General features: G+C 37.8%; 2 protein-coding genes across 5 annotated transcripts in view; one reads left to right on the forward strand and one right to left on the reverse strand.

The window, feature by feature from the left end:
- Window positions 1–2,602: 2,602 nt before the first annotated feature.
- On the reverse strand, window positions 2,603–33,901 carry LOC121240730 (syndetin). 2 transcript variants are annotated; one of them, XM_041138257.1, is made up of 25 exons: window positions 33,361–33,901; window positions 30,723–30,890; window positions 25,229–25,303; window positions 25,043–25,121; window positions 23,674–23,738; window positions 23,445–23,534; window positions 23,093–23,182; window positions 22,880–22,966; window positions 22,326–22,409; window positions 13,934–14,053; window positions 11,929–11,954; window positions 11,720–11,852; window positions 9,661–10,236; window positions 8,564–9,105; window positions 8,393–8,456; window positions 8,158–8,260; window positions 7,807–7,979; window positions 6,773–6,898; window positions 5,964–6,034; window positions 4,279–4,341; window positions 3,722–3,794; window positions 3,403–3,522; window positions 3,204–3,281; window positions 3,050–3,100; window positions 2,603–2,950 (listed from the first exon to the last, which is right to left on the reverse strand). In XM_041138257.1, the coding sequence occupies exons 1-25, from the start codon at window positions 33,583–33,585 to the stop codon at window positions 2,849–2,851; spliced, it is 3,384 nt and encodes a 1,127-aa protein (XP_040994191.1). In that variant the 5' UTR covers window positions 33,586–33,901; the 3' UTR covers window positions 2,603–2,848. The 2 variants fall into 2 exon arrangements, with proteins under 2 accessions (XP_040994191.1, XP_040994192.1); XM_041138258.1 differs by lacking the exons at window positions 30,723–30,890; window positions 33,361–33,901 and having other exon boundaries at window positions 23,674–23,733; window positions 25,229–25,247.
- A 22,403-nt stretch (window positions 33,902–56,304) lies between these two features.
- LOC121241188 (vacuolar protein sorting-associated protein 41 homolog) overlaps window positions 56,305–72,089 on the forward strand; it is a 16,459-nt gene continuing 674 nt past the window's right edge. For 2 of the 3 annotated variants that reach the window (XM_041138856.1, XM_041138858.1), the window contains exons 1-19: window positions 56,305–56,665; window positions 57,372–57,641; window positions 57,737–57,916; window positions 58,127–58,387; window positions 65,224–65,356; window positions 65,446–65,536; window positions 66,279–66,381; window positions 67,524–67,627; window positions 67,699–67,792; window positions 67,886–68,041; window positions 68,151–68,213; window positions 68,403–68,468; window positions 68,639–68,839; window positions 70,443–70,520; window positions 70,711–70,830; window positions 70,923–71,003; window positions 71,115–71,200; window positions 71,795–71,876; window positions 71,967–72,089. The exon at window positions 71,967–72,089 is cut by the window's right edge. In XM_041138856.1, coding sequence (XP_040994790.1) covers window positions 56,381–56,665; window positions 57,372–57,641; window positions 57,737–57,916; window positions 58,127–58,387; window positions 65,224–65,356; window positions 65,446–65,536; window positions 66,279–66,381; window positions 67,524–67,627; window positions 67,699–67,792; window positions 67,886–68,041; window positions 68,151–68,213; window positions 68,403–68,468; window positions 68,639–68,839; window positions 70,443–70,520; window positions 70,711–70,830; window positions 70,923–71,003; window positions 71,115–71,200; window positions 71,795–71,876; window positions 71,967–72,089 — 2,577 coding nt within the window. In that variant the 5' untranslated portion in view covers window positions 56,305–56,380. The remainder of the gene's footprint in view (window positions 56,666–57,371; window positions 57,642–57,736; window positions 57,917–58,126; window positions 58,388–65,223; window positions 65,357–65,445; window positions 65,537–66,278; window positions 66,382–67,523; window positions 67,628–67,698; window positions 67,793–67,885; window positions 68,042–68,150; window positions 68,214–68,402; window positions 68,469–68,638; window positions 68,840–70,442; window positions 70,521–70,710; window positions 70,831–70,922; window positions 71,004–71,114; window positions 71,201–71,794; window positions 71,877–71,966) is intronic. The other variant, XM_041138859.1, reaches the window with a different exon arrangement.

Below are 72,089 nucleotides of genomic sequence, written 5' to 3' on the forward strand. Positions count from 1 at the left end.
TCTTTGTTTAAAGAATATAGTTCTATTGAAAATTGTGATAAGAGAAAAACTTATCATGTTATTTTTTCTGATTCTGAAAAATAACGTATTAAAAGAAAATGGAAAGAAACAATGTATGCTCTTTAAAAGCATATACTTTTTTTTTACTTGCGAACCATTACGTTATAAACATAGTTTGAATGTTGTGAAAACTAGTTTTGTCAAGGAGGAAGGCAAGATTGTGGTTAGATCTAGTCACATTCCTTTTGAGACAATTATTATTTCTTATAAGGGAACTAAGGTAAAAGCCTCTCCCATTAAGATGCCCAATACTGATCCAAATGCTACTATTACAATGGAGACAAAAAAAATTATTGAACAAAACAATTTTGTTAACCAAACTCTCCATGTTATAGGACAACAGTTAGATTGTATTGAGGAAAATGTAGAAAAACCTGTTACTACTCCATCTTCAAAAGCTATTATAAAAACTATTAAAAAATCTTTGATTATTTTATCAGAAAATAGGCCAAAACTTGATTTTAAAAACAAATAGGCCAATACTCTTGATAAAATCAATCAAATGCTTGCTAATATTAAGAAATAACAACCCTCTACCAGTGCTTTAAATAGCAATGGCAAAGAAATTGTTATTTTTGAACTCTCTACTGAAGAATCATCTGACAGTGATTCTTCCACTCTTAAAGATCTTGATTTGCTTGAATTTTTTTTTTTTCAAAATATTGATTAAAAACCTGAGATCGTCAGATTTTTCTTAAAAGGACCAAAGCCAATGAGTCTAACGAAGAATTAGTTAGTATCCCAAACCTACACCTCCTGATTTACAATTTTAAAAAAGAATTTTTCAAATCCAATTATATATATCCTGTGAAGTTGGCAACAACGTACGCAGTACAAGTGCCCAAATTATTTTGAACAATTTTTAATTCTCTCGTGGTTCGTGTCAGCGATTTGTTGGAGAGTTTATGGCCCAAAAAAAAAAAAAAAAATTAGAAAAGGATAAGTTTTTGCTAAACTAGTCATGTGCATATAGAGATGGATCAATCTAATGAGTTGCTGATGATAGTTGGGAAAGAAAACCATAGTGTTATTAATAGTTATATATAGTTCACTCTCTCCAGAGGTCCTTTTCTCTCTACTCAACCGTCGGTATCCTTCCATTTCCTCCGCCCAGAGGGGGTTGGAGTTTTGGCTTCTCCCTCCCTCCTCTTGTTTGGCCAACACCGGAGTTGTCCATAGTGTTTTTTTTTTATTTTCGTCTGTAGCACCAAGATGTGCCAATCTACTTCCTACCGACCACCTATGACCACCACGCGCCTCGCCAGTAGACTTTCCAGCTGCCGATCTGTTAGACGGTCGAAGAAAACTGCTCAAAAGAGCGGCGCGCCACTGAGCCATAGAGAGCCTGTTGCCGTCGCACACGGCACCATTGAGATCAGTGGTTTTGGATCTCTCAGATCTGACCACCGCCTTATTTCCTAGAGTGGCGCATGAATCACACACGCCACCATAGATAGTGAAGGTCTTATGCCGACATATCGACGCATTCTCCTGTTACTACGTTACTATGTTCCCGCTTTCCCTAACCAAAGATCAAGTGAAAGTCTCTTCCAACCGGCTAGTTCAAACCAACAAGATACAATACACAACCCTTCACTGCGGCTTCTAGCTACAGTATTATAGTATGTTTATCAGACTATATTAAAATCCCTTCAAGCAACTTCTCCTGGTGGGAAATTGGTGTGAGCCAAACTTTTGGCTCTAGATCTTTTTTTTTTTCTTATTTTCGTGATGTATCTATTGATTTTGGAAAGATTATAGAGGACTCCAACCCCATTAAAACTTGTATCCTATAAACTTCTAGTTTATCTATGAATATGTTACTTGTTGAGAGATCAATCTAGATCGAGCTTGCATTTGTAGATCCTTATATTGTGAGATGGCTAGTGTCATGTGGAAGAGAAATGATAGTCGCAGTCATAAGCGCGCAAATGCTGCGCAATCACTTTGAAAAAAGTGAATGTATACGAGACCCACATGAAAAAAAAAATTTAATTTTTTAATAGTGAATCCCACTATGACATTTGCACACTTCACGACTGCATGTAACATTATTCCATTCCATTAAAATTACTTGCATAAGCACTATTTTTTTAAAATACATAGATCTAGCTAAAAAGCACAACAAGCACAGCAAATCTTTTTCACTCGAGATAATTAGGTGGATAGCCCATAAATTTCAACAATGTATGGGCTATCCATAGATTATTCTGGACTACATAGAGCCTTTCTTTCTCTTGACACGCTCCTGTAATTTTATTTTATTTCAACGAATTAGAACAGCTTCCATAGATTATTATGAACTTAAATTTCGTGATTTTATTGCATTTTCTCTTCATTTATAGCTAGGTAACTTTCTTGTACACTTCTTTTTGTATCTAGATTGCACCTTTTGCACTTATATTAAAACTCATATTACTTGTATAATATATATATATATATATATATATATATATATATATATATATAAAGGTTATATTCCATCAATCTATAAATACAGAAATCATCCTTTGCAAGAAAACATAGAATCGAGCCTTGACTATTTCAATATAAACTCATTATTTCACCTATTATGTGATCCAAAATTACATTTGATATTCCCATAAAAGGGGAAGATCTTAGATCATATATAACAAGCTGATCCATGCACTAAAAGATCTGAAGATATACAACCCTCAGCCTACACCCTAATATAACCAAGGAAAATCAGAAGACCATCCAATATACATCACTCGTATAAGATACCAAAAAAAAAAAAAAAGAGTTTTAAGTGAAGTTGCATTCTTACTCACTCGATCTTCTCCAGTACATCCAACCTGTTTTTTCTCTTCCAGCCTTTCATGGTAGCAACAAGGTTGATCAGCCCAACGATTTGACTTTTACTGTATTCCTGCAAGGAAAAAGGCATTTCATATGCAGTCATGCAAAATCTCACAAAATCATGTTAGATAAATTTATCAATTTTTTTAGTAGGGATGAATGTTCTTACTGGGTGACCCCGTGCCCAGTGTACATATTCAGTTTCAGGTAGGTAGTAAGCCTGTATTAAGAGAATACCAGAGAATAGCAGTTACTAATTGTCAGGGTTGCAAATGTGCACATTTCTCCAAAATTTCCTCATCATTTTCGAAGGTTGTGCTTACCTTAATGAAGGTCTCAACCATCTGTAATTGGGGTCTCACGTTTACAGAAACAAAATGCTGTAAACCATTAATTAAAACCTGAAAGGAGTAAAGACAACACTCCTTCAATACACCCACAAGAAAAGTTTTTTAAAAAAAAGAGAAAAAATCAAATGAACTGTTGCAATTGTGCTGATTCTTATCAAGATTTGAAAAGAACCTGAAGATCCAATGACATGAGAGCTCGTCCTTCATCTGTACACCGCTTAACTCGAGATAGACCTTCAATGAGAGTTTCAGCAACGATCTCAACTCCATACTCTAAGAGGTGGTCTTGAACCTAACCATAGGAATGCAAACCGGGGGGTTATGAAGATTAAACCAAGAACCTAACCAAATTCTGACACTATCTTAGAAATTATCAATCAAAAACACATCAGTCGGCTTAAAGAGTGAGAAAAAATAGAAATTTTGAGGGCAAAATCAAATTTCTTTAAAATTTAAGGTGGTGCTTTACAAAATTCATAGCCAATCATTACCTCTTTGCGGATTCCCCCATGAGCAAGCCTGGTTTTATAGTGCTTAAATTCTCCCAGCAACAAGTCAACATACCTGTTGTTAATACAACTCACTTCAGAACACTAGTTGAGGGCAAGCGGCTTTCATATAAGGAGGAGAAAACAAAACTCTTGAGATGCACATTATTGATTATAATATTAAAAATAATAACAAACTTAGCAGCATCCTTCTAGGGTCGCCATTCAGTAAGAGCAGCTTTTCCCATGGTGGAGTCACCATTCACTCTTACTATAATGGTAAATCAGTCTATCGTTGAAAGGCATCACCTAATCATTAACTGATCTTACGTGGAATTGCAAACCCAAGTTTGTGTATGAAGAACAGATCTTATTACATGTCTATTACTCATTTATCATGTGTAATACTTTGTATCCGAAAGAGAACATAAGATGCATAATTAACAAATATATACAGCTCACTGTTAGCAATGCACGTGTTTAAATGAAAATCACAAGTTTATAATCATGAAAAAAGTTAAATTTATATATAATAAAATGATAAAAATAAGTAAACAAACCCATTATGCTCTAGACCAAGCTCTTTCACTTCCCATTTAGCATTGGCAATCCGATCAACATACCTGCAACAAGTAATTACCCATTAAGGAATCGGCTATAATAACCTTTAAAAAAAAAGAACAAACAGGTTCTAGTTTAAACTAATAGCCCATTCACTGGCAAAAGATGGCAATTCAACATATCTTGCAGGCAGTATAAACTTCTTCTCAGAAATCACAGCCACCATTAATCGCAAGTGACCAAAGTACAGGCTAAGATGAGAGTGTTTTACATCTAGCCTACAGTTATTATGCAACATGGTATCACCATTGTCCCTCAAAACCTATTACTTTTCTCTGGAAGGTTCCCTTTTTCATCTCTACCAAGCGGATTTCTCTATAAATTGGGTCAGTCAGGTTGGAACTCTATTAGAAATCTTCATTGACATTGAAATGATAATTGATGGCCGACACCCAGGATCTGGGTGGTGCTTCTTAGAGCTCTGATCAGTTTGCAGGCTCCGACCATCTGTTACCACAAAATTCAGCAGTTGCATCATGCCCTGGGGATACCTTTTTTTTATAAGTAAAACAACAGATCCAAATGTGCCCAGGGACATGTTTTACAAAGATAATTCTGCATCATGTTGATTTCCACTCCCCTTTGCAAAACAACTAAACCTAGTGCCTGCTTCAACTTCCCATTTACTTGGGCTACTCTGGTTCCAATGAATCGTATAGAGTGGGTTTGCATTTCCTTTCACTTTTTAGTTTTATATTTTTCTTCTAGAAGCAACAAATGTTTTTACTTGCACCAAAAAAAAGTAACAAAAGCCTTGCTAAAATTAATTATCTATACGTGTGCATTATCATCACAAGCAGTTACAATCAAAACCAAGAGTGATAAAATCTGAAAATGAATGACCCTGGAAATCTCCGGAAGCAGAAATCCTATAAAGATCTATGCACCATCAAATGCATAGTAATTCTTTTTTCTTTTTTTGATAAGTTGCATAGTAATTCCTTTCAGGCCAAAGTATACCCATAAGAATAAGCAGAACTGCACCCCAAATTGCACCACTCTCATGATGACCAAAGCTCTCTCTCTGAGAAGCTAAAACCTCCAAAACTGTCCTTGGCATCACCTAATGCAATCCAAATAATGATAAGCTAACAACCCAACCCACGTGCAACTATAGAATAAACTATAATATTTTTCTCGTCATCATTCCTAGTTGCCAGGCAACAGATCATTCCCTAACCCTATTCTCTGCAGTTTTTGGTAAGAGAAAAAATGCACCATCCTTCCCTATTCTTTGCAATTAGAAATAAATCTGTATACACCTATTCTTCAAAACAACCTAACCAAACCATCTACCAAAACCAAATCATAGTGTCATCCCCTACCTGGAAATAATAAAACAAAAAACTTGAGAAGACTTCTTAAGTTTTAGGCTACCAATCAGAAGTTTGCTTCCAGGTAGACAATTAACAGCTTGAAATGTTTTCCAACTATTTTTTAAAATATTCCAAAAACTAGAATTCCCTGGAAACAACATAGAAACTATTAGCGATCAACAATTTTAGATGTTGAATGTGATCCATGAACAATAGTTTCAAAATCCAAGCTGTAGATGGCAATTCTATAGGGCTGGGCATATATTTCTTCAAATCATATACAATATGGAAAATTTTTTATAACTAACCCATTCATGTTGAGAAGTAGTTTTGCAGTTGTCCTATGCGTGTGCTCTACAAGAAACGGCACAGCATCCACCTGATAAAAATCACATGTATTTAAGATCATTTCAGCCAATATATAGATGTTTTTACTCAAAAAATAATAATGAAATGTGAAAATCTCTCACTCAACTAGATGTGGGAAACAACAAGAACTACTCCTATGAAACACTACTGTAAGTTCGTGCTTGGTCCTGAACTTTAGTCACTATTGTGGAAGTGGGAGTGGAATCAGCAAAAGGAAAAAGGGTCGATCAAAAATGAAAAATGAACAAAAATAGTAAAAAGATGTTTTAAAAAGAGGCACATGACAAGAAAAACTCAAACTAAACAAGGATTGGTAAAACTATTGTCATCATTCTCAAAACTCAAGCACAGCTATTACCTAATAGGCTTTGTTTTGAAGTAAACCCATATGACCTAAATATAAAAGAACCGCATCATGAAAGACAAACATAAACAGGATAACAAGTATTCTTTAGTGTATGAGTTGTGTGCTCCATGTTTGAACATACGGATGCAGGTGACTCTCCAATCAGATAGAAATTCATCTAACTGGCACCAAATGATAGGTTACAGACACAGACACAGGGTTTTATGACTTTTGTTTCCTACCAATTATATCTTCAAATAGGCTTACATCCCCATCTTTTGATCAAGTCTTTATTTACATTTAAGCGAACTAAAACTGAAATCCATGTCAATTTTTTGTCAGTTGCCAAACCTCCATAACAAATACTGAATGCTCCAAGAGATTTGTAAGGGAGGAACATACCAGATGGACATAAAAATCGTCAACTATAGTTCCATTATTTTGCAGAAGCATCAATTGGAGATGAGATTTAGATCTATGCAATACTTGAGCAACAAGAGATAAACTGTCAGCACCTGCACATCTTTCCTGTTAACACAAAGATGATATTATTTGCAGGCACACATATACAACAAGATACAAAGGGCTTCAGTTAACCAAATAGATAGTGCCAAGCATATGGATGACAAAGCTAACCAGTTTAACCAATGAAAAGGAAAGAAAAAAAAGCAACCCGTAGGACAAGTGGCTACTTGTAATCACTATGACTAAGTATAAGCATCCGTTGGATCAATTATAAATAACAGTTCACACACTCATATTTCTGAAATTGCTCTTTTGTGTTACTTTCAAAACCACAAGGTCAATGATTGAAAAACAGAGGCCATTTTCCATCATGAGCATTTCTGTGACCACCTTTGCAGTCAGCTTTCCCAACTATAGAAGAAGCAACAAACCTTACAAGTACTGGAGTTGTAAGTTCGGCTACGACACCACTGTGATACTCTTAGAATGGGCATACCCACGAAGCAGCAATAGGTGAGGAATCTCCTAAGAAGCTTGGACAGAAGCTTGCTTTTCCTCCATCTACTTAAAAATTCTAGATCCAAAACATGCATTCACTCAATTACATTTTCTGCATCTTTAGATGGTCAACAACATTGGAACTAACCAAATTTCTACCAGGATCCCCTTGGAGAATAAATAGACATATTTCCAGATGCTCCTTGATGCAGAAAGATGAGCAAAGACCCGAGAAACCACATTCCAGATTGCTTAGGCAGTTATCAATAACAGGAGGGTAATTATGAGAATGAAATACTTGTACTAAGTACACGATCATTCTACTAAACTAGGTATCTTTTTTGACGAGTAAGATAAATTTTACTTATGATAGAAAGGGATATCATCTAGGTACACAGAAGCATGCACAAATCCACTCAACAAACAAAAGGGAATAGGTGTAAATACCAACAATTAGATATTTGAATAAATACCTTGAGACCAAAAGATGACCCTGGAAAGTGCCCAAAATTTGTACCAGATGGACTCATATGTGTAACATCCGCAAGCGTATATGATGTGTTCAAGGAGGTGGGTGAAGAGGACTGGTATTTTATCCACTGATCACAATCTTGTGTTATTCTGGATAAGGCTGTCTTTAGCCGATCTGAGTATCACAAAATTATTTATGATCTTTAAGTATGTTTCAGGTCAAACTGGAAGTAGATCAACTACAGACATATTGATAAATGAACATAACCAGAAAATAAGCCAAGTTAAAGAATCAATGAACAGATAAAAGAGTGTAACATGATTGTAGAAATTCGCTAGACAGAATTACTTACAATTAAGAGAGTCAGTTAAGCTTTTTCCACTTGAGCTGGGGTTTTGCTGACCAAATGTTTCAAATACAAAATAGAAAAAAACCCCAAACAGCTGGCATACTCCCTGAAACAATATACTAAATCAGGAAAAACTATTTAGAGAGAAATTGCAAGAATTATCAAGCTTTTTATCAAAGAGTTCAACAACCGGAGGCATTGGAGCAGAAGAGGTAAATATCAAAGAGAGGACCCATACCTTGAAAAACTCAATATTCACTATTTCTAATTTCTGCATAAGCCTTGCATATTTATCCATGGACCTGAAAAGTAAAATACATAATGCTTAATGCAACTGGACAGAAAGACAGAATGTTATGATGCCTGAGGAGAAAGTATATTTTCCAGTACTAGTAAAAGAGAAGTTCACCTTAGAAGACAAACAGAGGATCCCGTTTGGGCTGTTATCTCTTCATGTTTCCAATGTGAAGAGTAGCTTCTTGGAAGATTGGGTTTTGAAATTCGACTTGGAAGTTGACTGTCCTCATCAATAAAGTCTGCAAGAAGATCTTCGTTTTCATCCTCGGAAATAGAATCAGAGCCGTTGATTTTATTTACATCACTCTTTTGTGGTGAGAACTTATCACCATGAGAACTGTCACTTATATTTCCATCAAATTCACTGCAGATAGTCCCATTAAGTGGGGAAGTATGGCCTTCTTTGGAAGTGTATGCTGCTTTTTGTAGAAATGGATTTCCACTTTCAAGCCAATGTAAAAACCCATGCTTCGAACTAGTATCAACCAAGCTTGTTGATTTATTGGAAGGAAGCACCCTGGCATTACCAGAGTTCCCAGCAGATGGAACAATTATGGGTGCTCCATCACCAAGAAGACCAGGAAAACTTATTACTTGTACCGTATCTGGTGGCAATTTTTGCCAATTTTCCTTTTCCAAAACCATTTTAAGTGCCTAGAAGGAAAAAAAACAAAAAACAAAAAAAGATCAAACGGTAACATATGGGTTGTGTTCTGCAGAGTGCTAAGGATAAATTTGAGGAAGAAAGTAATTCAAATATAAATGACCAATAGTTAGTGAAAAATTGCTGTGACAGCAAGGGAAAGAAAACACCAAAACGTAGAAGGCTTGAATCTTGAAACTTGAACTACATACATATTTAATACTTTTCATCTTATGGCATGTTATTAACAGTATTCATGTAGTGAATGCAGTCAGTTTCGTGATCGTTATTCAACCCTAATCTATTGGCACATGACCAATGTGGTTTCCAAACCATTAGGTAGTGCACTCTTCAAAAGCAGATAGAGAAAACATCTCCTAACATTCTTGAATTCAAAAAATATGAAAAGAGTGATAATTTAATAATAAGCGAAATGAACTTTGCTAATTAAGAATCATACTTTAGAGATCAGCTGTACCTTGTGCAATGTATGTACATCTAGCAGTATGGAACATATTGAGCAGTATGATATTAAAAGATAAAAGGAACTGATAAAGCAAACTTACGTAAATATTCTGCCGATGAAATGCTACAAAATAGTTTTCACAAACAATCTTCAACTTCTGTCTGAACTCAACCGCTTCAACTCCACAGAAGGCTTCCCCAGCTAAGATGAAGACATTCAGATCTTCATAATTTTTCAAGAATTGGTGAATGCTTGTAGAGCAAACAGCGACAGATGAAAGCAATACAGATATACGACTAGTTGTGAGTTGCCAAAGATTCTTGCGTCCTCTCTGAAGGGTTTGTGAAACAAATGCTGTAGCATCTTTCCGCAGTTGATACCATGGGGATCCACTACTAGATGCGGTACTATCATCCTTCCTAGCCTCATCAATTGTATTTTGAGAGTCTAAACTAGTCGTAACGTTAGTTTTGGTAGTCTCAACTAAACAGCTGGTGCTTGTAGATTCTTCTGGAGATGAACCAGGCTTTCCATCAACAGATTCTGAGAGAGAGCCATTTATTTCTTGGAAATTGCAAGAATTTCTTGTATCCGAATCAACTTGTGGAACCCCTCCTGAACTCCAACAAATGTCCTTTTCCTTCTGTTTCATATTTGAAGTTTGACCTGCCGAATCCTGAAACAAAGATGTAAATGTTTCCCCATTGAACAAAATCAAGAGCAACAAACTAACTGAGATTTGAAAGAAAAACAAGAGGTTCTCAAGTGAAAAAGACCACACATGTAATAAAGCTTAACAATTAATAATACCCATGAAAGTACATATGTGCGGCTATACATCAGCCGCACTCTCCGCACACTCCACGTACAAATTTTTTTTTTTTTTTTAAACGCAGCACAGGGTGTGCTGCGGCTGCAGCATACAGTAGGCTGCAATAAATATTTTCCCAAACAGGAAATAAATCAGGGGAACGTCATATATGATGACCCAATCAAGTTCAAGGACAAAAGTTTTGACCAAGGAGAATTATCCTCATTATAGTTGAAGCCAAGATAAGGAGAAGAAAAATGCTAAATGGAATGTGCGACAATATGGCTCTAATCAAGCTTAATAGCCAGAAACAGATCAAGAAGCCAACCCACACTGTTTAACATAAGGCTTCATTGAGTTGAAATTTGCTTCATGCCACATTGGAGAAGGCAAATTCAAAACAATTAGTGGTTGTTTGGATGTTGAGATGGTTTCATCTCATCTCATCTCATCACATCTCAACATCCAAACACCACTCAAACATGCACTTTTCAATTTCAATTTTTCAAATTTTTCATCTAATCAATTACCTAATCATTACAACTTTGCCAAACTTCCAAACAAAACACAAAAAACAATTCAACTTTTTCAAATTCCAAAACAAAAATAATATTAAAAAATTATATTCTAACAATATTTTAACTTCATAATATTTTTATTCATAACTCAAACCATTCTACTACTATTCACAAACCCCCATAAAAAATCATAACTCAAACCATTTTACTACTATATACAAATCATTTCACTACTATTCACTGATTTCTCATCTTATCTCATTCCCCAAGCATCCCCTTACATATTACAATGTAATCATATTGCATAATTTTGACTTAAAAAAAAATCATATTGCATAATTTTAAAAAATATATAAAATAGGGGAAAACAGGTTCAGGGCATGTTTGGTAATCAAGAACTTCTCAAGATTTTCTTGGAATTCTCTCTCAATCCAAACATCTTTATACCAAAACCATCTAAATAATCAAAGCACCGTACCGTGATTTCAGTTACAAACACATACCAAAACAACTTTCACAGAATTGAAAAAACCTCTCACAAAAATGCACTTCTCTATCACATTTTGCAATGGGTCCCACCACTTTAACAGAACACCATAAAGCTCATCTTTAAATTTTTTTGGATTTTTAGAGAGTTTCAAGAAATCCTTACATCCATATATCCCGTAAGTTAACCAGCCAAGAATAGACAAGGTTAATTATTCAGATAAAACTTAAACTATTTGTAAGTACTAAAAGGACTAATAATGAATCTTAAGCAAAACAGCACACAAGTCACCTAAGGGATAACCAACTAATATTCGGCTTATGTAAAAGGAATAGGAGTCTACCTTATTCTCCAGCTGAAAGCCCATAATCTCATAATATGAACACATCAACTTGAATAGAACAGCGAGTGTTGCTAACAAACACTGCCTAAACTTAGATTCTGGTATCCGAAGGCATAGATCACTGTAGGTAAGTCTGGAAAACAAATGGAAAAAAAAAATCAGGCAGCAAATAGAAAGGAATAATATGCTCTAGATATATAAAGACATACCTAGTATTTTCCATGACTTCCTGATCCTGTAAAGAATATTCAGTCATCAAGATTCAATTTCCTTCACTAAAAAAGAGATGAAAAAAATACCATACTGTAAAAAAGACGAGCAAAAATGTAAGTTAAGTGCCTTTTTACATATCTAATTTGATAAGCCTCACTGCACATGATCCTCTCTTTTTTTTTTCTTTTTTTTGACAAGTGATGGAAAATTTTATTAAAAGCGCAGAGGGACACAGCCCAATTAAATAAAGTCCACAAAAAGGATACACCCACCTGGCTAGAAGAAGAAAATGAGAAAAATTCCTTTAACTCTAAAGATTGAAACTTGGAAGCTGGTGTGAGCATTCAACCAAGACTTTTGGCTTTAAATTGTCACTATTCCTTCACAGTCATCAAAGGATTGGGCACGTCGTTCATGCCAGATACACAGCATAACACTCGAACAAACTATTTTCCAAACCTTTGAATTATAATGACCACCACAGGGAATCCGCCAACATGCCAACAACTCCACCACACGATGGGGCAACCCATTCAAATCCAAAAGTGCTAAATATCTCCCACCCATAAGCTCCTAGCCAAATCACAATGCAGAATAAGATTACCTATGTTTTCTCCATTTTGCTTGCACACGTAACACCATTCTAACAGTATATAGGTCTCTTTCTCAGGCTATCCATCGTGAAAATATTTCTAGTGCAGCTTTCCAAACAAAAAAAGCTACCCTCAAAAAAGGATATCCAACCTCTTTTCATGTTTTTCCACACCCCAACCTTATTTGAGCACCATCTTCCCCACATACTCTCGTATTTAGCTTCCACCAGCATTTGTCACAAAGCTTCTCTCTCAAAAGCATACAGCCAAAACCATTTCCTGAAGAGAGCTTTGTTGAACAAAAGCAAATTTCTAATACACAATCCATGAATGAATTGGGGTGCAAATCTTAGAATGGGGTGCAAATCTAAGACTATTGACTAGGTGAAACTTGAACTCATCACCAACTCCTCCCCGGTCAAAGTCTTATTGAAGCTTCTCAATGTGTAGTGCTACACCAACAGGAATGGGGAATAGAGATAAGAAATAGGTTGGTTGGTAGAACTCTTGATCAAACCAATCTGCCCCTGCCTTTGGATAAGTATAGCCGCATCCACCCAGCTACGTGGCATTCCATCTTCTCCTCATGCCATCTGAGATGGGCTTTGCTTTAAATGTTGCTCCCAATGGAATACCCAGATATTTCATACGTAGAAATGATACCCTGTCGCCAAGGATGTGCGCCAAATGACCAACATTGTCCACCTCTCAAACCGGTAATAAGTCTGACTTTGCTAAAGTGATTGTCAAGCCAACAACAGCTTTCCAACAAAGGAACAGACAACACAAATGACGGGGAAATTCCTAGATGGCCTCACAAAAGATTAAAGTATCATCATAGAACGAGAGATATGATAGAATAATTTCGCCATATTTTCGAGAACCCACCAAGAAGCCTGATGAGAGCCCTTTATTCATGGCTGCTGATAGCATTCTACTCTATACTTCCACGGCAAAAACAAAGAGTGGGGGGGATAAGGGGTCTCTCTGTTTCATTCCCTAGGAGCTATGAAAGAAGTCTGAAGGGATGCTGTTTTTAATACTGAAAAGCATACCATAAAAAAGGTTGAGCTATACACGCACAATCTTTCTGCCAAACAGCATCTCGTAAGTAAATGGCGCAAAAGCTCCAATTCACATGGTCGTAAATCTTCTCCAGATTTAAATTACAAAGCACACCTGGACTCCCTGATCTAATTTAATAGTAGAATAAAACTATCCATAATCAAGTGCGTAGGATATCATACAGATTGTACATCCATCAATAGCAGAGAAAGGAAAAGAAAACAGAAATGAAATAATGGATGCATTAATTAACAATAATGCAGAGCTATCTCTCATTATTCTCTTCCCTGGTACTTCCAGCAACTAACTCCACACACTGCTATATCTACTTATGTCAGCATACCTCTTGCACAATATTCTTCAATACAGAGTGTGTTTCTGACAGAACCTCCTGCATAAAGAAGCTCTGTATCTTTTCAGCAAGACCAGATACATCCCCAATTAGTGCGTAAGCATCAACCACCTGCAGAGTGTGGTAATTATCAGTCAACCTAACATAAAATTTGCACAAAACTGAAAAATAACATTACCTAGGACTTCAACAGTTCCTCAAATACAATCAGGATGATAATGCTGATTGCAAGGTACTTTGTATAGCAGAAAAGGAATTGATTAAACCCAAGAAATAACCAAGAAATGTGTCTAGAAACTATCATTTACAAGTATATAACATGAGTATCTACTATTGCTCAATATACTGAAGTTCCCCAAGACACCATGAACAAAATATGACTTTATTGTAATTAGAAAAACAACAAAACTTAATTACATGCAGTAAGTTTTATACTAAATTCCATGCTTTTAATGCAAGAGAGTTTTCCAAGATTCATAGAATCTGGGTCACAGTTCAGAGAAAAAATTTTGGGTGAGGGATACAGGATGTAGACAGAATGGAAAAATACTACCTTGTCCCCACAAAGACGGAATTATAACAGTACAAACTATAGTATCAAGCCATCATAGTATCAACCATTCTCATATAAGCTAATATGGTGTTGATATTTTTAAACAAAAACATATAAATGGACTAAATACTAAATTCATGCTAGTACAATGACTTTTTTTTTTTAAAAAAAAAAAGTTATTTTATTGATATAAAGGTAGGCATAGCCCAGGTATACCGGAAGTATACATGTGAATACACTTATTTAAGAACTACAAACAGTTACAAGGAAATCATGGAAGCTGAGACCATTCGAATCAAGAGCAATGGCCCACAAAAACAAAGTCTTCCAAAAAAAAACTCCTAAACTCTTCCAAGGAGCGTTCATGATCCTCAAAAAAGTCTCTCGTTTCTTTCATTCCAAATACACCAGAGAATACATATAGGGACCATCTTCCACACGGCTGCAATCTGTGGTGTCCCTGTGATCCCTCTCCAGCTTGCTAAAAGTTCAACCACCCTACCCGACATCACCCTTGCTATACCCATTCTGCTGAGAAAGTAAGTCCAGATCGAGCAAACTCACAATGTAAAAGTAGATGGTCCGCCGTTTCACCACTATTTTTGCACAAACAGCACCAGTCCATAATAATAAGGCCATGTCTTCTAAGATTATCAATGGTCATAATCTTCCCTAGGACTGTTGTCCAGACAAAAAATGCAGCCTTTGTAGGTGCTTTAGTCCTCCATATGTTCTTCCAAGGAAAATTTTGCCTTTGATGCATAGTAATAGAGTCATAAAAAGAGCATACTGAGAATTTCCCTTTCCTAGAGGGTCGTCATTCCATCATATCTTCCATTGTCGCAGCAGTAGAAGTGTTGTACAACAAGTTCATAAATTCCATCAGAACAGTCACTTCCCAATCATGTGCATCCCAAGTAAGGCTAATGTTCCACTCCTGTGATCCTTGATTAATTACCCGCAAGTCAGCCACCATAGCTTCTTTTTCCCATGCAATTCTAAAAATCATGGGATAAGCATCCTTCAAGGCCGTGTCTCCCACCCACACGTATTGCCAAAAGCTGATCCAATTACCATCCCCCAAACGCAGCCAAATATTACTAGCAAAAGAGCACCAACCTTTTCGTATATACTTCCATAGCCCCACTCCATATGTCCCCCTACCCTCTTTAGAACATCAACCCCCCACCCCCCCTTTCGCTTCCATACTTCAAGTCGATCACCCCTTTCCATAAAACTCCCCTCTCATGGTTATAACGCCACAACCATTTTCCTAATAACGCCTTATTGAACGCCCTCACATTCCGGACCCCCAATCCGCCATCTCTCAAAGGAGAACATACCTTTTCCCACCCTACTAAGTGAAATTTAAACTCATCTCCAAGCCCATTCCACAAAAAATCATGTTGGAGCTTCTCTATTCTAGATGCAATACTAGCGGGGAGGGGAAATAAAGATAAGAAATATGTGGGAAGGTTGGATAAGGTACTCTTGATAAGTGTGATACGCCCCCCTTTAGAGAGATACAACATTTTCCACCCAGCCAACCTACGCTCAAATTTTTCCAGCATCACCTCCCAAATTGTCTTAGCTTTGAAAGAAGCCCCCATCGGAAGACCAAGATACTTCAATGGCAACGAAGAAACCCCACATCCCAAAATATTCGCCAACCCTCTAATATTGCTTGCATCGCCAACCACAACCATCTCTGTCTTGGCAAGATTAATCTTCAACCCGGATACCGCTTCAAAACAAAGTAAAATGGTCTTCAAAGATTGGATATACCTTGCATTTGCCTCACAAAATAGCAAAGTGTCATCTACAAACAAAAGGTGAGAAATATGGTGGAGCCGTGGATATCTCCCACTGAGAAACCTGAAAAAAATCCTCCCTCTACTGCCGCCGACACCATTCGACTTAGAGTCTCCATTACTAAGACAAATAAAATGAGTGATAATGGGTCACCTTGTCGTAGACCCCGCGAGCTATTAAAGAAGCCCTCGGGATCAACATTGACACACAATGCCTCATCCACTTCCTCTATTTTTCCCCAAACCCACATCTACTCAGCATATATATCAGAAAATCCCAGTTAACGTGATCATATGCCTTCTCCATATCAAGTTTGCATAAAATACCTGGAACTCCCGACTTGATCCTACTATCCAAGCTAGTACAATGACTTGATAAATGCAATGTAAAAACAAATGCGAAAAAAGTTCTTAAACAAGAAACATATCCACTTTATATTAACACAATTGAACATCCAGTGTAAGGTCTCATTTTAAAATATTTGTCCATACATCCTATGTTTTCTCTCCGTACAACTAAAATTCAGATGATCTTTGGTGGGGTTAATAGTGCGATTATGTTTGAGCATTGAGTTTTTAGGTGAGATTAGTGTGATTATGGGGTTCCCGAAATATTTAGTGATAGAATCGAAAGTTTTTGCATTGACAAAGGATGGAAGCTTCATGCTTATAATTGAGAGGAGTTGGAAGTTAGTGAAAGAGATGAGGTTTGGGATGTCCACGGTGCAATGGTTCGCCAAAACATTGGAGGATTGTTTGAAGGGTGAAAAAATTGGATTTTTACACCACTTCAAGGGAAGGTACCACAAGCTTCATTGCGCATAGATGTTCAAATGCCCACAATCGCTACATGGCATTAGTGGAGTCCGGTGAAGGTGGTAGACGCAACTTTATTTTCATATTGGAAGAGCTCGACGGTAAGGGATGGATGAGAATGGCAAATGCAACGAGGGAGGTTGTAAAAGAGGGAGGAAATGTGAGTCGAAACAGAGGAGGGGTATTTTTGAGGCCGATGGCGGTAGTGAGTCAACCACAAAATCGTTCTTACAAGGAGGCCCTAGTGCAGTCGACAGCTATGGTGCAATCCCGAGAGCAAAACAAGGGAGAAGGGTACAACGTCTTGGCTGCCTAGAGAGGAGCCACCGCAAGACACAGTAACGGTCATGGTACTAGAATGGCTCATACCGATGGTACAACAAGTGCTTAGTGGAGAGGTGTAGGTGGTAGGCTCGCTGTCAGTTTGGCAAAGGATAGTGTGCACAATACACTTTTGGATGTGAAATCGCAACTGGCGGCACTGCAAGAGAAAGTAGATAGTTTAATACGGTGTGTTGAGGAGAAAATGGAGTTGGGCTTAGGCTATGTGGAATGTGGACCAGGCAAGCATCTTAATCTCCATCAGTTGTATCGGGCCTCAATTCGGCAAATGGGCACCCCAATATATGATTGGGCAAGACTTAAATCTTAAGGGCAGCTCCTTTGAGCTTCAGCCCACGGTCAAAACAAAGGAAAGGCTAAGGTTGGGACCCAGCCTCCACAATCAAAGAGGGTGGCGATGTCGAGCCTTCTACTGGCAGGAGTCAGTCAACCTCGATGGAGAAGGTCTCAATAGACTCACGACCGGCCGAGTGACCTTCAATAGTGGCCCAGATGATGAACACAGTAGTGGTAGAGTCAATGGCAGCAGAACCAAATATGGGTCTCAACGTTTCCTCACTGTTGCGCGTCGAATCTCTGGCACAACATAGATAGACAAGTACGATGGGTAGTAGGGAAGATTTTTCTCTCGAATCTCAAGTTGTATCCTCTCCAGCAAAGGCTCTTCAACAAGTGGATGTGGCCTGAGTGCCGTGTACATAGGTTGGGCGGGGGTGTTGATGTAGTAGGACCCTTACGGATGCTATTTCCTATGCATGATTTTTCAAAATGGGATTGCAAGTCTCTCTTTGTTGAGGAGGAGACGGGGGCGCCGATGGAGTCAGAGTGGGCAACCAAGGAAGGGATTGACATGGTCGGGGATACCCCTAAACTATCTGCTACAATTTTAGCCTAGTGACTTTGATTGGGTTTTACATAGGGTGAAAATCCAACACTGTGTGGATTGCATGTGAGGGGAGGAACAGTCCATGACTTTGCTTACTCCCATTGAAGTTGGACTTGTTCAACTCAAGAAATCAGGATCCAAAAAACAGAGTGAGCTCAAGAGATTAACATGGTCTATTAACTATGAGGGTAACTCAAGCAGAGAAAGATCCAAAAGGAGGCACCAGCACCTTCTTTATGAAGCCCAAGATTGTATCTTGGAATGTCCAAGAGCTTAATGAGGCTAATAAGCATCTTCGGATAAAAAAATTTGCTTCCTAAATGGAACCAAGTTGAAATTTATTTCAAGTATCGTTCGAAGCTTATGGAGTTGTCCATATGTGGATTGGGTTTATCTTGCATTTGCTGGGGCTTTAGGAGGAGTACTAATTATGTGGGATAGAATGGCAGTGGACAAAATGGAGGAGTACATTGGGGAGCTGAACTTGGACAGCAGTAGAAGTCTTTTATGGGAAACGATAGCTGGAGTACATAGTTGGTGAGACCTACCATAGTGCATAAGTGGTGACTTTAACGTTATAAGGTTCCCAAGCGAACAATCAGAAAGTAGGTTACGGCCAGCAATGATGGAATTCTCGGAGTGTATTTTCGATTTGGGATTGGTGAATATTCCCTTTATGGGCTGAGCATACACGTGGTCTAACAACCAAACGTGGTCCAGATTGGACAGATTCTTAGTCTCCTCGAAGTGGAACACTCATTATTCGAAGCTATGTAAAAAAAAAGACTACCTCACCTTTGTTCCGATCATTTTCCTATCTTGCTGGATTTGTGGTGGTATTTAAGGAGGGCGTAGGTATTTTAAATTTGAGAATGTGGCTAAAAATAGAAGGTTTTGTGGAAAGGGTCAGGCAATGGTGGTCCTCATGCCAATCCATCGCACCCCTAGCTTCATTTTTGCAGGTAAACTGCTTTTTTAAAGCTTTGGAATGCTCAATCCTTTGGTGATATAGGCAACCAAAAGAAGTCCTTGGTGGAGGAGCTACAGGAGGTATAGAGGGCACAGGAGGGTCGGGTTCCTTCTTTGGAAGAATTATCTCAGAAGACAGTTAGTTTCAGAATTAGAGAGGGTTACCTTATTGGAGGAGATCTCTTGGTAGCATAAATCACAAGCATTGTGGTTTAAAGAAGGAGATCGAAGCACGAAGTTTTTCCATAGAGTGGCCAACTCCCATAGGAGAACTAATACCATTGAGATGCTTAACATAGGTGGTGTTGTTTGTATGGAGGCTCCTGTGATTAAAGAGCATGTTGCTGGCTTTTCTAAACAATTGCTTACCAAACAAGTGGGGTGGAGGCCAAAGCTTGATGGTCTAGCCTTGAGCAGTAGAATGCTTCGTGGCTGGAGAGGCCCTTCAAGGAGACAGAGGTTCACAGTGTAGTGAGAAAGATGGTCAAAGACAAAGCACTTGCCAGACGGATTTTCTATGAGATTTTTTCAATCATGTTGGGATGTGAGGAAAGAGGACTTAATGAAGGTGTTTCAGGAAATTTTTTCAATTGAGAAATTTGAGAAAAGCCTCGATGCCACTTTTATTGCTCTTATTCTCAAGAAGATTGGGGCATCAAAGGTGAAGGACTGGGGCATCAAAGGTGAAGGACTATTGGCCCATTAGTCTTGTGAACAAGGTGTGCAAGATTATCTCCAAGGTGCTTGCAAATCGCCTAGGGGAGGTTTTGGGCTCAATTCTCATCTCCAATGAATGCCTAGATAGTAGATTAAAATCTGGCAACCTGGGTATCTCATGCAAGTTGTATATAGAGAAGGCTTATGATCATGTCAATTGAGATTTCTTTCTATACTTGCTTGGAAGATGTGGATTTGAAGAGAGGTGGTACTCTTGGATCAAGTGCTACATATCAACTTCAAAGTTATCAATTTTGGTGAATGACAGTCTAGTTGGCTTTTTTAACAGCTCTTGAGGTTTAAGACAAGGGGATCTTTTGTCCCCACTTCTTTTTGTCATTTTCACGAAGGTGCTTAGTAGAATGATCACTGCATTGGTTACTAATGGCTTTGTGGCTGGATTTTCCATTGATGACACCAATAGGGGTACTCTAATATTTCTCATTTGTTATTCGCAGATGGTACTCTGATATTTTGTGAGGCAGAACAAAACTAGATTCAGGCAATGAGGGCACTTTTACTTTGTTTTGAAGTTGTATCCGGTTTGAAAGTGAACTTAGCTAAGTTAGAGTTGCTTCAAGTTATTAGCGTTCGCAACATCTGGCTATTGGCTAACACTCTTCAATGTAAGGTATCCTCTCTTCCCATGAATTACCTTGGTCTTCCTTTGGGCACTGCCTCAAGGGCCAAATCTATATGGGATATAGGAATTGAGAAGATTGAACGTATATTGGCAAGTTGGAAGATATTGTATTTGTCGAAAGGTGGTAGGACCGTAGGATCACCTTAATCAAGAGTACTCTGTCAAATTTACCAACTTATTTCTTATCTTTGTTCCCAATTCCAGCGAGTGTGGCGACCCATATTAAGAAACTTCATTGTGATTTTCCTTTGGAGTGGTTTGGGGATGAATTCAAGTTCTATTTGGTTAAGTGGGACAAAGTATGCTCCCCAATCTCTTATGGTGGGCTGAGAATTAGAAATATGAGGGTATTCAATCAGGTTTTACTTGGGAAATGGTTGTGGCGATATAATATGAAAAGGGAAGCCTTATGGAAGTTGGTGATTGACTTCATTTTTTTTTTTTGGGGGGGGGGGGGGGGGGGGGGGGGGGGGGGGGGAATCCATACACATTAGACGAGGGTGGCGGGTTTTTGCTCGTCACACTAGACTTGTGTTGGGAGATGGCTCTGGAATACAATTCAGGTACGACTTATGGTGTGGAGATAACGTCCTTAAAGACTCGTTCCCTTTAGTTTTCAGGATTGTATGTGAGAAAGAAGCGTCAGTGGCTGATTTCATGGAGAGATCTGGTGAACTAGTCCAATGAAATGTGAGTTTCACTAGGGTGGCCAAAAATTGGGAAGTTGGCAGCTTTTCGGACTTTTTTAGACTTTTGTACTCCATGAGATTGAGCACTCAAGGATCTAACACATTGTGGTGGGTACCTGCAGGAAAAGGTACATTCTCAGTTAGCTCTTTCTATAATTCTCTCACACAACCGCTGAACTATCACTTTCCATGAAGAAAGATTTGGAGAAATAAGGCGCCTCCCAAATCGGCAATTTTTGCTTGGATAGTTTCTTTGGGTAATATTTTGATGATAGATAACTTACGGAAACACAAGGTGATTATTATTATTTTTTTTTTTTATAAGTAGAAACACAAGTTGATTATAGTGGACTGGTGTTGTATGTGCAAAAAAAGTGGTGAGACTGTAGATCATCTTCTACTGCATTGAGAAGTTGCTAGAGCGTTAAGAGAAGATGTATTCAAAAGGTTAAAACTAGCCTGGGTTATGCCTGCCACATTAGTTGAGTTTTTGTCCAATTGGACAAATCTAGGCGGTATTCCACAAATCATAGTTGTGTGGAAGATGACTCATATTTGTATTTTGTGGTGCTTATGGCAGGAATGCAATGACCGGACGTTTGAAGACAATGAGCGTTCATTAGATGAGCTTAGATTACTTTTCACTAGAACTTTATTTCTATGGGCCAATGTTGTAGATTTCAATGGCCTTGATCTTCATGATTTTTTCTTGTTTCCATTTCTTCTTCCTAAATAGGTGTTACCTCTTGTACACCCTCTTGTGTACTTGGGCTATGCCTATTCTTATTAATACAATTGTTTACTTATAAAAAAAAAAATCCAGTGTACCTGAGTTGAGCCTTTGCGATTTTTAATTAAATAATATACACATCACTGCATTAACAGTTTTCGAAACTAGTGCATGCACTCATTAGGACAATGATAAATTACTTCATAGAAAGAGATCAATATACTCACAGTCAAATAGCCCTCCTCTTTAAACTCCTGGCAAACCCCAAGTAAAAGTGAATCTAGTTTTTGAAGAGTTTTTCCCAGCCATACCTACATCGTCATGAAGGGGGAAAACCACTCAAATTGTAGCAAACAGTCGCCTATATAAGTAATGGGTAACAGTAAAAGTGTAAAACCAAAAAAATAATTTTTGCATGCTAAAATACTCTAGCACCACAAAATATTCATCCAAAGTGAGCTTAAAACAATGCCTAGTAACTTTGGGAGGTTTGGATAGTGAGTTGAGTTGATATGAAATGAGATGAGAGTTGAAAATTGAATAGAATATTGTTAGAATATTATTTTTTAATATTATTTTTGTTTTGAGATTTAAAAAAGTTGAATTGTTTATTATATTTTATTTGAACGTTTGGAAAAATTGTAATGATTAGATGAGATGAGATAAGATGAGTTGAAATCAACTCATTATCCAAACAAGGCCTTAGAATTTAAGGTAACATAGAAAACAAAAATTGTAATCAATGAGGTTATTATAAATCTATGTTAATTTTAATACATACCTCCACGCCACGACTCATCTCTTGCATTGCTGAAAGTTCTGAGAAACTATCTAAGATTTGCAAATACTCAGATAGAACTTGGAACGCCTTTACAAAGGGACCATTAAGCAAATAAGAGCAACAAGCAGTAAGATTATAATGTAAAAAAAAAAAAAAAAAAAAAAAACTGGAGTGTTATAATAGGTCATATACCAACCAGATGTATAACCCCACCTTGCAGTAATTTCCTTCCTCAACAAGAGATTCGAGTGCCACTTGCATGTCCACTGCATGCCGAAGCTCAGTTAAAACTGGAAGCATGTCCTGCAATCGGAAACAGTGACATGAATATTTATAAAGTATAACTGCATAAAGAACATGCAGAATTGCGGACTGGTGTATTAACCTGTTTTCCAATATGTTCCCTAAGAAAATATGCTTACTAGGATGGGAGCTTTTTTGAAACAAGTCATTACTATGTTCTTGAATAATAAGACTGATTCAAAGTGATCTACCAGATAAAATAACAGAAAAGATAAAGTCAAAGATGAAGATCAGTGCTGCCGAGGTGTACAGAAAGGTATACCAGAAGAGCTTGTTTCTTTTTGGAATTGGAATTTACAATCAGGTCCCTTGAAACTTCATTCATAGATGAATTTAGGTGCCTTCTTCCATTCTGCAAATACCATAAGAACAACTTTCATAAAAGCAAGATCCATCAAGAATGTAAAGATATAAGCTCCAAATAATCACAAAAAGCATATCAATGAGATAACATTTTTTACATGGAGATAACATGCCAAATAAATGCTTACCATGCAGATGACATTTGCAATCTTCAAGTCTTTTTCCAACTCCCGGACAAGATTCATCCCCTTTACTGGCCAAAAGCAATTATAAACATTCATTGACAACGAACTAGATTTTATTATGAGATAACAAAAACATAAAGCAGTAACAAGAATAGAATTAAAACTCCATCATGGTGGATTCGAGCAATTTACACCATCAATATGAAACAACCAAGTAATGGCTAACCAATAGCAAGACCTCTCTTAAAAATGTTTGAAGAGGCAGCTACATGGTCTAAGAAATAATATCCAATATGCATAACTTTAAGCTATAGATGCTTTGAAGGAGTACAAATTCCATGTCAGGGGGAACAACTCAAATAATTGAGACGCATAGAGAACCACATCTGACGTGTGGAAATGAAAAAGAACATTCTTATAAAATCAAGAGAAGGAAAAAATATGAGAGTGAGAATCTTCCATACGCATTCACAAAGAATGTGAAAATGTAACTGTTTACTATCTTGCACTGATCATTCCACCCCCTCAAAAGAACATGTATGATTCTCCTACCACAAGCACCAGAGCAAGCACAGAGGAGATGCTCTTCATACATGGTAATAATCATCTCTAATAAAGCACCCATACCAAAGACAAAAATTCTACTTTCTGGAGGATGGATGGGGCGTTCGGTGGTTAGTCAAATAACTCAAAGATTTGGACGGTTGGATTCTTTCTTTATTTATTTCTTTTTCTTTTTCAGTGAAAGGGGAGTGCCTTGACCCTTTGGAAGAAAGTGCAAATCAGAATGGAGAGAAATGAACCTGAACAATATGCAAGGCCGTGAAAACATCAGTCAAACTTATAGAAAATTGCAGGCACATACTGAGGTTAAGGAAAAGATGCAAAGGAAACAAAGGAGAGAGACATGTTTAATCAGGGTCCTCTTAGATTTTTTCAAGATTGATAGCATGGAGGGAATGACCACTAGGCATCCAAAAAAAGATATGACCACATCTCGAGAAACACAATTCCTCTATTTAAGGCTCTAAAGGCATATAAGAACACGTGTTTTTAGTTTATAGCTGAAACCTTATAAAATGAAATATAAACACCACAAATAAGCTAATCAAAAAATATTTTAAGATCCAGTTATAAACCAATATCATAATGACAGGATACCAGATGTGCATCAGCATCATGCAAACTTACAAGGAAACATCACGACTGAAACAAAAGTCAATTATATGGTAGATCAAATATAAGACCTATCCCTATAGCCATCAATGAGATATGTAAATCAGTAAATAAATATACATGGAGCTATATACAAAATTGTAATTTCAATACAATTGCATAACAGGATGATGAAATTATCTTCGAAAAAACTTACCCATTACTTCATGATGCTCCATAACATGATGAGATAAACTTTCTGCCACTTTATCAAGCTGTGCTAATCTAAGAGCTGCCTACAACAGAGAAGAACTCTTATCGACTTGCTGTCAAGATTTTCAATTAAAACTTTTAGATCTAAAATATGCTGTTAGATTAAAAAGATTGGGCCCTGCAAGAATACCTGTTTCTCAAAATACGCCAGGTCATTTTCATCAGATGGAATATTTTCTAAAACATGCCTAATTGGATCAAAGTCCTGCAGAGGCATTTAACATAGCTCTTCAGGAAACAGCTTAAAATTTATTCCTCGCAAAGACAATAACAACTTGTAATGTTTTGTACTCACTAGATTGCCGATAAATAGAAGAGGTTTCAAAATGCTATCATGCAGATCAAAAAATAAAAATTTCCATTTCATGATTTTGTAGCACAAACGAGGAACAATTTCTGGATTTGGCGGAAAGGGAAGTGGTACTGAAGAAAGAGGTTATTTAGGAAAAAAAAAAAAGGAGGAATGAGGGAAGAGACATACAACACCTCCCTATCACAATGATATGATGTTTCCTTTTTCTGAAAGTAAGATCTTTATTAATAAGTACAATGGTGCAAACCAAGTACACAGGTAGTAACATGATAGACACCTAACAAGCAGAAGAAATAGATTATAGAAAATCATGTAAACGAAGTCCATTAAAGTTTCTAGATGCATTTCATAAGAGATGATTATGGATAAAGAAATTCTTGAGCTCCTCCGTCGTCCATTCACAATCCTCAAAGTTTCTATAATTTCTTTCATTCCATATTACACCAAACGAGGCATATAGGGCCCCTCTTCCACACTGCTGCAATTTTAAGACTGCCACCTAGCCTTCTCCAAGCATGGAAAAGCTCCACAACTCTTCTAGGCATGGCCCAAGCCATTCCAACACAACTAAAAAGGTCACTCCACAATGCACTTGTGATCTCACATTGAAGTAAAAGGATTCCCAACTCATCTTACACATGCAACACCAGTCTACCACAACTCTATTTCTCTTTATCAAATTATCCATTGTGAGAATCTTCCCAAGGGGGGTGAATTTGTGGACCATCTTCTACTACATTGTGAGTAAGCTAGAGGGTTATGGAATGAGGTTCTTGGTAGAGTAGATTTGGCTTGGGTTATGCCTGAAACAGTTGTGGTGGTTTTGGCTAGCTGGACAAACTTGAGAGGTATTCAAATTATTAAAGCCGTGTGGAGGATGATCCCTATATGCATCGTGTGGTGTTTGTGGCAGGAGCGGAATGAACGGACGTTCGAGGACAAAGAGAGGTGATGGAGGAATTGAAAGTTTTCTTTCTTAGAATTCTTTGTACTTGGGCCATTGTTGTTGACTTTTTTTTTTTTTGATAAGTAAGATATAACCTTTATTGATGTGAATGAAATAGGCATACACCTAGTACACAGGAAGTATACAGTTGAGCACCTAGATACATTCTAAGAGCGTTAAACTAAAGATAGGAATTCATGTATATCATCCCCATTTAATACAATAGCTGAAAACCAAAGCAGTAAAGTGTGCAGAAAATAATTCTTCAGCTCCATCATTGTTCTTTCCTTGTCTTCGAAGCATCGCATATTCCTTTCCGTCCAAATACACCACATGATACACAACGGAATCATTCTCCAAGCTGCTGCCACTTGATGACTGCCCTGCAATTTCCTCCAACAACCCATCAGCTCCACCACTCTCCTAGGCATTACCCAAGCCACACCGACCCGTCGAAAAATCTCATCCCACAACCCTCTTGCTACATCACAATGTAATAAAAGATGATCTACCGATTCTCCACTCTTTCTACACATGTAGCACCAATCCAGTACAACGCATCCTCTCTTCCTCAAATTATCCGTGGTTAAGATCTTCCCAAGGGCGGCATTCCAAACAAAGAAAGCAACTCTAGAGGGCACACGAGACCTCCAAATGTTCCTCCAAGGAAAAGAGGTGTGATCCTGTGAAATCAAAATTTTATAATACGCTTTTACTGAGAATTTCTTATGCTCCTGGAATCTCCATTTCAAGCTGTCTTGTTGCGCCATAGTAGACCCTAAAGAATGTAGCAAGCTGAAAAAATCTGAAACCATAGATAATTCCCAATCATGAATATCTCTATTAAACAGAATATTCCACTGATGCGAACCATGGGCAAGTAATCGCACTTCCGCCACAGAAGCGTCCTTGTTAATTGCAATACGATATAAAGCTGGAAACACCCTTTCCAATGCATGATCTCCACACCACACATCCCGCCAAAAACTGATTCGGTCACCCTCACCTGCGACAAAACGAATATGATTTACTAAAATAATCCACCCCTTCCTTATAAACTTCCATAGCCCCACTCCATGCCCCCCTCTCACTTCTTTAGAACACCACCCACCCCAATCAACCCCATATTTAGCATCTATTAATTCCCTCCACAAAGAACCCTCTTCCATATGATATCTCCAAAGCCATTTCTCCAGAGCCCTCTGGTTGAAAGAGGGTGATAGGTGTACGAAGTTCTTTCACAAAATGGCTAATTCTCATCGACGCAATAATGCGATTGAGTTGTTATATTCAGGTACACAGGTGCTATCTTCCTCGGCTGATCTAGAAAGTCATATTGCACATTATTATGAGACTCTGCTTACCGAACCAGTAACCTGGAGGCCGAAGCTTGATGACTTACCATTTGAGGCAATTGATCCGCAGCTTGTGAGTGTATTGGAGAGACCTTTTGTGGAAGATGAGATTTTTAAGGTCATATCTGGTATGGCTAAGGACAAAGCGCCGGGTCCGGATGGTTTCTCAATGGGTTTCTTTCAAACTTGTTGGGATGTGGTGAAAGGTGATGTCTTGCGGGTGTTCAGTGAATTTCATGCTTATCAAAAGATTGAAAAATCACTTAATGCGACTTTTATTGCACTCATTCCAAAGAAATATGGGGCGTCGAATATTGTGGATTTTCGCCCAATAAGTCTGATTAGCAGTGTCTATAAAATTATTTCAAAGGTCCTTGCTAATCGGCTTAGTCTAGTGCTGGAAAATATTATATCCAAGCCTCAAAATGCTTTTATTCATGGGAGATATATACTTGATTCGGTGCTCATTGCAAATGAATGTTTGGATGCTAGATTGAGGGAGGGAAGTCCAGGTATTCTTTGCAAGCTAGATATGGAGAAGGCTTATGACCATGTGAACTGGGATTTCCTTTTGTATTTATTGAAGAGGTGTGGTTTTGGAGATAGGTGGATTTCTTGGATGCGTTTTTGCATTTCAACGGCCCGGTTTTCAGTGTTAGTTAATGGCACTCCTACAGGTTTTTTTCATAGTTCGAGGGGTTTGCGACAAGGTGATCCATTATCTCCCTTTCTTTTTGTCATAGTTATGGAGGCATTGAGCAGGATGTTGCAGGCTACTGTTAGTGGGGGTTTTCTATCTGGTTTTCAGGTGGGACATAGCTCTGGTAGCTCTTGTACCATTTCACATCTTCTTTTTGCAGACGACACTCTGTTGTTTTGTGAAGCGGATAGGAGTCAGGTCCAAACTTTGCGAGCATTATTACTTTGTTTTGAAGCAGTATCAGGGCTTAAGGTGAACCTTGACAAGTCTGAGTTGGTTCCGGTGGGTGTGGTCCCTAATATACGCAATCTAGCAAGTCTTCTGGGTTGCAGGGTGTCCTCATTCCCAATGAAATATCTGGGTCTTCCATTAGGTGCTACTTTCAAGAGTAGAGCTATATGGGATGGGGTGGTAGAAAAGATAGAGAAAAGGTTGGCTGGATGGAAAAGGGTGTATCTATCGAAAGGAGGTCGTCTCACTCTTATCAAGAGTACCCTGACAAACCTCCCCACTTATTTTTTATCCCTTTTTCCTATGCCTGCAGGAGTGGTGAATAGAATTGAGAAACTCTTCAAGGCATTTCTTTGGGGAGGCTTAGGGGAGGAGAAGAAAGTTCATTTGGTTAATTGGAAGACAGTATGTTCTCCAGTTGAGTTTTTAATAGCCTAGATCTTCATGATTTCCTCATCTCTATTGCTCCTACTTAGCTAGGGCAAACTATACATGTATTAGGCTTTGCCTATTTTTTGATTAATATAATTTATTACTCATCAAAAAAAAAAAAAAAGAGAGAGAATCTTCCCAAGGGAAGCTGTCCAAGCAAAAAATGTTTCTCTCATGGGTGGTGGTTGACTTCATTTGTAATGGGTTGTTATCATGAGGACAGAGAAAATTATAGAAAGAACGTACTTTGAACAACCCTTTCTTTGACGGAACCCAATGGATCTTATCCTCACTTCCTCTTCTCCCAATCTGGTCGAATAAAATAGGTTATAGAACTCACTAAAAGCATCTATCTCCCAATCTAGTGTCTCTCTTGTACAACTAGCATTACATTGAGTAACATCACTCAAAAACTCCAAATTGTCTGTCATAGAAGCCTCCTTAACATGAGCAACACCATAGACCTTCGAAAACACCTCCTTAAGGGCCTTATCCCCCCAGCACACATCATGTCATAAATCTTCCTCCACAAAGCATCCCACTCGTATTGATATTACCACAACAATTTCACCAAATGAGCGCAATTGAACAGCAGCAAATTACGAACCCCCAACCCTTCCTCCGAAATTGGAACACAAATCTTGTCCCAACTAACCAACTACGATATTTCTTCTTCCCCTAATCTACCCCATAGGAAGACCACCACTATCTCACCATATCCATAAACTGGTAGGAAGACCACCACTATCACTTTCTAGCTCCTAATTTTCTAACTAGGTGTATGTTGTTTGATACCTCCTATGTACTCGGGCTATGCCTATTTACTTCTTCAATAAATTGTTATTTTACTTATCAAAAAAATATACCCCATAGGAAGCCTCATTGTATTTTCTCAATACACTTGTAAACATTAGATGGAAGTGGAAAAGAAGACATGAAGTATGTAGGCAGATTAGAAAGAGTGCCCTGGCTCCTTGATCAAAGTGATCCTACCACCTTTGGACAAATACATTCTCTTCCAACCAGCTAGGCGACGTTAATCTTCTCAATGCTCTCATTTCATATATTCTTTGCCTTAAAACTGGCCCCTTGTGGAAGCCCAAGATACTTCATAAAAGTATGTAAGAAAATTAGAAAGAGTGTTCTTGATCAAAGTGATTATATCACCTTCGAGAAATGCAATCTCTTCCAACCGGCTAGGCAACATTCAATCTTCTCATAATCTCATTCCGTATAATCTTTGACTTAAAATCTGCCCCCAGTGGAAGCCCTAGATGCTTCCTTGGTATGGAAGCCACCTTACAAATTCAGAATACCCGCCAAGCTGCTGTCCAAATTAGCCACCTGACCCACTAGAATTGTTCCAACTAAGCTAAGATTACCTTTAATCCGGATACGGCTACAGAACATAGGAATAGAGCTCGCAAACACTAAATGTGATTCGGATCATCCTCACAAAACAACAAAGTATCATCTAAATACAAAAGATGAGATATATTAATTGCCAAAGTGTTTCTAGCTTGCCACTACATGAAAAACGTTAGTGAAACATCAATGCAAAAAAATGCCTCAAGTATTTACAATCAAAGGACAGTACCAACATAAGAACTCCCATATCAGAACTAGAGTGATATAAGCAAATAGCACCTCTCCATAGAAGCCTTCCTCTAACTCCTCCACAACTTGACCAGAAGGTCTGATTCCATATATCGATCTCAGCCCTTCTGAACTTGATGGCAGATCAAACCTCTGATGCGGAGGCAATCCTGCAAGAGCATGAGCAACAGCTGCTGCTGCTGCAACACGGGCAGGAACCTGTAACCAAGGTGATAGAGAACATATGAATTAAGCTCTCAGCAATGGTAATCATCTAAAAGCGTATATGTTATATTTGGGAACCGCCCTGACTACACCAAGTAAGCTCACTCTAAGGGACTAACAAGCACCATTTTTATCTCTTAATTTAATTAGATCCATCCATTAGGCCTTTCTTTGACTTTGACACAGATTCTCTATTCATAATTTCTACAGTACAATCGCTTATCAAAAAAATAATTTCTACAGTACGATCATCAAGCCCAAGGAGATGGCATAACTTAGATATTTTGAAATCTAGCATTCTATGCATCAGGAGATTCATGATGTCAAATCAAAATAAAAAAGCACAATTATTACAAACTCAGGGGAAAAAAGTATTTAAATTAAGATTCTAACCTCCAAATTTGTCAACAAAGAATTGAAAAACCATGACATATATGGAATAAAATAAAGCGTGCATGTAATGCACACTAGTGTAATAGGGTAAACTCAACCATTTCAGGCCCTATAATAAAATAATAATGACAAAATAATTTATTAAAATATTGAGTGATACAACATAAGCAGAACCCCTTTTTTTCTATTTTATGGCTTGACTTCAATAAAAAGTGCACATTGTTGCGCACAAACTGTACCTCATTGAAGGTATTTCATCTAAGGCAACTAAGGCCTTGTTTGGATAGTTATATGAGAGGAGATGATCTGTGAATAGTAGTAAAATGGTTTATGAATGGTAGTGAAATGGTTTAAGTTAAGATGTTTTATGGAGTTTTGGAAAAAGAGAGAAAAAGTTGAATAAAAATGTTATAAAGTTAAAATATTGTTAGAATATAATTTGTTAATATTATTTTTGTTTTGGGATTTGAAAAAGTTGAATTGTTTTTTATGTTTTGTTTAGAAGTTTGGGAAAGTTGTAATGATTAGGTAAAATGATTATATGAAAAAGTTGAATATCTAAAATTGAAAAGTGTTTGTGTTTGTAGTGTTTGGATGTTGAGATAAGATGAGATGAGAGGATCTTGCAATCCAAACAGGGCCTAAGGCACTACATGTGAACTGGTTGAGCTTCGAGCCTTCAAGCTTAACTTTGTTTGGATGGAAGGAAAGGAGAGCAGAAGGGGCAGTGTGCTCCCCTTCCTCGATTTAATGTACTCATAAAGGGGAATAGAGAGAGAATTCAAGGGGATTGTGAGGTAAAATACCTCGTTAAACCCTTCTTTATTCAATAAGGTAAAGCACCAATCAGGTGGTAGAGTGCAAGATCACATACCCTGTCACTATATATGATGCAAATCTAGTGGTAGTTTAAGCAATACCACACAATGGCACGGTTTGAAGGCCCTACGGTGGTTGGTTGATTCAAGTGATTGTTTCCAACTTCCGACACCAATTGGTTTGGTCATTGAATTCATCGACAATCGATTTGAGGGGTCAATGATGCATACCCTATGTCACAATCCTAGGATGCACAAACCAATGTGTGCTATACTACAAAGGGAGTCATTAATGTTACAATTAAAAACTCCCTATAATTGCTTGTAAGGCCTACTTCGGTACTTCCGCCTAGTATATATTCCACGTGGGACATGGCACCCAAACAACCTCACAACTCACCCACCCAATGTGGGGTCAGGGACTTTAACTCTAATAAAATGCCATTTTTAACACCCCCTTCCTTATGTTACATAAAATTTTTCTTTTAGGAAAGCTCTCATTGTACATTAACCAAAAGATGAGTTGTTAATTAAGGTGGGCAACCTTTTGTTCCTCTAAACTTGTAAGTTAGGACCAAGCTAAGAAACCCAAGTTGTTTGCGTCCCTAAAAGCTCGTGGAAGCCATGCATCCTAGTCTAAAGAATCTTAACATGGAGGTTGTTTCATTGATGATGGAAGAGAGGAAGATTCCTAGACAAACTTTTACGACAATAGACAAATAACTGGAGAGCCGACTTTCTAAATAACTATTTTCATTGGACCTATGTATTACTTCTTTTCCCCTAAACTATACCTTAATCGTAAAGCCCAAAAAACTTCAGGCAGCATTTTCTTCTTGAGTGCACCCAAGTTCTCCGATAGCGAACACATAAAACAGATGACTTTATAATAATCATTAAAAAGGACAAAGATAATACCCAACCTATTTAGTTTCGTATCGTTGGCACTCCAGCATGCGTCTATCAATTATCTGCTACCGTAGATGCAGCGTACACGTACCATTTTCGTATTATTGACAGACGCCCTAAGTAGTGAAAATTATGTAAGGACTCCTATTAGTAGAAACTCAAGGAAAAGCCAAACTGTCGAATTTGGCCTCCCCAAGTAACACTTACAAATACATAATGTAGCAATATTCTTAACTTTCCTGCATATTCTCAGCAGTCAAACAGAACCTCTTCGATCAAACAATATGTTCCAATTGATCGAAATCGAGCATTCAAGAAGCTACATTCAGTGTACAGTTAGTTACCTCGGGGCGATCAGAAGTAGAAGGAAGAAGTCCAAGCGATCTGGCGGACCTAACCGAGCTGAGAATCTTCTCACCTACCTTGGACAAATCCATCCCGCCTCCTTGGAACAACAAGAACGGGACCAAGAAGAAAACCCTAGAGCTCTCGAACCCCTCGCTCAAATCGCCATTGAACAAGAACGGATTTCCCAAAACAGTACCGAACGGGAACAGATTCGGCTGCATTTCAACTCGAATCCCCAAGATCAAGATCCAGCAGTTCAAAGCCCATTATAGGAAAACAAAAAAACTTTTGTGTCTGGGATTCTGAATTTCTGACTTAGCCGGAGATCTGATAAAAAAAAAAATGCTTTCTTCTTTTTGAATTCTTTGTTCCGGAATTGGAGGTTGGAGAGTATGGGAAAGAGATTGGATATGGCTGTAGAAGGTTGTGTGTCTGGCCGTATTGGATACGATGTACTTACTTGTTTTATAGACTTTGGAGCTCTCTCCGTTCCTTACTCGCCCGTCTTTCACATGTGGTCATGTCGTTTAAGTTCATTTTCCGTCAGGTTGCCACGAGAAACAGTCGGGAATCATGGATTTAAACTTATAAAATTACCAAACTATCTCGCCCATTATATAATAAAAATAATTTTAAAATTTGACGTATCACATTAAATCATATTATTTTATAAATTCATTTTTATATAATGAATAAGATATTTTTTATTAATAATAAAGAAATAATTAATACAATTTTCATTTTGTCTGAATTTTTTCCTGTCTACTATTTAGCTTTCTATATTAATCCTATATGTTTTTTCGGTTTTTTAATTTTTTTTAACCGTTATCGTGATCTAATTCCTTTCTTATGTAAATGTACTTTTAAAAGATTTTTTTTTTTTTCATTTTGAATTTATTGTCTTCACATTTTAAATTATTTTCTACTTAAATGATGGATCTAAGAAACTAATAAGATGATTGTCTCTAAGCCAAATTAACAGTAAATATTAGTAATATAGTTTTTAGTACAAAAAAGTGTTATTATAATCATTTTTAAGTTATTACCATTTTATTATTTTTTTACATGACATCAAATGATTTGTAGATAAGTAAAAAATAATAATAATTTTTTAATCCTTGAAACTGATTCATTATAATGCTTGAATTAGAACCTAACATTTTCCTTGTAACCAAATCATATTTTATCTCATGAGATTTGTCAATCAATCTTCGACCAAAAAAAAAAAAGAGCATGAAAAGTAAGATTGGGTTTTTCTATGATGGACAAGTAGTGGATATGTCTATGATCAAGGGTGTGATCCTCAATTTGATGTGAGAAATGATCCAGGGGCGGCTCAATACAAATTAAAGCCTAAGGTGAGATTTAAGTGAGTCATTCGTAATTATAATAAAATAAAATATAAATTATTATATAGAATATTTTCAAACTTTACAATAAAATGAGATTTTATTTAAAATTTTTAAATACAACTTTTATGAATTTATATTTACAACAACTTCAAATAAGGTCTTAATACAGATTTTGTGCCTCAATTTAGTAAGATCTTAAAAATATTATTTAAAATATAAATAATTCATTGTATTACTTATAAAAAAAAAACCTCATTGTATATTAAATATTAAATTTAGTATTTAGGGCCTTGCACACATTGAAAACTATAAAAACTATTTAAAACTTTATTTAATGAAATGGTTTCTATTTTTTTTTCAAAAATTAAATTAAATAAAAAAAATACCTCATTTTTATTTTTAAGGGCCTTACATAGGTTGGGGGCCTTAGGCAATGGCCTTACCATTGAGCCTCCCTGAAGGGATCGTAATATGGCCATTGTAAGGTTGAGGGACTTATCTTCCAATGTTGCTGATAGATTTTTGAAACTTGCATGGGCATGTGTTTACCTTATTGTCAAGTCCAAGCTTTTGCGGGGAAGCAAGTGTGATCTTGATCCATTGGGGGTGTCGGGTGATTCATGCCAGACTATTTGAGTAAATGGGCACTTGAGGAATAAGTGCTCTAGTGGTTCCTCCTAACCATTGCATAGTGGACATAGATTTTCAGCAATATTGGTGGATGTGAATTTTGATAGATTTCCTCTGCCAAGGAGTATGTTTCATTATTTTCCAGAGAAATGATTTGTGCCATGTCTTAGAGCTTTGGATGCCAGAGTTTCTTCCAAGTGGGACATGGAAAAGGATGTGAGTAATCTTGAGAATATGACAGTTCCCTAGTTTGATCCTCCTGATAATCAAGAGAAACACCACACCTGCCAATATTACAACATCTGCATACTGAAATGGTCTAGGCTGGATGGATGAAGAAGACTTTTCAAATTCTTAAGAGGACTTTTTACAGTTTCTGATCAGAACAAAACATCTCAAAGAGTATACTAGATTAAAAACAAACAAAAGCACACGTCATTAAAAAAAAAAAAGATCTTATTGTTACATTTTTTTGGTATCGGAGCGAAGGCCAACAATATGGTCGTATGACCCTCTTCTCTCACTTGGTGATTCATTGTCATGACTCGGCCTATAGGGTCAGGCCCAAAATTTTATTTTAAGACTTATTAAGGTTTAGTAGATGATTTTCGACAGTATTAATGGGCTAGTATTTTTGGGAAGCCCAATTGAAATTTATTACATAATTTTGAATAGGTCATGGCCCAAATTTTATTATGATAGGTTAATGAACAATTCAACTTTTTCAAATCCTAAAATAATAATAATATTAAAAAAATAATATGCTAATAATATTTTATTCAACTTTCATCTTAACTCAACTCAATTCAGTTCAACATCCAAACGTAACTTTAGAGTTTAAGATCGCTCGTTAGGATTCATGTTAAGTGACTAAGCTTGTGAAATAAGCCCAAGACTCATGAGCTAGACCCAACCCAGTTGTAAACACCCCTCAGACCGTATATAGTATCCATGCATGTATACCTTTTATTTGTGATACCTCATGTGATAAAGATAAGTGTAGGTGGTGTATGAGATCTCACATTTCTTGGAAATGAAGAGTTTTTGCTCTTTATGAGATTCTAATGAGGCTCCAATTATATCATTGACTGGTCTTTTTAGAGTATAAGCTATGTAGTTTGGGTCTTCTATTAGGACGTTACAAATTGTATCAGGGCCTATCCCAACTAGAAGTGTAGGACTTGAGTCGTGCCATCTACAACGGACAGGCCCGACAAGGACGTCAGAAATTTAAGGGGAGGAGATTGTGATATTCTATATGATAAAGATAAGGGTAGGTGGTGAATGAGATTCCACATTGCTTAGAAAAGAGAAGTTCTTGCTCTTTATAAGTTTTTAATGGAATTCTAATTGTATCATTGACTAGTCCTTTTAGAATATAGGCTATATAGTTTAAGCCTTCCATTAGGGCGTTACATTATCACCCTCGCCTCCTCCATAAAAAATCTAGGGTTTATGCGGCAAGCCTAGCTTCATGCCCTTCAAGTCCATACCAAACCTCTCTCCTTCTTTGGTTTTCTAAAACTCATGGCCCTCTCTCCCTTCTATCGAATTCGTTATCGCCAATGAAGACCAAGGACAACCCCATTTATGCACAAGCATTCTTGGACTGGCAACCACCCCAGACAGCCTAATGGACGAGCCACTACAACGAGCCGTTGCACCACTATGGACTATCCCCATTGCCACGCTAGTTGGAGGCCGTTTGATTTCATCCCCCTCCCAAATTGAAGGCCAACTACCATGGGCTACAGACGCACCATGCCCCTATGACAGAACCTCCCTCACAATTAGACCACCACGATGTCAAACACCATGGGAACCACCCCTAAAAGCAACACTCACAACCCCTGTTTCTCCACCCAAAAAATAAAGCAAGCAACTCATCATCCTTCACCGTGAACCATCCTAAACCACCCAGATCCGCCGCTACTCTCCTCTCAGTCGTAAGTCACTGTGCCTCACCATCCCTTACGCAAGAACAATTCAGCCCCAACCGAAACTGAGAGCCCATCACCCTCTTTTGCACACAAACCAAACATAGTACCATGTACGATACCAGGTCGTTGTCGTTCTCCACTCTTTGTCGCACCACAAATGCACCGGACTACCCACATGCAATCCAGCAACCACCGGACTACTCCAACTGCAATGCTCGTGAGACCAGAACCGAAGCAAATGATGGTCGAGCCCTTCGTGTGTGTGCGCCCCGCTCTTCCTCCTCTTCTTCTGCTCTCCCTAACCTCTAGCTTCCATAAACAGCACTGTGAGCCATCTCACATCCACCCATAGTCACGCCTAGCCCTCTTCCTCTTGGTGAAGCTCCTTCTCTTCCTCCCAGTGCGGTAAGATTCTCTCTATCTAAGTACCTCTCTCTCATGCACACACGCCCGTTTAAGGGGTTACACTTCTCACATTTCATTAAGTTAGCACACTTGTACGTAGATAATTAGTTACAAGGCCAAATGTATAATGTTATGTATATAGGCTTACAGACTAGTGGAGAAGTATGATACATGCAAGCGGGGTTAAAGTGCTTAATGGGCTAAGTATGGGTTTGTGCAGGTCATGGAGGTTACACGTCAAATTAGTTATATAGAACTTTCTGACGGTTTGACATAAATTACAAATTTAATGCTATTTTAGGCTTTATGGAAAAACAATTCATTAGTATTTCAACTTTTAATTCTAAGTACATACTTAATTAGAAATTTACATATGATTATAGATTAATGCAAGTTAAGTGTCTATTTTATAGGTGATCATTTATATATGCTTGACATTGTTCAAAGATGTTAACATGTTCAGGTAAGCGGTCCTCCTATGCTAGATTTTGCCAAAAATTGACTGAAGTTGATTTTGTGAAAACTTGCATTTTTTTGTTATGGAAATTAACTCGGTCATTTTTTGCATTACTCTTTGTATATGAACAAGAAAATGAAATATTTTTCTGTCGTGACTAGTATAGACATGAGCATTTTTGGTATTTAGTTCTCAATTTTATAAAAAGAACGAATATAAAGTCTTAAATATGTATATGATTATAGGATATTTAACTACTTAAGACTCGATTATGATGTGATGTCGCATTTGAAAAAAAAAATCCTCTAACATGACATTTTGTTTCTACTTCCGTCCTAACCTTACAACAGGTATAAACTATGGCATCTGTTATTATTTTGGTACTAACATCTCTATTTCTAGTACACCCACTTTGGAGACAAAGTGGTTTTCTCCGTGATTTTTCTTGTATGCACACTTGGCGGGCCAAATTTAAAAGGAGAGATTTCACATTCTGTTTTTGCTTGGTTGTCCGTCCGTCGGGGTTTGAACAACCTTATCACGTGGGTTAAACATGGTATCGATTTTTTTTATGATGATGTTCAGTGATACCTATGCCAAAAGACTTTTGTATATTGTATTACTGTAAATAACTGTTTCTAAAATAATGCTTTGTTATTTTTGAGATTTTGTTTTGTTCTGCATTCTGTAATTGGCTCATATTTACATGCTAGTATAAGTTCACTGCTTACTAATTGGTAGGGGTGTCAAATCGTGTTAACGGGTCGTGTTCGTGTCGTGTCAAGGTATGTACATTACACTTAATGAGTCAACACGAACACGATCTGTTAAGGATTTTATGTCAAAATTTCAAACCTGAACATGACACGGTAAGATAACAGGTTGACACGACACGACCCGTTATAACCCGTTAATGAATAAGAGATAAATTGACACAACACGACACGTCACGACCCATTCCGTTTCAACCCGTTTACGTTAATGGGATGAACAGACACGACACGACCCGTTTGACTTCATTGATTTTATATAAATATTTAAATATAAATAATATCTATAAAAAAATTAAAAACTAACTACAAGTCTAAAATTACAATCCAAACAAATATGATCCACACAATTTGTAATAATATTCATTATTAAAATTACATCCCAAATATAATAAACAAAACATACAATGTAAATATATTAATGTTACAATTCCAAATATAATAAAAAATTAAAAACATATATCTAAACAAATTTCAAACTTGAAGAAGGAAGTGGAGCATCCTCCTTGCCCTTTAGGTCTAAGGGTATAAAAGTAAATTTAATTTTCTTAACGGGTTATAATGGGTTGACCCGTTAGTGACCCGTTAAATAATCGTGTCTTAATGGGTCAATCTGTTTTGACCTGAACCCATTAAGGCTAAACCCTAACCCGCTTTTATCGTGTCGTGTTCGTATTGGGTTAACGGATTGTGCCACATATTGCCATCCCTATTAATTGGTGGACTTACCCATTATATCCACGAGTTTTTTACAGATGACTTGAGAATTGTAACAATTGGAATAGATGGGCGTTGAACTTAACCAGTTCTATAAAGTAATGCTCAACCTCAGACTTACACTGTATAATATTCCTCGATACATGATTTTGATAATACTGTCGTAGTCATAATAAATTTGAACTTTGTGCATGTGTGTCATCCTAGGAAGATGTTGAGCCAGTCGGGTGATAGGAGCTACCACCTTCGGTTGAAAACTAACCACTGCTGTTGTAATGGCTATATAAATCATCAATATCACATTTAAACGATCTAATAAACTTTTTAGCATCCTTATCACCGAGAACATCCCTAATTCAATACTCTACAATCGCCAACTTATATCGAGGGTCAAGGATCACAGCTACAAATAATAATCTATTTATCTTCTCTACATCTCCAAATATTTATTATATTTGATTTTATCCTCATAGCCATTGCATTCAACAAACCCATATTGTCAACATAACTTTCTTGCAAGTGGTCATAAAGTCTTGAGAGCTTCTCAAAGTACATGTTCGTAGTAGGATATTTTGTCCAAGATATCCGCATAGTTTTATCATTAAGTAACTTCAAAAATTGAACAAAATATCTGACATTGGCCCAATCAATTATTCGGCGCACCGAGCCCCCTTCTCCCCCTAACTGACTCTAGCAAAGCATACCCCATGCCCTCATCCTCGACCTCCATCCTCTCGAACGTTATTTGGTACTTCTACGCTACATCCAACACCATGTATGTAAAGTTCCATTTAGTCGGAATGTCTAGTTGCAACATACTGGAAAATGAGATCTCAAGTTGTTTGATTATTGCCTTAAACTGGCGGAGCCTTTGAGAGGAAATCCTCACATATTTCACTAGGTTCTGGACTTTAATAATGGGTTCATCAACTGTTTTGAACCCCTAAGAAACTATGAGGTTGATGATATGGGCACAACATCGAACATGAATAAACTGGTTCTCACGAATGATATCTTCCTTTACCGTCGTATTCCGCCTGAACCAATCAATGACAATATCATTCGCACTGGCATTATCAACCGTGTTACAACATACTTTTCTGATCCCTCAATCAATTATACATTCATCAATCTCCTTGCCAATGGATGAGTTTTTGTGATCAACAATTTCTTTGAAACCAATAATCCGCTTCTGCAACGTCCACTCACTATTAATAAAGTGGGTTGTGATACACATGTAGCCCACATTCTGTATGGAGGTCCATGTATCAGCCGTAAATGATACTTGCTGGCCAATGGCGACAAACATTTCCTTCATTGCTGCCTTCTCCTTGGCATGCCTTTTCAAATAGTCGTGCATCACAGTATACTGTGAAGACATGGGAAATCGTGGCTCTAAAGTGTGCACAAATTTACAGAAACCTACATTGTCAACGGGATAAAAGGCATCTCATTAGTGATGATTATCTCTGTAAGAACATCCATCAACATTTTTTCACTATATTAAGGGATTGAAAAAATTTTTAATCTGCATGCCATAGTGGCTGTAGAAGTCTCGTAACTCAGTTTCGTTTGATCAGTTGCTACTAACCCTTTTTGTATCTTATATCATTGGCAGCCCGTAAGATGTACTATTAATACTGACGTACCTTACTTTTTCGAATGACAACCGCATAGTTTCCTGATAAGTGTTATTATATAATTTTTATTACTCTTTTATTTATGAAAAGTGTCATTTTCCCTTCAATACTATTGATTTTATTTTATTTTTACATATTTTTATTTATTTTCTTGGATTTGAAAGAATGATAAAATTTAGTACAAAATGAGAGCATTTTGGTACAAAAGAAGAGACTATAGATCCAAACCGATGAGAGGTAGTGGGATCTGAAGAGAGCCGATGAGATTTGGACGAGAAGCCTTGTCATGTGGGCAGTAAAGAGATTTTTCTCTCCCAAAGGCGAGAAGACTTACCTCTCGATAGGCAAAGAAACTCGCGACTAAAAGGCATGAATATTTGGCGACAAGTCTCTAGGTGGTTAGATTGGGCGATATGTCTAAACGACCAACTTAAAAGACCAACCTAAACGACATGGTGGACAACAACTAGGAAAGGCAAGAAGAGTCTTTCATCCTGGTCAGGAGTCTTTCCACTCGGTAGGCGAGAAAAGGGTTGTGTGGTCTTTGTGACCTCTACTTCCATTCATTTGTGACCTTCACGCTAGTTATATAAAACGCACACGACATCTACTCAGTGGGACTCTTCCGAATTTCGCAATCAATATGCTGACCACTAAATCCTCCAGAACTCTATAATTCAAGTCGCATATCACTGAATCTTCTATTTTAGATAATTCCAATATTCTTGGGATAATTTTCTTTTATGTTAACATCTATATTTAGAAACTCTTTTCCAGATTTTTAGGCAAGATTGTAGCCACATTTATATTGTTTTCGGATTTGAATTTTGACTTCTATTTAATTCCGTCTTGTGGGATGAAAGAGAGTCTTGGTTCTTAATTTTAGTTTTAGTTTTAGTCTTGGTCTGAGTTAGAGGGTTCTGAATCAGAGTTGAGAGTTTTTATGCTTTAGAGTTTGAGTTTAGAGTTCCAGAATTTATTCTTTAAGTGTTCTTTCGAGAATGCGGAATTGGAGGGCAGAGGCGAGAGCCGCATGCTTTATCAACCGACTTCAACGAAAAACACCAGTTTTATTTATTTTTTTCTTTTCAATTCCATTATGAACTAATTCTATTTTCTAGAATTTTGATGTAGCCTAGCATTGAACACACAGTTTATACTCCAAGTTATTTTATTTTCAATATTTCTATGATTGAGTGTTTATTCTTTATTCTTAATGCTTATAATTTTTTAACTAATTATTATTCGATCTTTTGGATTGCAATGAGACCGATAGGTAATTTATGATTAAAACTCTAGGATTAAACACCATTAGTTGAGCGAAAGTAGAGATACTTTACCGTGACTAGTTTGATTTTCAAGAAAAATCTAAAGAACTTAATGAGTCTCCAATTAGTTAAATTCACATAGAGATATGAAATTATTAGTTGGAGATATTTTTGATATTGTTCGAGAGAAAATATTGAATAGTTAAAGAATTTTTATCATCAACTTAAGATAATTGTGATTCTATAATAAGGAAGAATAAATTGTGTGAGATTTGCTAGATGAAGTCAAAATCTCTAGATCTATTCTTATTATCTTTAAAATTTTAATTTTAATGTTTTTTTCTACAGTTTAATTTAGATAAACCATTCTTTAAATTTTAGTTTTCCAATTAGTAATTAATTTAGTCAATTTTAATACTCAATATCATAATTATTCTCTGTGGGTTTGATAATCTTTTTTTTTAAACACTTTACTACTTGATACGATTTTGTGCACTTACAGATATATTTTTATGCGAACATTTTCCACAGTAGTGACATCGAACCTGTGGGTTCTAGGGGTGACCCCCGCATGGTTCGGGGCAGGGGTACCCTCCCCAGCACCATGCGGGGGTTGGGGTGTTTCCCTCGCCCCCGGGAGGCAGGGGCGGGGGAAAAAAACCCCATTAGCCCCGCCCCTGCCTAAGCCAATACATTGTGTTTAAGAAAAAAAATTTTGGTCCAAAAATATTTTTGTAAACCCAAATTATAATATAATTTAAATAATAAATTAAAATTTATAAATATAAAATGAATTTAAACTCATTAGAGTTATATTTTGAATTGTCTTGGTCTTCTAGATCAACCTTTATATAGGAGGCCAAGATAATACAATAGTCATCCTTAAGCAATGTGAGACTTAGTAGTAAGTCCCACATTACTTAAGTATGACTATTGTATTAAATTGGTTTCTTATATAAAGGTTGGTTTAGGAGGCCAAGACAATCCAATGACTTGAATACAATTTTAAATTTTTAATAAATTGTATATATCTATATACAATATATTTATATATATATATAAATAAGTTATATATGTGGTGCGGACAAGTCGCTGGGGTCATCCCGCCCCCCGCCCTCGCTAGGCCCTTTCCATATGGGGGGGGGGGCGGGGCGGGGCGGCAGGGGTGGGACCCCTAGGTTCTTATGATCACTGTGAACTTTTGTGAAATGTAGTTTTGACGACTTGAATGTGGACCAAGGAGAAACCATATTGAATGGTGGCAGATAAGCTTTAAAAATATAGGTCCTCCAACAAGAAAACCTTGTTTTTGGGTTACAACCTTGTCAAACTGATGTCCTCTCTATGCCATCGATGGTTTACAGATGATATCACAAACTTGAGGGTATTTTTAGATACCCACTTAACAACCAATCCATGACCTTTTTTTATTAGATTGTGTTGGTGGATCGGCCTCAATATTCATAAACTCCTCTTCTTCATTAAGCATATCAACATCTTCTAGATCTATTGGGACTCGACTACTTGTATAGGAGGTAGCTGCTCTAAATGGGGGTCAATGGCTTGAAGTACCAGTTGGTGACGCCAACAGTTGTGCGTCATCCTCTTGTGAAGCATCCATAATCTGAGCAAATAATCTGAAACAATTAACAAACAACCGCCATTTTAAATGTTATGATAATTATATACAAATTGGAAACATATTGAAAAGGAAAAAACATATGTGTCTAGTCGTGTTTGTGGCTTTAAAAATAAATAAAATATAAAAAAATGAACGTCCACTCGAGCCACACTCGAGCGAATAATATGTGTGATGTTTGCTCCAGCCACACTTGAGCAAAGGCTCGAGCGAACAACCTTTGTGATGTCGCTTGAGCCACACTCAGGTGAAGGTTCGAGCGAACAATCTGTGTGACGTTCACTCGAACACCACTCAAGCGAACGTCATTTGGAACAAAAAACCTGATTTTTACAAAACCTAAATTCCTAAATTCTTAAATTTAACAACCTAAAGATCGAAATCATTGAAATGAAAACAATGAAGAAGTTGAAATAAACAACAAATCATACACATTTCACAAAAAGAGTTACAAATCACAATTCTTACAATTACTCTGGTGATGGTAGAGTGGCAAACGGTGGCCTCAAGTGACGGCAAACTGGGGGAAATGTGAACTGAGTTGTGCTAAAGTGACTTACTAGGGACTGTTGTGCGAAAGTGAGGGGGGAAGAAGGAGGTCCTGTGTTTTGGACCCCCTCCGTTCACGAAACACGTCGTTTACTTACCTGATTAAGACAAAACGGTAGCAGGGCCTACGAAACAATATCGTTCCTCTTGAAGTGAAACGACGTCATTTTGATCATGTGTATTTAAAAAAAAAAAAACCGACTCCGACTATTGGAGTTGGAGTAACTTCGATTCCGACTCTGAATTTCGTAAACTTCGACTCCGTTAAAGTCAGAGCATCGTTGGAACTTGAACGGAGTTCGGAGCTTGAAAATTTTGCCCACCCCTACTAACAACTCTCAATTTCTCTTTTACACTATTATATATCGAAAGGCCGGCTCAATGGTAAGGCCATTTAGGCCATTGCCTAAGGCCCCCACCCTATGTAAGGCCCACAAAAATAAAAATGAGGTATTTTTTTTAAAATAAAAATAAAAACCATTTCATTAAATAAAATTGTAAATAATTTTTATAGTTTTCAATGTGTGCAAGGTCCCATAATACTAAATTTAATATTTAATATACAATGATTTTTTTTTATAAGTAATACAATGAATTATCTATATTTTAAATAATTTTTTTTAAGATCTTGCTAAATTGAGACACAAAATCTGTATTGAGGCTTTATTTTAAATTGTTGTAAATATAAATTCACAAAAATTATATTTAAAGATTTTAAATAAAATCTCATTTTATTGTAAAGTTTAAAAATATTCCATATAATAATTTATATTTTATTGTATTATAATTATGAAAGATTCACTTATATCTCGCCTTAATCCTCAATTTGTATTGGGTCTCCCCTGCATATCGAGCCTTCAATCTTTCGTGGACTCTTCGGCGGGCTCAACACATGTGCACTCATTTTTACCCCGAACCGATCCCATCAGAATAACTTCAAATTTTGTTCTCTTGTTGAGAACTGGTAGTTTCTTCTTATCTTCTTTTTCTTCAATGGTTGCAAGTCTGTAGCTGTTGCCTTTGTCGTCTTTAATTTTGTGCTTTCTGTTTGCAAAACTGTAATAAATTTACCTATTAAAAAGAATCACATTTATGAAAACTTGCAAAGATGATCAAAAAAGGTAAAAACCTTATGTTTAAAATTACTATTATCAATTATAACATCTTATATATTTGCATATAACAAGCTTGTATTACCTCATGGATAAATAAGATCTGCTTAAATATGATCAATTGTAATACATTTCATACTTGCATATCACTGATGTTATTATATGAAAAATTAATCTTATAAGCATATGTAGATTTGACAATTAGCTTATAAAAATGAAAAAAATAATATTGTATTTGAATTTAAAATATTTACTACCATCGGTACTTTTAATATGATTCTACGAATAAATACTTCAAGCTTTTATTTTGTTTTTAAAACTCAATTTATCTAATATTGTAAAGGAAAAAGTTAGGGATCCCGCTGTAACCTACCGCTGTATTTTTTAATTATTTTATTATTTATTATTTTTTGTTTAATGATTAAGAAAGAATTTTTTAATAATATTATAAATTTTTTTCTTTTTAAAAAAATATTTTTAAGTATTAAAAAATGATATGAAAAAAAAAATTAAAAAAAAAAAATTGAAATGGCCAGACCCGCCCTATTGTAAAACTACTTATGATAAATGGAAACGTGCCAATGTCTATATATCCATTTTTCTCTTTACACAAGGGGAAGCCAATTTTGGACTTCATTTTTTTAATGGTCACAACTCACAACTCACAATATTTAGGTCATGTTTGAGTAATGATATAAGATGACAATTCTATAAATAGTAATAAAATAGTTTGAGTTAAGATTTTTTTATTTTTTTTTATTTTTTATGTTTTGTTTGGAAGTTTGAAAAATTTGTAATGATTAGGTAATAATTATATGAAAATTTTGAATATTTGAAATTAAAAAATATTTATATTTGAATAATTTTTGGAAAGAAATTATGAGAAATTTTGAGATGAGATGAGATCATCTTACTTCCCTAATAGGCCATAGTCAAAGTATTGCTCCGTTTGGATAGAGAGATGAGATGAGATGATTTTAGATGAGTTGAATAAAATATTATTAGAATATTATTTTTTAATATTATTATTGTTTTGAGATTTGAAAAAATTGAATTGTTTATTATATTTTGTGTGAAAATTTAGAAAAATTGTAATGATGAGATGAGTTGAGATCATTTCTCAATCCAAACAGGTATGTGCATGTCCAAGCACATATTTCCACAATAGATTTAAGAGAAATATTTTAGCAATATGAAAATAAATTTATAAAAATAAATTCACAAACTGACGTGACTTGATGTAGTTCATCAGATTGTAAAGTTACTTTTATTATAAAATAGATCTAACAGATTATATAAAATCACGTCAGTTTATAAATTTATTTTTGTAAAACTACTTTGTGACTGCATCACATCTCTAGATTTTATATTCACAAATTAATAGAGATTTTATGTTTTGCATCCTTAAATCTTAAAATTGACATATTGCACCCTCCAATGATAGAAAAAATTATAATTTGTATTTTTTTGTTCAATTCTAATAGCTAAGATGGATGAAAATAAATGACATGGCACAATAAGAACGTTTTGGTCTTAATAAAAGATGTAAAATATTAGTTTCTGATAATAAGAATATAATCTGTCAATCTTTGTATTTTAAGGGGCAAAATGTAAAATTTCTAATAATTTAAAGATAAAAAGGGTTTATATTTCAAAAATAAAATTAAATAGTGTCACAAAAAGAAAAGGATTAAAGATGTCGAAATAAGTTCAACAAAACTTCTTATTTAAATAAAATTTCCCAAGACTTCTACCCTCTATATTTTAGATAAAAAACTTGCTTTTATACTTTGAAAAATAACTATTTAAAAATATCATTGTATGGGACTCCCCCAAGCCTAAGAAGCCCGAGCATAAAAGACAAGCAAGATCAAAAGCCCAGCTCAGGATAAATAGTCCCTAACCCGGCCCACGGGAAAGTTCATCTGAACACAACCTATAAGAAAAGTGGTGCTGCAGGGGATAAGAATCGTCGGTCTGAGGACCCCTCGAGCAGTGTCCAATCCTTAAGTACCCGCCTGCGCAGCAAGCATGATATACGTGGAGCCATTGATTTATTGATAGAGAAGGCATGAACAGACAAGAGGTGAGACAGACTGAGAGAAGGAGGTCGGAGAACCACGCCGCATTAATGACTCCACCACTCGGGTATCACAATATATTAATGACGCCGTCGCAAGAGCCACGCCGCATTTAAAGGTTTTGACACAAAGAACAGTACAAGAAACACGAATTTCATGGGAGCAGGCACGGTCTGCCCCCCAAACATATGATATAAATAACATATCTCAGGTACGAGAATATCTCTCTGATCCCTACACTCCTTGACTTATTTGTAAACTTTCAAGAATATTTACTTTGGCATCAGAGGTTACCCGGCCTCTAAGCTGTCCTCTCAAAACTGCAGTCTTTTCTACCTTTTGTAGGCTCGTTTTCGAAAACCTGAGTTGTTGGAGCTTGACCCAAAGATGTGCGAAACAAGACGTTAACAGTGCGAGTCGTCTGTGGGATGGGAGATGCTATGGAAGTAAGGTTGAAGACATGGAAGAATGGATAACAAAGCTAACTGGTGAAGTACAAACACTATGCAAGGAGAATGAGAAGCTTAGAAAACCCCAACAGGAGCAGGATAACGGGTTAGGATCTAATGACACTGAGCACGTGAGATTTCAAAACACGCACGCGGGACTTAACAAGGAAGAAGAGTAGAAGAATAAGCAGGACGAGCTCCACAGCCTCAAAGGAAAATACGAGGAGATAACAAGGAAGGTAGGTACGTCGTCGACAGTAGACCAGTTGCTCACAAGCACGGGTCTACCCTATACTAAAGAAGTAATGGCGGTGCCTTTACCACTAGATGTGTAACGAGTCCGGTTTGGTCCGGTTTTGGACAAAATTTGGGACCGAACCGGTATATACTGGTTTTACATTTTCAATAACTGATTAAGCACCGATTACCCCCCTAAACTGGTACTTCCGGTTTTACCAGATCCGGTCTGATTCGGTTTTAATATATTATATACTATATTATATATAGAATATTATAGTATATAATACTATAATGATAATATATTATAGTATATTATAATATATATTATAATTGTATTATAGACTATAGTGAGATATTATATTATAGACTATAATGATATATTATAATATATAATGTAGTGATATATTATAGTATATCATAATATATAGTAATATAATATTAGTATAACTATTAATACGCACTGTATACTATTAATATAACTATTAATACAATAGATTATAGTGATACAATATTTTAAAATTTAATATTATATTAATTAGTAATTTATCATATAATACAAAGCTATTATATATATAATTATATATTATATATAAAAATTATATACAATATAAAAAATTATAATATATATGAACCGGTCCGGTTCGGTCCAGTTCGGCTTTAGAAAAAAAAGGAACTGGACCGATTTTGACCGGTTTTAAGAAAAATAAAATCGATACCTGACCGAATCAAATTCAGTACTGAACCCAACCCACCGATTCGATCGGGTTCGGTTCAGTTTATCGATTCACTGGTTTTTTGTCACACCTTTATTTACCACCAAAGTTTTGAGTCCCTACTATGGAAGTATATGATGGAGGAAGGGACCCCCTTGAGCACCTAGAAACTTTCAAAACTCACATGATGCTGCATGGCTTCCCCAGGGAAGTAGCTTCTAGGGCATTTCACATACATGGTTCAGGTCACTAGCACCTAGATCGGTGGACAACTTCGGCGAACTGGCCAAATTGTTCTTAACCTAGTTCATGTCCAGTAGTAGGAGGTGGCGCCCAACTGCATATCTCTTCACCATCAAACAAATAGAGGATGAAAGCCTGAAGTCATACCTATCTCGGTTCAACAAAGAGCGCATGACTACCGACGACCAAGATGAGAAGATAACTTTGGTGGTGCTCCTGGGAGGGGTCTGGCCACGATCTTAGTTTATGGTGGAGCTGGCCAGAAGGACTCCTGCGACACTGCGAGAGTTTATAGACCAGACCGATAACTTTATCAACGCGAAGGATACTTTCCGAGCAATGACGGAGCCACAAAGGAAGAAAATGGAGTGCACCGAGAAGAGGGCGAAGGTCCCAACCAAGGCCAAGTTTCATGAAAAATGAGAGAAGGGCTCCCAAGAAAAGCGGCGGGAAGAAGTCCCGACAAATGTACCCGGACCATGATATGACCGGCCGGGGAATTCATAAGGAAGACGATCGAGGGACAACATGCCACTATTGCACGTACGATCAGTCCACCTCACACAATACCGAAGACTGCTTCTCCTTACAAGGGAAGAGAAAATATGCAGAGCAGCAGAAACGACACTGCTCCCTGGCTCGAAGATTGGAGTAAGAGAGAATGGGAAGATTGAGAGAAATGAGTCAGGACCAAGATGACCGGAATAGGCGGGCAAACAACCATCAATAGTGATCAGTGATAAGAGAATCGCTTACTGGACTAAGGCCATTCACCACTGCAACCAAGCCCGATATGGCAAGCAGAGATCTCCAGGGACATAATGAGGCAACTAATTGAGTCATGTGGAGATGATCATCACCTAGGAGACGCCTGAAACCGCCTGTCGGTTGTGGAAAATGGTTTCAAAGTCACAATAAGCAAAAGGGCAAGAACGAGAACAAAGGGTTCGAGACCTCAATAACGGAGAATTGGCGGTTCCACCCTACAAAATCGTCCAGGGTGGAACCGCCATGACCAGTAGTGACCTGAGCACTGCCAGAGGACTCTTCGCCCACTAGGGCGTGAAGATTTCTTCAGAGCCATGAAAGATAGAAGGAAATGCAAATGAACTTCGGAAGAAAAGCGAAGAAAGACAAAGAACTAAGAACTCAAGCAGCGGAGCAAGAGTCACAGAATGAAGGAAAAAAAGACAGCGAGTATAATGGGTTTCCCAACGTGGATGAGGGTCCTTATATTGGTGGGGTTGGCGTTTGACCTCCTAAGGTGCCATAACTCCACGTATCACCACGTGTCCCCCCAAAGTACTAGAATTCCTCGATTATCGCAACGGCTGCAGTATATATGCTGACGCATAAATCGAAGGGGCACCATTCAATGCAAAAACGTAACTAATGCCACAATTGCCACGTGGGTGTAAAGTGGACGATCGCTTGTCACACAGCGAAGAGGGCCGAGAGATCTAGCAAAGCGAAGGGTTAAGGAATGAAGAAAGAATTCCTCTTGGACTAGTCCAAGAGGAATTGATAGGGTAATTGTAAGGGATTTTCCCCAATACTTAAGTGTAAGGGATTTTCCCACTATTTAAAGCCGACTAGGCCTCAGCCCAATACCTGGCTTGAGGGACCCCAAGTCTGCACAGAGAAAGGAACATCTGCCAGGAAGGGGCGTCGAATAGTCGACAAGATAGATCAACTTGACAGTCTGCGGCCGCTTTCAGAACCCAGAGACCTGCACAGAGCATAGCGGGAAATGTGGAGGAAAGAAGCCAATATTAAATATAGGCAGAAATGGCATGAACAAAAGGCTAACGGCTAGAGGGGTCGAAAGGATTAAACCGAATGTCAGCAGGGTGGGCCGAGCATCTTAGAACCCAGCCACGGGCCGCAACTACCTAAATAACAATAATAACAGCATATAATGAAGAAAGCTAGGCTGGGCACGGTCTTTCAAAACAGCAAAGTACAACACGTTAAAAAAAGCACAACGCTACTGGCCGGCAGGGTGGATAAGAGCCCTATCCCTTCACTATAATTCCCCCAGACCGGCCACCAAAGCAAAGAAAAAGTAAAGAAAAGACATAAAAAAACAAGGTATGTATACCAGTCAATACATATATAAGTGGGCGACGAAGTGTGGGTACATATAAAAAAAAAAGGGAGAAGAAAAGTATAATGGAACAAAAAAATATTTAAATCTTTGCACCAGGGACATCGACCTAAGTGGCGATAGAAGCAGGATAGGCCGGCTCTACAATGATCAGTGTGGGAACAATCGGATCAGAGAAAGCATCGGCATCTCTTTCCTTTGAAAGGTCGCCTCACTAGTGGGAATATGCAAACACAAGCCTCTGAATGTACTTGGTGAAAGATCTCGAACGCAGCTCCAAACTCTCCAGAAGAAATGCCTGCATTGACCTGCAGCCCTCGACGACCCCACGTCCCCACACTTCGTCACGAAGTCTAGGGAACCATTTCAGCTGGCCTTATAGGGAGAGGGTGGCATCCTGAAGACTTTGGTTAAGCCGCTCCAATTGCACTTTCTTCTCCTGCGATTTCTGCTTGTGTTTCCTTCGGCGACGCTTCAACTTCCTTGCTCTTTTGCACTTGTTCGCTAGGTCAAGTTTTGCCCTTTCTAGCTCGCACTTCAACAACCCCTTCTCCTCCCTTTCGCCGTGAGCATGATTCAAGTTCTCCTGAACGACTGCCTCCTGATCATCCACAATAAAAGTTGCTAGCTGAGAAGTACCTTGCGACAAAAAGGAAAGGTTAAAAAAAAGAGAGAGAAAAGAGAGTGATAAAAAAAGGAAGGGAAGAAGAAGAAGACAGGAAAGAAACAGTCGAACCTCGTGGAAAAAGCCAGACAAGCATTCGACGACCCGACTAATGGCCTCCTCTCGACTCCTCTTTGTGACTAGTTGAGACAAAGAAGGAAGAGCTTCAGTTGGGCCTTTGGATTCATGCAATTCCGTAGAGACTTCAGGGGGAACAAGCGGATCTCTGCTCAAACCCCCGGATTAGGGCCGATTGCAACAACGGGAAGAGAATCACCCCCAGCTGGGTACTCGGCTTGGGTGTATGGTTCGTCATGCAGACCCTCGCGACTGTAACATCTGCAGAACTACCCTCCTCAGGAAACTCAACATGGACAAGTGGGTTGATGATCGGACTCCTCGGACCTTCGTCGGCTAGGATATTCGGAAAGGAATCCCCTTCTCTAGGTGTGTGGCCTGGACGAAAGGGTCCGAAGCTGGACCCTTCGAACCCCCGCAGATTGCAACATCTGGAGGGGACCTACCTCTTATAAGATTCTCTACCTCCACGCGATTGCTAGAAGTAGCCGTCGCTACCTCATCGGTAGCCTTAAAAGAATGACTGTCAACGGCTGAACGAGATGAAGAAGGAGGTGAGATCCATGATGAAGAATGATGTCCTTCGTCAAGAGTGGTGGTCGCGAAAACACTCTGGATAAGGATGTCCATCTCGACCTCACCCCCGGAAGCTTCAACAGAAACCACCGATAAGGGCGCAACAAGAAGATTGCTCGTCGGTTCGTCTGCAGGCACCGGCGCTGGAATCGCCACAGTAATGTAATGGCTGGCCTCCAAGGTAGTCGATCCCTGCAATAAGGGGTCCTGGGCCCCAAGAGGAGGCCTATCCTAGGCTCGGGCACTCTTTCGGCGGATTTTCTTCCCCTTGTCCAGTGGAGGAAGGGCCGAGGAACGCTTTCGAGATGGAGCAACTTGGGGTTAGGTGGCGACCGACCTGTCATCGGAGGGAAAATGTCCAAGAGGAGGTAGAGGCCCCCATAAACTCTCCTCGAAAAGAAGGGTTTCAGAAGAAACGCTACCAGGATTATTCTGCACCCATTCTCGTACAATCGCGATACATCACACTTCGTAAGGGGTGGCTGACGGACGCACAACCTTGTCTTTTGGAATCTTTCCCTAGTTTGTTCGTATGAGGAACTCCCAGCGGTTCACGTGGCCTACCGGAAACTCTCATCTGTGGCTAGACACGAAGAAGAACTTGGGAGACCAGTCCCTCATTTTGTGATACCTCGGCTCCAGGGTGACTAGAGCTTGTATCGCTTTGAAACTACATACATTCCCTTTTTGCAGTAGCACTTTATGAGTAAGAAGAAACTCGCGACCAGTGAGGTTCGCTTTATCTGGGAAGGATTCTAGCAAAGTACACTGCTAGATAATGCTGCAGCATATCAGCAATCTCCAAGCATTCGGGTGCAGTTGGGAAGGAGCCAAACCTAGGCGTCACGAACGGGGTGAGGAAATGGCGGCTTCAGGCCACACGCAAACATGGAAGGGTATAGGGCCACCCTAGTGGAATGAACCTATGCATCAACGACACCCTCATTAGGGCCAGGAACTTCGAAGGAAGTAGACTCCGATACTTGGTAAGTGAGAGCCAAGGAGGCCAACGTCAATTTAGTGGTAGTAGAGTGCCATCCGCTGCCCCCAAATAATGACTCAGTATCAGCGGAGCCCCCACAGGAAACATTGGGTTGAGCAGATTTTTCAGAGGTCATCACCGCTTAGAGTAGCAAAGAAGATTAGTCAGAGGAAAGAAAAATCAAAAGAACTAAAATAACGGGGTAATCACAGCATAGTGGGCGGAAACCACGCTCATATCCCATGTTATATAAGGAGAAAGTGACGGTTAGGCTCTTACAACATCATGGCAACAGAAGGAATACAATCTATGAAGCGACGCTGACATGGAAAGCCGCTTGACACCCCCTCAATAATGAACTTGAAAAGACGTTATGAAAAGGTAAGCCAATCAAGGAAGATAGAAACGCGGCTAGAAATGCCAGTCAGCAGGAGCCTTCCCGGGCTTCAGAGCAACATAATAAGGATCTTGACCTTAGTAGCAAGGCGGGGTTGGATAGTGAAAGAATTCCCACCATACTCGTCCTGTGAGAATTAGCTGGGTAACTGTAAGGGGATTCCACCCCCCCCCCCCCCCCCCCCCCCCCCCCCCACACACACACAACCAAGCCTAAGAAGCCTAAGCATAAAAGAAAAGCAAGATAAAAAACCCAGCCCAAGGTAAATAGTCCATAATCCGACCCACAGGAAAGCTATTATGAACACAACCTGTAGGAAGAGTGGTGATGTAGGGGATGAGACTCGTCGATCTAAGGACTTTCAGTAGTGTTCAGTCCTCAAGTACCCGCCTGTGTAGCAGGCATGATATACGGGGAGCTATTGATTTGCTAACAGAGAAGGTATGAACGGACCAAAGGTGAGACAGACTGAGAGAAAGAGGTCAGAGAACCATGTCGCATTAATGACTCCACCACCCGGGCAGCACGCCACATTAATGATGTTGTTGTAAGAGTCACACCGCATTTAAAGGTTCTGACACAAGAAACAGTACAGGGAACATAGACTTCATAGAGTAGGCACGGTTTGCCCCTAGACATATGGTATAAATAACATATCTTAAGTATGAGAATATCTCTCTGATCCCTAAACTCCTTAATTTATTTGTAAATTTTCAAGAATATTTACTAACTTTGGTATCAGAGGTTACCTGACCCCTAGGCCTCTCACAGCTGCAGTCTTTTCTACCTTTTGCAAGCTCGTTTTTGAAGACTTGAGTTGTCAGATTTTAGCTCAAAAGTGTGCGAAACACGACATTAACAATCATGTACCTGATTAAGAAAGTGACTATTAATGAATCGATTTTTTTTACTTAATGATTAAGGAAATGACTATTAATGAATTTATTTATTTTTATTTTTTTAAAAATATTTAAAGATACATAAAAAATGATTGAAAGAAAAATAAATAAATAAATAAGTGCATTTTGCACTTATTGGTACAAATCCTCTATTGGAAACTTAGAAATGTCGGTTCTAGTAGCAGTTTCCATCTACATAAACTAAGAGATCAGTCAAGGGGAAAATGTGAAAATGTCTCATGTTAGGATTACAATTTTAAGATTATGTATTGAAAGAGAAGTGTTAATTTCACAAAGAGATTTTACAAAATTAAATTTGTAAATTGACGTAATTTTATGTGATCTTTTAGATCTATTTTATAATAAAACTAATTTTACAATCTAATATACCACATCAAAGCATATCAATTTATAAATTTATGTATATAAAATTCTTTTATGATTAAATTATTTCTTGGATTTAAATTCTCTCTCTTTTTCTAGTCAAAAGATAATACATTGGAATATTCTCAATCATAAAACATGTCACCCATATTTTTGAAATAAAAATAAATAAAAATAACATTTATAAAACATTAAAAAATCTTTCAAAATAGTTATATTCCTTCATATTTTCAATAGGTCCCCCAACATGTTAAATTCAAATAAAAACATTTCTAAAACATTTTCTCAATTTAAGCATATTTTTAATAGATTTAATCATTTTTACCATTTGGTTATATGAACCTATTACATTTATTTTTTTTAAATTATAAAAAAACATTTAAGACAAATATTTATAAGATCATTGCACTAATGACAACGACAATATCACCGGCCATAGTAAACAAAATACAGTGATAGTGATATTAAGGTGCAACGGGGCAAACTATATGCTGATAACGTAACGACGCGGGGTCCCCCAACTAAAAGGAAACAGTACAGGTGGCAGCCCACGAGGGCGTCATTTAGTCAGCAAACTTCCCCCTTTGTCGTCTTGCAAATAAATAAGTGGAGACTGACCAACTATAACCCGCCAACTGATTGTAATTAAAAAGAAAAAAAAAAAAAAAAACCCAAACCAAACCAAACCCAACCCCAGCTCTGTTTCTCCATTATTCTCTCGAAGATGAGGCCGCCAAGAACAGCTTTACAAATGGCTCCGATACCCTCGGAGAATGTCGTCGACGGAGACGATGAGAGAGAAGAGGAAGACGAAGAAGAAGGAGGCGACGACGGCGAAGAAGAAGAAGAACAAGAAGAAGAGCCGAGGCTCAAGTACCAGAGAATAGGGGGCAGCATACCGGTCCTGCTGGCAAGCGATGCGGCGTCGTGTATCGCGGTCGCGGAGCGCATGATCGCGCTCGGGACCCATGGTGGCACCGTTCACATCCTCGATTTTCTTGGGAACCAGGTCAGCCATGAGATTTTACATCGTGTTTGTTTTTCGCTGAGTTTGTAGTTTCTTTTCGTCGTTAAAAACTGAAATTAGCTCAAGTTTTTGAATTTTGGGAAATTTCGAATCTTTCGTCGATTAAATTTGGAGCTCGTTAGATCTCGAGTTTTGTTCTTCTCCTGGATAACTGGTCATTAAGTCATTCCTCACCATGTAGACCTAGTTAAATGTTAATGGCTTTTTATGAGAACTACGGTACTTGTTCTGCGGGAGTTTCTTATTACCGTCTAACGAGACTTCCACATGGCCTTTGCTAGAAAGTTACTTAAAGCGGAAATGGAGCTGCCATTTCTTTTAGGCATATACTGAGGAGAGGTGGAATATTTTATAGTGGAATATTTTCCCGTAATCTAAGTTCATCCTGTGGTACCATATGCATTATCTTTCTTAAATTTGTGAAATTGAAACCAATTATGTAATGTACTTTACACTATCATTGGGCTGTCAAAAGAATATGACATTTTCCTAGTATTATCATCTCAAATGTTTTCTGCCAGCTAATCATATGGAGGGGCTCGGAGACTATCATCATAGATTTGAGGCTAGTGGGTTGAATGAACCACACTTTTTATTCTGGCTGCAGCTGATAGATGATTGCAATAGGTTACTTCAATTCAAAATCACATGCTTTAGGTTTGAAATATGCAGCTGTTCTTCTTTTCAGATTAAGGAATTCCATGTTCATACTGCTGCTGTCAATGACCTTAGCTTTGACATAGAAGGTGAATATTTAGGAAGCTGTTCTGATGATGGGTCTGTTGTAATAAACAACCTTTTCACCGATGAGAAAATGAAGTTTGAGTATCATCGCCCAATGAAGGCTATTGCTCTGGATCCAGATTATGTGGGAAAAACGTCAAGAAGATTTGTGGCTGGTGGGCTAGCAGGTCTTTTATATTATAATGCCAAGAAATGGTTTGGCTATCGTGACCAGGTTTGTACCAGTCTACTGGCTAATGAAAAGTGAAAAATGAATTTTACATTTTGGTTTCTTGAAACAACAAAAAAAAAAAAAAAATTGTTTTCCAGGTCTTGCATTCTGGTGAAGGTCCAATTCATGCAGTGAAGTGGAGAACAAGTCTCATTGCTTGGGCTAATGATGCGGGAGTGAAAGTTTATGACACTGCAGATGATCAGCGTATAACATTTATTGAAAGACCAAGAGGAAGCACACATCCTGAGCTTTTGGTTCCTCACTTGGTTTGGCAGGTTAGTCAAAGATTAGCTGGCCTCTGTACTGGGATATGCTTAATGCAAGCCAGTGCAGTTGTTACAGGCTTGCAGTAATTGTCTAAGCAGCTACAACAATACACACATACGCGAATAAGTGGGAATGTATATGTCTGCAAAATACATACATATATATATATATATTTATTTTCTATCTTAAAATATGTATTTTGTCAATGACAAGTTCAGGATGACACTCTCTTGGTCATTGGCTGGGGATCATCTGTTAAAATTGCATCCATAAGAACAAATCAGCATAGAGCAATGAATGGGACATATAAACATGTTGCGATGTCAAGTATGAACCAGGTGGATATTGTGGCATCTTTCCAAACCAGCCATTTCATCTCAGGAATAGCTCCTTTTGGTGACTCTTTGGTTGTTCTAGCATATATTCCTGGGGAAGTAAATGGGGAGAAGGAATTTACTAGCACCATTCCACCACGGCAGGTACTTTATCCCTTGCCTTCTTTTGAAATACATCAGTGTTCCCCTATTTGACATTTCAGCTTGAGACTTGAAATTCACGCTCCAAATCTTTTATTTATTTGTTTCTTGAAGATAAAGCATCAATTTAACAGAAGAAAGTTTATGCTGAATCTGGGCCACTGTGATGTTTTTTTATAACTTCTACTGTTTTCTTTACTAATTTAGTAATCTTAAATTCTCATTTTTTTTTTGGCATGCTCAATAGTTTCTCTCTCTACTATATTTTCTCTCCGTACAGTTTCAGTTTTTGTTGTGGCTTTTTCCTTACTGTTGGTAGTGATTCGTTAATGGCTTTTCTTTCTTGAGGGGATTAGCGTATCACTGAAACATTAGGGTTGTATTGTTTGTGGGTTGGTTTAGATGGGGTTGTGTAATGAGGTGTTCATTGACTAGAAGCTTTTTGAGTTCAGAAAGGAGAACGCAAGGTGGTGGAGGATTATAGAAAGTAGTCGCCGTGTAGTGAAATATATTTCAGTGGATTTTGAAACACTGGGTTGGCTGGGTTCTATGGTGAAGGATGTGCAGTAACACTGGGTTCTCATGAGTTTTTGCGAACTCGTAGAAAAGGAGACTCTATGTTAATAGTGAGGAAGGGACGTAATCTCAATGGCAGTTTCATCTCCCTCTCAGAATTTGGTCGTGATAAGAGGAGAGGTTTGCTTGTGATTCCGGAAGGGAGGAAGGGGAGGGGTGGAGGAACTTTGGAGATACTTTAATGGAGCTTTGTTCATCCTCTGTTTCGAGCACATCCCAGACAGTTTTTGCAAAGAAGAACAGAGGATAGGGAGGTGCTCCATCGTCGTGGGCAGGAGGAGCAAGGTCGTACAGTGAGGTGTTGAAGAAGGTACCGCCTCGTACTGTGAGAGACGTGGTGCCAGACGCAATCAGTTCTGAGGATGTGCAGAGGTATGGTGGAGAAGACAGCAGATTGTTGGGGTTAAATGAGGAAAGTGTCTTGAGGATGTTAGTTGGCTTGGAGGAGAAAGTGGGCATCGTGTTAGACGAAATCAGTTACTTAAAACGCTGCGTTAAGGGCAAGGCTGAGTTGAAGGATATTGTGGGCCGTAAGAGTGGGCCTTGTTCTACGGGTCATGCGTTGGGCCATGGTACGGGTTAGGCCTCAGGCCCTAAGAAGGCCTGGAGGGCAGTGGCAACAGATGTTTCGGGGAAGGCTTTCGGGTCCGAGATATCGGACTAGGAACTGCGGCAAGCTCCTGTGGCGTCGATAAGCACATTACCGGCAACCCTACCGGCACATAAATTGCCGATGACCTCCATCGACCACCTTGGTGAGCCGGTAAAGGTGCTTCGACGGGACGATTTAGAGGGGGAGATTTTGGTGGAGCTGAGTGCAGGGGAGTTTGAGAACTGCTTTCGCGTCCTCATCACTAGGGATGTTTGTGGAGAATGGGCATTCTGAGCCGTGCATGGTGGTCGAAGGCTCTGAGGCTGTGCAGGTGCAATCTGTTTCGTTGGAAAGTGGGATTTCATTTCGGGGTGAGGCTGTGCAGGTGCAGTCTGAATATCCATGTGGTTCCTCACCAATGGAGTTGAGTATTCTTGGTGGGATATTTTCTGGGGATGACATTACTCTTAATAATATGGTCTCAAGTGGTGAACCAAATAATTTTGGGTGGCTCGGAACTGATTTTGATTCCCAATAACAGTGTTGGTGAGGAGGGGCTCTTACTCCCCTGCGTACACTCCCTCCCAGTTCTGATTATGCGAGTTGCTCGTCAAATTGGATTTTTAAAAAGGTAGAGGAGTTACAAAATATCTTTGGGGTCTCTTTTGGAGGTTATGAGGAACAATTTATGGCCCTTCTTGTGGCTATTGAAGCTAGTCGTTTGAAATCAGCTACAAAACAAGATAGGGAACTTAAACGTTTAACATGCTCCATCAATTATGATGTTAAGGATGGGAGTAGCGGAAGGGTTAGACCGAAAGGGAGGGGAAAGTTAAGTTTTAATGAAGCCTAAGATTGTATCATGGAATGTACGGGGTCTCAATGATAGCAATAAACGTCTTTGTATCAAAGCTTTATTGAGGTTGTGGAAGGGTGATGTGATATGTTTGCAAGAAACAAAGTTGGGTTTTATGGAGAGAAGGTTTGTGCGTAGTATATGGGGATGTTTGTATGTGGGTTGGTCCTATTTGGCCTCACAGGGAGCATCAGGTGGAGTGTTATTAATGTGGGATAAAAGAGTGGTTGAGGTGATTGAGGAGTGTGTTGGTGAGTTTTCGGTTTCGGTGTTATTCAAAAATGTGAGCGATGGGTGGGATTGGGCTTTTGCAGGATCCTATGGTCCCAACATGGATAAAGATAGGCGACGCTTGTGGGAGGAGTTGGCGGGAATATACTCTTTATGGGATGTGCCGTGGTGTATGGGAGGTGATTTTAACATTACTCGGTTTTCTAGTGAACGTTCGGGGCATCATCGGCACACTCTGACCATGGCGGAATTCTTTGAGTTCATCTTTGATATGGACCTTATGGGCCTTCCCTTGGTGGGTGGTGAGTACACATGGTCTAACGGCCGTGCTTGGTCGAAATTGGATAGATTCCTTGTCTCGCCGTTATGGGAAGCCTACTATCCAGAAGTAAGTCAAAAAAGGTTAGCTCGAGTCAGTTTAGACCATTTTCCCATTCTCTTAGATTGTGGGGGCATTCACGGGGGTTGCCAGTATTTCAAGTTTGAGAATATGTGGCTTAAAGTGAACGGGTTTGTAGAGTTGGTGAGTACTTGGTGGGCATCGTACCAGTTTAGTGGCACTCCGAGTTTCATTCTTGCAGGTAAGCTGAAGGCTCTAAAACAAGATCTGAAGAAGTGGAACTTAGAAGTTTTTGATCACACTGACAATCAAAAGTCCACTTTGTTGGAGATATTGCAGGAGTTAAGAGGGTAAGGAATTATTGGGAGGCGCTTCTGAGGAGGAGTTATTGAGGAAAGCCATGGTTGTGGCAGAGTTGGAAAGGGTTTTGTTGTCAGAGGAGACATCATGGCGCCAAAAATCTAGAGCCCTTTGGTTGAAAGAGGGTGATAGGTGTACGAAGTTCTTTCACAAAATGGCTAATTCTCATCGACGTAAGAATGCGATCGAGTCGCTTCATTCAGGTACTCAGGTGCTATCCTCTCCCGCTGAACTAGAAAGTCATATTGCACATTATTATGAGACTCTTCTTACCGAATTGGTAACTTGATGGCCGAAGCTTGATGACTTACCATTTGAGGCAATTGATCCGCAACTTGTGAGTGTCTTGGAGAGACTTTTTGTTGAAGATGAGATTTTCAAGGTCATCTCTGGTATGGCCAAGGACAAAGAGCCGGGTCTGGATGGTTTCTCAATGGGTTTCTTTCAAACTTGTTGGGATGTGGTGAAAGGTGATGTCTTGCGGGTGTTCAATGAATTTCACGCTTTTCAAAAGTTTGAAAAATCACTTAACGCGACTTTTATTGCTCTCATTTCCAAGAAACATGGGGCTTTGAGTATTGAGGATTTTCGTCCAATAAGTTTGGTTAGCAGTGTTTATAAGATTGTTTCAAAGGTTTTTGCTAACCGGCTTAGTCCAGTGTTGGAAAATATTATTTCCAAGCCTCAGAATGCTTTTATTCGAGGGAGACATATATTTGATTCGGTGCTCATTGCAAATGAGAGCCTAGATGCTAGATTGCAGGAGGGAAGTCCAGGTATTCTTTGCAAGCTAGACATGGAGAAGGCTTATGATCATGTGAACTGGAAATTCCTTTTGTATTTGCTTAAGAGGTGTGGTTTTGGAGATAGGTGGATTTCTTGGATGCGTCATTGCATTTCAACGGCCCGTTTTTCAGTGCTAGTTAATGGCACTCCTGCTGGTTTTTTTGATAGCTCGAGGGGTTTGTGACAGGGTGATCCGTTATCTCCTCTTTCTTTTGTCATAGTTATGGAGACGTTGAGTAGGATGGTGTAGGCTACTGTTGGTGGGGGTTTTTTATCTGGTTTTCAGGTGGGAAATGGCTCTGGTAGCCCTTGTATCATTTCATATCTCCTTTTCGCAGATGACACTCTATTTTTTTGTGAAGCGGATAGGAGTCAGGTCCAAACTTTACGTGCATTATTACTTTGTTTTGAAGCAATGTCAGGGCTTAAGGTCATCTTTGGCAAGTCTGAGATGGTTCTGGTGGGTGTGGTTCCTAATATACACAGTCTAGCAAGTCTTTTGGATTGCAGGGTGTCCTTTTTCCCAATGAAATATTTGGGCATTCGTTAGGTGCAACTTTCAAGAGTAGAGCAATATGGGATGGGGTGGTAGAGAAGATAGATAAAAGGTTGGCTGGATGGAAAATGGTGTATTTATTGAAAGGGGGTCGTCTCACTCTTATCAAGAGCACCCTCACTAATCTTCCCACTTATTTTTTATCTCTCTTTCCTATGCCTGCAGGGGTGGTGAATAGGATTGAGAAACTTTTTAAGGCTTTTTTATGGGGAGGCATAGGGGAGGAGAAGAAATTTCATTTGGTTAATTGGAAGACAGTATGTGCCCCAGTTGTGAATGGGGGGTTGGGTGTTTGTAATTTGAGAACTTTTAATAAAGCATTATTGGGGAAATGGCTTTGGAGATATCATTTGGAAGGGGATCTTTGTGGAAGGAAACTATAGATGCTAGATATGGTGTTGCTTGGGGTGGTTGGTGTTCCAAAGAAGTGAGAGGGGGACATGGAGTGGGGCTATGGAAGTTTATAAGGAAGGGGTGGACAAGTTTTGTAAATCATATTCGCTTTGTCGCAGGTGAGGGCAACTGAATCAGTTTTTGGCAGGACGTGTGGTGTGGTGATCATGCATTGGAAAGGGTGTTTCCGGCTTTATATCATATTGCAGTTAATAAGGAGGCTTCAGTGGCGGATGTGCGGTTATCTGCTCATGGTTCGCATCAGTGGAATATTCTGTTTAATAGGGATATTCATGATTAGGAATTATCTATGGTTTCAAACTTTTTCAGTTTGCTACACTCCTTAGGGACTACTATGGCACAACATGATAGCTTGAAATGGAGGTTTCAGGATCACAAGAAATGCACAGTAAATGCATATTATAAAATCTTGATTACACAGGATCACACCCCATTCCCTTGGAGGAACATTTGGAGGTCTCGAGTGCCCTCTAGAGTTGCTTTCTTTGTTTGGAATGCCGCCCTTGGGAAGATCTTGACCACGGACAACTTGAGGAAGAGAGGATGTGTAGTGTTGGATTGGTGTTACATGTGTAAAAAGAATGGAGAATCTGTAGATCATCTTTTACTACATTGTGACGTAGCGAGGGGGTTGTGGGATGAGATTTTTCGAAGGGTTGGTGTGGCTTGGGTAATGCCTATGAGGGTGGTGGATTTGATGGGTTGTTGGAGAAAATTGCAGGGCAGTCATCAAGTGGCAGCAGTTTGGAGAATGATTCCGTTGTGTATCATGTGGTGTATTTGGACGGAAAGGAATGCGCGCTGTTTTGAAGATAAGGAACGAACAATGGTGGAGCTGAAGAATTTTTTTCTACATACTTTATTGCTTTGGTTTTCAGCTATTGTATTAAATGGGGATGATATTCATGAATTCTTATCCTTAGTTCATCGCTCTTAGAATGTATTTAGGTGTTCTATTGTATACTTTCTGTGTACTTGGTACATGCCTATTTCATTCTCATCAATAAAGTTTATCTCTTACTTATCAAAAAAAAAAAAATTCTCATTTTTACAGTAACAGTATATGATGTGTTTTCTTTACTTGAATTGTTTAAATTACCTGTTCTTTGTTTAACATTTTGAGTTGTAACCTTTAGGCACATGTTTGTACCGCTTTTGTCATATTTTCTCCATGGGATAGAAGCTTTACTTTCTCATCTATTTGTTTGCTCTTCCTAATAAAATGGTAATAAAAGCATAGTTTTCAATTCTGTTCCGTTCAGGCCATTCTAGCTGGAGTTTTCCATTCCGATGTCGTATCTGGTACACTATACCTCCCCGTTCCATTTCACTCCAAATTTTGGTATGTTCTGGCCTATTCTAGTCATTTTGGTCAATTTTGGCTAATTCTGGCCGGAATTTGCATTCTTGACTACATTCCATTTTGGACCGTTTTAATGAAAATTTTGTAATTTTCTCGAGTTTGGATGACATTTTTGTAAAATTTAAATCTAGGTGACATTTATGCAATTTTAAAATCTAAGAGGCATTTATATAATTTAAATTTTTTGGAACTTTATGTATGTCCCTTCCTCATTCTCTCTTTTTCTAAATCTCATTTTTTTAATAATTTCTCGGCTCTTTTATTCTTTTTCTTTGTTTATTTTGTGTGTCTCAACTCAAGTTTGTGATTTTTTAATAATATTTTTCACTGCAATATCCTTATTTTTTTTAAAAAAATTTTTCAATGTATATTCATTTTATAAATCTTCAATTCTTCCACACGCACACACACGATACACATTTACATATACATGTATTTATTCTATTAATTATCAGTTTATACATATACATATATAGCTAATCCCGAAATGGTAAACCGGAACACACCAGTATCGAAATATTTTGTTCCAATGCTTAAACTAGAATGATCACCGGAACAGAATTTAAAACATCGAGTAAGAGTAGATTCCAATTTTATGTTATAAGTTGCCTTCGCTCGAAGATATGCATATTTTAAATACTATTTTCTCTCTTATCTGAACTTTCTTCTTTATTTACCCTGATTTTGTGCTATCTATCCTGATTATTTCCACCATGGAAAACTTACAAAAAAGTTTCTGACCCGGGAAAATATAATTACAAGCAGGGAAATGCACAGAGACCTGAAGTGCGTATAGTAACATGGAGTAATGATGAGATTTCTACAGATGCCCTACCTGTACATGGCTTTGAGCATTACAAGGCAAAGGATTATTCCCTAGCCCATGCACCTTTCTCAGGTTAATGTCTTTGTTAGTGAAGTTCTTTTTTATGCATATAAGATCATGAATATTTAAGCTGGAGTTATGCTTTTTTTCTGTCAATGTAGGTAGCAGCTATGCTGGTGGTCAGTGGGCTGCAGGTGATGAACCACTGTACTATGTTGTATCCCCAAAGGATGTAGTTATTGCAAAACCGAGGTTATTATGGTTGTTTCTTATTTCATAATTTATTGCAACAGTATGAATTAGGCGTGATGTTAGTATTGATTTGGCGATCATTATAAAGTCATGAAAAAAGTTAATTGATAATTAGATTGATTATCATATAATTTTTTTACACTTCTACATGCATTATCTTTGTCCAATCAATATCATAGAATTCACAATTTAGGGATATGATATTAATTAGTGACAAATAATTATTTTGGTAAACTTTTTATGGGATTTGACCCGTTTTGCTAAATTTTAATGAAGCCAAAGTTACCGTTTAGCCTTAGTTTTCTAAGGATTTTTGGTCATGTTGATAAAAAATGTTTTTTTACCTGGTGTATAAAATGTTTTGTATGTTAATTTTTTGGACTGAACCCTAGGGGGCTTGAGTAAGTGGTAAGCGCCTTAGTCTTGGGGGATGCTCCCCCTAGGTCTAATGTTCGAAACTTGGGTTCAATAAATTTAGGGGTCACGCTCCATCGGTGAAGATTGATGATTTACCTGATTCATGTGATGTAGAGTTTTAACATGGGTCCTGGGTTTAACCGGGTAAAGGACATATTGCGTTTGCATTGTCGCAGGATTTCCTTGTCATAATCCCCTTAGATCCCATCATCCCATACAACAAAGTATTTCCTTGTCATAAAATAAATTTTTTTTGGGACTAGCAGTCCGTATTAAGTGTTCCAATAATATATATTGAAAACTTTAATGCATTTATTGTGGTTAGGGATGCCGAAGATCATATTGCATGGCTTCTTCAACATGGGTGGCATGAAAAAGCTTTGGCAGCTGTTGAAGCTGGTCAGGGACGGAGTGAACTTCTCGATGAAGTATTTTCAATTTGTTCTGGTTCTAATTTTATTCAGTTTCATATCATTTACATGAAACATGCATGAGTGTGCAGATATAGCATTTGTTTTTGTTGTACGTGTTAAATACTGGAGATGATAGTGAAGATTGTATTTTTTTTATTTCTGTTTTTTCATCTGGGGCATCTGTAGACAGTGCCTACTTGTGTTTGCTTTGTAAATACATTGCATGATACACCACATTTGATACTATTTTCCTTTTCCTCACTGAATTAAGATTGTTGGATTACACCCATATTGAATCATAGGATACTACTTTTGGTTAAAACGTATATGTCACAAATTAGATTCGCTCTAGTTTATCAGTGCTGCAATTTATGGCCCATTTGGATACTTATGGCCCATTTTCGGCACATTTGATAGTGAAGATTGTATTTTTTCTTTACTTCTGTTTTTTCATCTGGGGCGTCTGTAGACAGCGCCTACTTGTGTTTGCTTTGTAAATACATAGCATGATACACCACATTTGATACCATTTTCCTTTTCCTCACTGAATTAAGATTGTTGGATTACACCCATATTGAATCATAGGATACTACTTTTTTTTATAAGTAATCATAGGATACTGCTTTTGGTTAAAACGTACATGTCACAAATAGATTCGCTCTAGTTTATCAGTGCTGCAATTTACGGCCCATTTGGATTTGTATATAGTAGTGAAATGGATTTGTAAAAATATTATAAAGTTAAAAAATTGTTTGAATATAATTTTTTAATATTATTTTTGTTTTGAAATTTGAAAGATTTGTATTGTTTTTTGTATTTTGTTTGGGAGTTTGGAAAGTTGTAATGATTAGGTGAAAAAGTTGAATATTTGAAATTGAAAATGTTTTGTGTTTGAGTGATGTTTGGAAAGGAAATATTTGAGAATACTTGAGAATACTTTTGTATCCAAACGGGGATTATATCAGAGATAAATTTACATTAGGAAAGCACCTTGGAAAATGGAAATACAGTGATACTCTATGCTCACGTGACTGGTCTACATTTTTTTTTTGCATAATGATATAGTAGCATTTTTTTAGTTGATTACCTTACAGTCTTTTGCTTTTCATAAATACTCTATAGCATAGTTTGATCACTGTTGGCACCATATTGTGCAGGTTGGATCAAGATACCTTGACCATTTGATTGTGGAAAGGAAGTATGCTGAAGCTGCATCTTTGTGTCCCAAATTGTTGCAAGGATCTGCTTCGGCATGGGAAAGGTACTGTCTGCCTTATAATTATTGCTCCTTGTCCTATTCTTCTAAATATCTGGCATGGCTGCTTTCCTCAGATGGGTTTTCCACTTTGCTCATCTCCGTCAGCTTCCCGTGTTGGTTCCATATATACCAACAGAAAACCCAAAACTACGTGATACTGCTTATGAGGTCTGTTAGGAAAAAATATTGTGCCTAAATATCTTAAAATATCTTTTGTTCCAACTTGGGATTCAAGGCCTCTTGTTGCTTTTTGTGCTACAGGTTGCTCTTGTAGCTTTGGCTACAAATTCTTCTTTCCATGAGGATCTTTTGTCAACTGTCAAATCTTGGCCACATGTGATTTATTCTGCATTGCCTGTTATTGCTGCCATAGAAACACAGCTTACTACTTCATCCATGACTGATGCACTTAAACGGGTATGTCAGCACATACATACATTCTCGCTTGTTAAAATTTAGTGGTCCCATATGCATATTTTTTTTTTTTATCTCACCATATTATTTATGCATTCCTTTTCTCTGGCAGGCACTAGCACAATTGTATGTAATAGATGGGCAATACGAGAAAGCTCTTTTAATCTATGCTGATGTAAGTGTTACTGCTGCACACGGAAGATTAATGCAAAAACAGAGAACACCAAAGTTTAGCATTAAGATGGAACTTTTATGTTAAATGCTTTGGAAAATCATGTGTCCTGTCTCTGTTTGTGTTCAAAAAAATTTGTCCACGTTGTTCTATTTATTTATTTATTCTTTTTATTTTGGGTGTAATTCTCAGCTTATGAAGCCAGAAGTGTTTGACTACATTGAAAAATACAACTTGCATCATGCAATTCGGGAAAAGGTATGCCACTTTTGAACTCAACTGAGCCTTGTACATGATATCTGGTGTTGGCAAAATATATTCTGCAAAATCTTCCCTTTTTCCTATTTGTCACACTTGCTTCCGTTCCATTCTCATTCTCATGTCATTGTAAGATTTCTGACTACCTTTATTTACATATGCCAATGTAGGTCTTGCAACTTGTGATGATAGATTGCAAGCATGCAGTTCTGTTATTGATCCAAAATAAGGACTTGATTACTCCATCTGATGTTGTTTCTCAACTTCTGAATGCCAGCAATAAGTGTGATCACAGATATTTCCTGCACCTGTATCTCCATTCTTTATTTGAAGTAAATCCACATGCTGGAAAGGATTTTCATGATATGCAGGTATTGAGAAATGCTGAAACATGTTTTGCTTTGCTCTCTGTGTTTCCCAGTGAAGATACTAATATTTTAAATTAGTAATAGATAATGCTTTCATGTTTATACACGAGTGCATTCTTACTGATAAAAAAAAAAAATACATGACTGCATTCTTATCAATTAGGTTAAAAGCTATTTACTTTAGTTACAGATAGGATGTGTTCATGTTTGAATATAACTTTTTTTTATAAGTAAAATAAACATTTATCAAATCAAGTAAGCATAGTCCAAGTGCACAAGAAGTATACGATTGAGAACACCTAGTTAGTAGTTAGGAGCTAGAGATGGATACAAGAAACTCATGAAAATGAGCCCTTTAAAAACAATAGCTGAGGCTCAAAGGAAAAGTGTGGAAAAGAAACATTGAAGTTTTTCCAAGGTGTTCCCAGATACCATAACAGAAGGAGACAAAGTTTCTGAATATTCATTTCATTGATAAAATATACAGTGCCTCAGTGTATTGTTATATAGGCACGAGCACAGCAGGCAGTACAAGGCACGAGCACAGCAGGCAGTACAAAAAGAGAATAAAAGTTTGTTACAACAGACTTATTCTGGAGGGAACCAATTCTGGAATATTCTAACTTGGCTGAGGTGGCTCTTGCTGCTTGTGGATAGCCTTCTCTTGATTTATTCTAATAACTCTAGCCGTTCCTTTCAAGCCAAATGTACCACACGGGACATAGAGGAATCATTTTCTAGGCGGCAGCAATTGGGGGCTGCCCTGCAGACCACTTTAACAAGCAAGAAGATACACCACCCTCCTAGGCATCACCCATGTAATTCCATTCTTGTTAAAAATCTCACCCCATAAAGCCCATGCCACCTCACAATGAAATAATAAATGATCCATAGATTCACCTCATTTTTCTTTTTATACATTAGCATCCCATAATAATGAGTCCGCGTGTAACACCCCCTTCCCATAGGTTAGGAGTATTACATACTTTTGTAACTGTGCTCGGTAAGAGACCGAACATAATAAAAATACTTTATTGAAAATAAATTCCCAAAAAAATAACAAAAATGTAGTCTCATAGCAACAAAATTTAAAACTGATATTTTAATGATAAAAGACACTCATTAACTGTCTTAAAATCCCTTGACACATGATCAATACCTAGCTGTCAGCACTATCTTCTTTACCTGGACATTTTAAAAACATAAAAACAAAGAAAGAAAATGAGTGAAATATTCAATACTCAATACTATCATAAACATGTAACATGTACTATGCATAACTCATTAAACTTGTCTTTCTCTTTCTTTAATGGCCAGCACACTTTAACCCATGTGTGCAGGGTTGTGCACCGGTTCCATTGCTTGTGGCCACAAGGAGAACCACTTAACTTATCATAACATATCATGGTGGACCATGCTTAGGTCCGTGGCTTGCACATCCACCTTTAACTGCATTGGTACCATGCATCTCTTATGGCCATTCTTAAAGCTTCTTTCATAACTTATCTTTTATCTTTCTTACCATGTTGCATGGTTGTTGCAACTTTTGATGCCATTAAACACTTGGGTTGTCTGAAGATTTGTCCTATATATTTTACTGTGATAGGTGGAGCTCTATGCAGATTTTGATCCAAAGATGCTACTTCCTTTTCTTCGTAGTAGTCAACATTATACACTTGAAAAGGTATGAAGATGGAGATTTGAATCCATGGGAATGGAATTCCTTGAAACCCACTTCTTAGCTCTCGATCTTGTGATTGCCCCATCTGAAACTTGTAAAAGATCTTTAAGACTTGGTCCACCTTGGTGTCCATCAGATGGTCAGTTTGAAATCTTATGTATATAGTTAATAAACTCTTAAATTCAAATTTCAGGCATATGAAATTTGCATCAGAAGAGATCTTCTATGGGAGCAAGTCTTCATCCTTGGAAGAATGGGAAATTCTAAACAAGCTCTTGCTGTCATTATAAATAATTTAGGGGATATAGAGGAGGTACTTTTCATATTGTATGGCATTGTTATTTGCATTTTGGTTGATTCTGAATTTTGGTGGTGTGAGGAGACAAGCATTATCATTGTGCGCAGGCTGTGGAGTTTGTGACTATGCAGCATGATGACGACCTTTGGGAAGAATTAATAAAGCAATGTCTTCACAAACCTGAAATGGTATGTATCGAACATATTCATGTGGCTTAAAAGTAGGTGCGAACATTTAGTTGAATATTTCTTTGTTTGTCTCTTGGAAGTTCTTCTAAAATTGCTCTCGCTCATTACCAGGTGGGTATGTTGTTGGAGCACACAGTTGGAAGTCTTGATCCTCTCTATATTGTAAATATGGTTCCCAATGGCTTGGAGATACCTCGGTTAGTGTGATTAGAATGATGCTGAATTTCTTCCCGATCTCAAAAGAAATCTTGCTCTTGCATCATAACTATTGGAACTTTAGTTTTTCTTGATGAACTGAATGATAAATATATATCTTGGTGGTAGTAGAAGCTCAATATTTTGAAGATGCCATCAGTGATGTTATTAGTATAACCTTTCTTCACTTTTTCTTCTTGATGGCGAAGAAGTTTAAGTAAGGTGTACACTTTATACAGACCCAAATAGACTGGAATTTGATGTTTTGCATCCTGTAACTTTTGATGAACATTAGTGAGACAGATGTTCTGAAGCGTTAAGGGCCGGTTTGGTTACACAAAATCAAATCATCTCATCTCATCTCATATAATCATTATAACTTTTTCAAACTCCCACACAAAATATAATAAAAAATTCAACTTTTTCAAATCTAAAAAAAAAAAAATAATATTAAAAATTTATATTATAACAATATTTTACTTAACTTTCAACAAAACATCTCATCTTATCTTATTTGAACTGCGTAACCAAAAGAGGCATAAGTCCTTAATCAAGGGAATTGTATGTAATTTCTCTCGTTTTCTTGCTTCATTCAGGCTTAGAGATCGGCTGGTCAAGATCATTACTGATTATAGGACTGAAACATCTCTTAGACATGGTTGCAATGATATCCTCAAGGTACTCCTGTGCTTCACATACCACTATTGCATTTTATTTTAGAAGGACAACATATAAAATGCCCGGCATTTTACTGTGGTTGTGAAACAGGCTGATAGTGTCAACCTTTTGGTTAAGTATTACAAAGAGGCAATACATGGGATTTACTTGAGCAATGAAGAAGATGAAGCACGAGCAAAGAGGAACTACAGTATGGCTTCTCAGGCATCTGTG

The sequence above is a fragment of the Juglans microcarpa x Juglans regia genome, chromosome 7S, assembly GCF_004785595.1.
Source record: "Juglans microcarpa x Juglans regia isolate MS1-56 chromosome 7S, Jm3101_v1.0, whole genome shotgun sequence".
Taxonomy (NCBI): domain Eukaryota; kingdom Viridiplantae; phylum Streptophyta; class Magnoliopsida; order Fagales; family Juglandaceae; genus Juglans; species Juglans microcarpa x Juglans regia.

Excerpts from the sequence above, each read along its gene's own strand:
- LOC121240730 (XM_041138257.1), bottom strand. The coding sequence starts at position 33,585 with ATGCAGCCGAATCTGTTCCCGTTCGGTACTGTTTTGGGAAATCCGTTC. Across the intron at positions 6,035-6,772 it reads ACGATTTTTATGTCCATCTG|GTGGATGCTGTGCCGTTTCT; the intron begins GTATGTTCCTCC and ends GATTTTTATCAG. Across the intron at positions 3,523-3,721 it reads ATGGGGGAATCCGCAAAGAG|GTTCAAGACCACCTCTTAGA; the intron begins GTAATGATTGGC and ends TCCTATGGTTAG.